This window comes from Pinus tabuliformis, chromosome 6, assembly GCF_031772625.1.
Source record: "Pinus tabuliformis cultivar Carrire ecotype Pingquan chromosome 6, CPIR1, whole genome shotgun sequence".
NCBI lineage: Eukaryota > Viridiplantae > Streptophyta > Pinopsida > Pinales > Pinaceae > Pinus > Pinus tabuliformis.
This window is the reverse complement of record NC_142292.1, coordinates 345,299,389-345,371,477: the sequence shown is the minus strand read 5'-3', so window position 1 is coordinate 345,371,477 and position 72,089 is coordinate 345,299,389. Positions and strand designations below refer to the sequence as shown.

Genomic DNA, 72,089 nt, shown 5'->3' with positions numbered 1-72,089 from the left:
ATTTCATTATAAGGAATCAAGTTCGCCTCCACTATGTGTTACTTTGATGGTTGAGTTTTAAGTTTCAATTGTAATGGGTCAAACATGCCCTCGTATGTGCCAATTTGATGGTTGATTTTTAAGTTTTCATTGCAATGTGTCAAGTTGTCTTAGGCTGAGACTTTAAAATAACTATATTTTTAGCATTCGGTAATGACTTTTTTATTTAGATATTTATTTTTAAGGTTTAATTAGTCATGACATTTGACCTTTAAATATGTTGAAAATACAAGGTTTGTTATATTCTTGATATTTGTTTTTAATTCCCTTGCTGGAAAATGTTGAAAATTTAAGGTTTTTGGAGTCATGATATTTTATCTTTAACTTCATGGTTGAAAATTGTTGGATTTTTTAAGGTTTTTTTGAGTCAAAATATTTTATCTTCAATATATTGTTGAAAACTATTGGAATTTTAATGTTTTTTAGGTATCTTATTTTAAATGGCATTACTAAAACATGTTGGAATTTTAGCCAAAAAAAAAACGATGATGCCAACATCAACACTTGTTTATTTTAGGGTGTTTTTCCATGTTTTTTTGCGCACAAAAAAATGATTTTTACTTCCATTTTTTAAAAAATCTTGAAAATTTACCCTAAAAAAAGGTCATTCCAACATACACTCTTTTTGTTTTTGGGTTGTTTTTTCATGTTTTTTTGGGTTCTTTGGCTAGAGTTCGTGTTTTGAGGTTACAATCCTCAATTTATAGGTTATTGTGTTATTATATTATTGTTTATTCCATGTCTAACTGACTAACTAACTAACTAACTAACTAACTATATATATATATATAATTTTTAAGAGTATTGCACAGACTATTCGTCAAATATGAAGTCAAGAGGTTTTAGCTAGACTCAAAGGGAGCCTAGAAGAAAAATCTAAATCTTGAAAGAATTTTGAACAACAAACCTTGGAAAATCAAAGCACATGATTGTATGAAAAGGTTGTAAGAACTAAAAAAAGGTAAAATCTTGTGCCTAAGAACGACTTCATGATGGGAATGATGGAAAGAGGGAATTGTTATGATGATATTGAAGATTTGACATTAATGATTGAAGATGGAGTTGTACCTCATTGAAGATGGAATGTGTAAAGAAAATAATGACCTTAGAAAGAAGTTTGATGAGTTGGTGTACCTTAGGTTGAATAGCCCGTATGATGATACTCAGGGTTGGTACCTTGGCAGATAGCCTAGACGATACCTAGATCCTTGTTAGGGTTGGTACCTTGACAGGTAACCTAGATGGTACCTAGATCCTTGGAACCCTGTTAGGGTTGAAGTCTTGGTAGGTAACCTAGATGACACCTGGTGTCTTGGCAGGTAGCCTAAGTGATACGTGGATCCTTGTTGAGTTGGTGTCTTTGAAGGTATCCTAGATGATACCTCGATCCTTATTGAGTTGGTATCTTGGCTAGAACCCTATTAGGGTTGGTGTCTTGGCATGTAGCCTAGATGAAACCTAGTGTCTTGGCAGGTGTCCTAGATGAAATCGTGATCCCCGTTGGGATGGTACCTTTACAGGTAGCCTAGATGGTACCTAGATGGTTTGATACCTTGGCAATTAGTCTATACGATATCTAGATCTCTAACATTGTACATGTTGTTTGTGATACTCTTCTTATAAGAACTTTTCAAAGTGAGTATTGTCCTTGTACAAGTTAAACAATTATGAATATGTTAGGGTCCAACCCTAACCCCCTTATTTATGTAATAGGATCGAGTCATAGTTATAGTTAAGTAAAGAGTCAATAAATCCCATATTAATAATTGTAAGTGGTTGACCCGCATTTAAAGAAGGGACCACAATTAGTTGCAAATGGGCCATGGTATTAGATAGATGGTATTAATAAGAACCATGGTATTGACCCATGGTATTGCATGTATGAATCCTATATAAAGGATAGAGACTCCCCTCAAGGAGCATCGTGTCTTATTTTGTAATTGAGCCCAGCTCTATTGGAGGTTGCCCCCTCGAAGAGGCAAGTGAACATTGCTTTCCTTTCTGAATAATAAAATACTTGCTGTTATTTCTTATTGTTCTGTGTTCTGGGTATATTTCTCGCATATTTGGTATTCTGGTATCTTCTTGCAGTTCAAGAGCATAACAAGTGGTATCAGAGCACTTTCCAGGGTCGGTGGGATCTCCATTTTTAGCAAAAAAAAAATTGGCTAGAGATGTGTTCTGGCGTCTTTAAACCACATGATCTATTGTTGAGCGCATAAACTTGCGGGTTTGGGGACACATGCACACAGGAAATACAAGAGGTGGTCACGCTTGTTGGACTCCCTTGTAACCCCTATGGGTACCCCTTCAAGTAGTAGCGCATTAGACAGAATCGTGCACGGACTGTCTTCCAAGTACCCTCTGGGTATCTCGGAAGCCCCCTAGGCTCTCTTGAAACCTCGCCATAGAGAAACCATTGGCTGTCTTGCTGCTACAATACACCGAGAACAGCACTCAGGGAGATTACTCGCGCGTACGATAGGGTAGTTGGGTTGTACGACTAAGGGTACGGTTGATCCTCCTTGGTTAGTGCCCTGAAAGATTGGGTCCAGTACTACTATCAGACCCTTATGTATATTGCGATCTGTAGCACCTGACACTCCTTGAGACCATAGTTCTTGTGTCTGTCTTTGGATCATGCATCATCTTTGCCAGATCAGATCTAGCAGGTAGGCTTCTGTCGCAGCAGCAACAATCAGATCCGCCATTCAAATCTATCAGATCTGCCAATCAGATCTATTAGATCCGCCATCCAGATCTAGCAGTTTGGGTTCTATAGCAGTTGCAATAATCAGATCCGCCATTCAGATCTAGCAGCAAGGGTTCGATCACTGCCACATTCCTATTAGTACTCTGCAGTTGAAGGTTCACCGACAGATCTGACTATTTGTGTGGGCTCCTATACCTGGGTGTGATTCTCGCAGGACATTGGACAACATTGACTTTTTCGGGATGCTTATAGGAGACTTAGCCCAACAGAATTAGGACGACGAGCTGAGCAAGGTGGTACCATTCAATTGGCGTAAAAAAATTTAGGTGGTCCCAAATTTTAAGTGCATCGGATCGGTGCACAAACTAGAGCTCAAGCTATGGCCAATGAGAAGATCGACAGCCTTGAAACAAAGTTGGACTTAGTACTGTCGTCGCTTAAGACCTTAGCTGACACACTCACAAAGGGCAAGTCGGAGGAACGAGCGGAGGCATATGTTTTCAATGAAAACATGGAGGGCGAGTCTAGCCATTCTCTTCACCTCTTTGGCAACCACCAACAGTCCCAAACGCAACCACCCAAGCTGGATATGTATAAGTTTGATGGCTCTCATTCAGCCACATGGCTAGCACCAATGGAGCAATATTTCACACTGAATCACTTCAGAGATGATGCGACTCAGCTTAGTGTGGTTAGCGTGTACTTGGACAATGAAAGATGGCAATGGTGGTAGTGGCATCAACATTGCTATGGAAGGCCCGTGACTTGGCAGACATTTGCAAAAGCTCTTACGGATTGCTTTGACCATGAATCTAACTTTTTGGGTCGTCTCACTAAGCTCCGACAGATAGGAACAATGAACGAATATATTACAGACTTTGAAGCCTTAGCTTTCCACACAGGAAGTCTACAAGATCAATTCTACTTGGAATGTTTTGTTAGTGGTCTCAAAGAAGCAATACAAGCCCACTTCTGACTACATCACCCTACCTCATGGCTGCATGCGTATAGCTCATGAAGTAGAACGAGCGTTAGTGGCCCAGTCTAATCACACAAATTTCATAGCCAAAGGTCACCCCACCTAGGCTCAAAGCACTACCCAAACACTCAAGGTTCAAAAGGTGTCACCAACAGAAATGGCAGAAAGAAGAAAGCAAGGATTGTGTTACTACTGTGATGAGAAATACTCCCCCGGGCTTAAATGCAAGGAGCCCAAATTCTTTCAAATTGATGCTACTGATCACAATTCATCGGAGGAAGCCCCACCACTTGAGGAACCAGAGGAGGAAGATGAGGAAAACTAGCCGGACAATGTACTTGAAGAACCAGTTATCTCGCTTCATGCTTTGGCAGGGATTTCTTCTCCCCAAACTCTCAACTTCAGAGGTTTTATTAAGCATCGCCCGATAGTAGTCTTGATTGATAGTGGCAGTATGCATAACTTTATCCATCAAAGAGTCACAGAAGCAGTGCATTGTTTTGTCAGAGTAGTCTCTAACTTCCAGGTCCAAATTGTTGATGGGGGGACAATGAAATGTGAAGGCCGCTGTGAAAATGTCAAACTTCAAATAGGGGATTATCAGTTAAAGACCCACATGTTTTCCATACACATGGGAGGGTGCGACATTGTCCTGGGTGCTGAATGGCTTCACATACTTAGCTTAATCACAATGGATTTCCAGGATTTATATATGAGCTTTAAGCAGAACAACCACACACATACCCTCCGCAGACGCCAAGCAGGTGATCCCTCTATCATCAGCTCACATAGGATGGAAAAATTGTTAAAAAAGGGCCACCATGGAGTTATAGCCCAATTTAATGCCATCTAGGCCTTCGAACACACTTCTCTTCATATTCATCCTGATATGAAACAGATCTTAAGAAACCATCTGCCAGTCTTTGACAAGCCTCATGAGTTTCCACCCTCAAGAGGGGAACATGATCATAGCATTACTTTGGTCCTAGGGGCCCAACCACCAAATGTGCGCCCATATAGATATCCGTTCGCCCAAAAGAATGAAATTGAAAAAATCATCAAGGAACTCTTGGAAGCAGGCGTCATTCATCCTAGCATTAGTCCTTATTCATCGCTTGTGGTCATGGTGCTCAAAAAAGATGGAGAATGGCGTATGTGTCTAGACTTCAGGGCCCTCAACAAGTTGACAATCAAAGATAAATTTCCCATCCCAGTTGTCAATGATTTGCTGGATGAACTAAATGGGGCTCAATTCTTTACTAAGCTCGACCTTTGCTCGGGTTATCACCAAATTCACATGAAAGAAGTATACATTCCAAAGACTACTTTTCAAACTCATGAAGGCCATTATGAGTTCCTAGTCATGCCATTTGGTCTTTGTAATGCCCCATCCACTTTTCAGAGCCTTATGAACCACCTGCTCAAACCATATCTCAAAAAAATTGTCCTTGTTTTCTTTGATGACATCCTCATCTACTACCGCACCTGGGCCACACATCTTCAGTGTGTAGATCTGCTCTTGCAACTGCTCCGGAAGCATAAATTATTTGTCAAGATGTCCAAGTGATCTTTTGGCATGGAAGAAGTTGAGTATTTGGGCAACATTGTGGGGTGTGAAGGTGTCAGGGTGGACCCAAAAAAGATCCAGGCAATGCAGGATTGGCCTCAACCAAAGACCTTGAAGAGCTTGAGAGGATTTTTGGGTCTCACGGGCTACTATCACAAATTTGTCTGCAATTATGGTCGCATTGCTAGACCCCTCACTCACCTCCTCAAGAAAAATTCATTTCTCTGGAATGATGAAGCGCAACAGGCATTTATAGCTCTCAAACATGCCATGTGTTCCACTCTCGTATTAGCACTACCTGACTTCACCAAATCTTTTGTGATTGAATGTGATGCTTCAGGTACGAATATTGGCATGGTCTTAATGCAGGAAGGTCGACCCTTGGCCTTCATTAGCCAATAACTAAGTGGGAAAAATCTGTGACAATCTACCTATGAGAAGGAGATGATGTCCATCTTACATGCAGTAGATACCTGGCGACCATACTTATTGGGGCGACATTTACAAATCTGCACAGACCATCAAAGCCTTAAATATTTTTTGGAGCAACGCTTACCCTTGCCACAACAAAATAAATGACTCACCAAAATGCTGGGATATGATTATGAGATCATTTACAAGAAAGGGCGCGAAAATGTCGTAGCAGATCGTTATCAAGCCAATTTGAGGAGGAAAGCACCCTGCTCGCAATCTCCCTTCCCATTCCATAATGGATTGAAGAGGCTTGTAAGGAATGGTTTTCACATCCCTTGCTCTCCCAACTCATTAATCAATTGCAAGCGGATCCAAATTCCACAGTGGGCTACTCTTGGCAGGATGAGATTCTTCGCTACAAGGACAGAGTCATGATATAACCAACATCCACCCTCAAAAGCTGCATTTTCGCAGAGTTGCACTCATCTCCCACTACAGGCCATTCAGGTTTTCAGAAGACTTATGCTCGCACTTGACGTTCATTCTTTTGGACAGGCATGAAAAAGGACATTCTTACTTTTGTAGCTGAGTGTGACATATGTCAGTGCCACAAAGGAGAAATAGTCAAATCCCCAGGCACATTACAGCCATTTCCCATCCCAGCCTCAATCTAGACGAAGGTTTCTATGGATTTCATTACGGGTCTTACGAATTCAGGAAACAAGTCAGCCGTCATGGTGGTTGTACATAGACTTTCTAAGTATGTTCATTTTTGGGCCCTACCCTACCCTTTTACACCGACTTTGATTGCTCAATCTTTCATGGACCAGATCTTCATTGCATGCAATGCCCACTTCCATTGTGTCTGATCATGACCCAATCTTCACCACTAACTTTTGGCAGGAACTCCTCAAGCTATAAGGTACCCAACTACAACTTAGTACTTCATATCATCCCTAAACTGATGGTCAAACTAAAGCAGTCAACAAATGTTTGGAGACCTACCTTAGGTGTTTCGCTTCAGAAAAGCAACATCTATGGGTACAGTGATTACCTCTAGCCGAATGGTGGTATAACACCAACTATCATGCCACCACCAAAATGACTCCATATGAAGCAGTTTATGGTCAACTCCCTCCTTCACCTACTTCTTATATCAAGGGATGCTCGAAGGTACAAGCAGTGGATCAACTCCTACAGAACCGCACAACCATGTTGGTCCACCTCAGAGAGAATCTCCATCAAGCTCAAAACTGCATAAAGCAACAGGCAGATCAACATTGTTCAGAATGCCAATTTCAAGAAGGGGTTCAGGTATTTTTGAGGCTGCAACCATATAAGCAAACATCACTCAAAGATAAGGGTTGTCAGAAATTATCGCCAAAATTCTACGGACCATATCAAGTACTTCAGTGCATTGGAGAAGTCACCTACAAGCTAGCTTTGCCACCCACTACAAAAATCCATCCAGTCTTCCATGTCTCATGCCTCAAGAAAGTGATTGGGAACCATTGCAGAATTCAAACTAGTCTACCTGAATTGGATGAAGAAGGGTCAATCTGGCTCCAACCTAAACAGGTTCTTGACACACGAGAACGGCACCTGCGCGGCCGCACGATCAAGGAAGTCCTCGTCAAGTGGAAAGACACCTCTCCGGAAGATGCGACCTGGGAACCAACGACTATCCTTCAGCAATTTCCGCAGCTTCAGCCTTGAGGACAAGGCTATTCTTATGGGGGAGGGCATGTTAGGGTCCAACCCTAACCCCCTTATTTATGTAATAGGATCAAGTCATAGTTATGGTTAAGTAAAGAGTCAATAAATCCCATATTAATAATTGTAAGTGGTTGGCCCGCATTTAAAAAGGGACCACAGTTAGTTGCAAATGGGCCATGGTATTAGATAGATGGTATTAATAAGAACCATGGTATTGCATGTATGAATCCTATATAAAGGATAGAGACTCCCCTCAAGGAGCATCGTGTCTTATTTTGTAATTGAGCACAGCTCTATTGGAGGTTGCCCCCTCGAAGAGGCAAGTGAACATTACTTTCCTTTCTGAATAATAAAATACTTGCTGTTATTTCTTATTGTTTTGTGTTCTAGGTATATTTCTCACATATTTGGTATTCTGGTATCTTCTTGCAGGTCAAGAGCATAACATAATACCTCCCCAGTTGAGAGGGAGCGCTGGAAATTGTAACTAGTTTCAGTCTTCATAATTGTCATTTGTCGCATATCATTCTTATGTATTGATCAAAAGAAGAAAGAAATTGTAAAAGAAATTTTGTTTATAAATCATAGTTTTCATGCTTTTCTCATTGATCTACAGGTCAAAGCATCCATTGTATGCTTATAGGTTTTATTGTGATTCAAGGTCATTATTATATTGTAAAAGACCCTATTGGGCATTTGTATTAAAGTAAGAAATGACATTTTTTGTAAATTAGAGGTGTCTTAAGGGCTCCAAAAGACAATTCAGCCAACCTTGCTAAGTCGGCCAAGAGAGAGATATTCAAATCTATTAGAAAATCTATATAAAGATGAACTTAGACCTCCTTGAAGACACACAAGTGCATAACCCTTATCTGATCTGTGGTCATCAAATGAAAGTGTGAAAATGCTAGAAGAATTGAGAACAAGTAGAACAAAAGGATTGAAGATTCAATCTCTGTTCTTTTGTTTGGACTGATTACATAAGCAAGGGACCTTGTATTCTTTGATATGATTCAGGCCCCAAATTGTAGAAGAAGAAAACAAACCTTGTCTATGGAACCATAAGGCTAGAAGAGCCCCTTTTGGAGAATATCTTCTATGGGAAGGCAGGTTGCTCAACTTGATCTTGTTGGAAACCCTAGTCTATAACTTAGTCTTGGAAGTCTCCTTTGAAGTTAATTATAAGAAGAGAAGTTATTATGGGTTTTCTCTTTTTGGAGGGATTTTTCCTTGGCTTGGGTCCTATATCTTGTGCTAATGTGATTTCTATTTTTTGGCATTTATTTGATGATGAGAATATAAGCATAATAATGAAAAGAATATCTTAATTAATTACAAGTAAATGTCACGTGAGGAAAGTGTTAAGTTAAAAACGTTGCCCTAATCAATTTCCAACACAACAACCCATAAGAAAAGAGTTATTAAATTCTCCACACCATAATATCTTATTGGGAGAATAATGATTGTTGCAAGTACGCTACTGAATACACGTGGTGCAACTCATTGTGTCAACCTGTAATGCTAACCATAACCTCCTCACACAATGATTATACACGGATGACGAGAAGGGGAGTGGAATAAATACAATTTTCGAAGAGGTTCTTGTAGGTGTTAACCCTTTACAAAAATTACCTGCAAGCAAATTCTTAAAACACAGAAAATATACAATGGCAAGAAACACAAAACAAATACACAAATATTTTCCCCTGGATCCCAAAAATGGGACTACTAGATTGATTTTTCATTATATTCCTTTTAATGTTACAATACATATATATATACATGACAAAACATCCATAAACCCCAATCCATTAACCCTAGATTAGAACATAAATATAGTTCCCTTGACCAGATATACAAGATACTATGGGCAGAAAACCATCACGCCTAAAACCATGTGCAAAAATTATGCACAAAGCCATAGGTAGTTCAACCCACCTAATGTAGGGTCCATTTTTTTCCTGGGGTGCTGCCCCAAACCTCGTAGAGGGGGCTACTGACCCCCTCAAATGCCACGACATGGGGGGATGTCACCCCCTCGTGACTCCCTCAGTGCGCTCGGCGCAACCAAGGGAGGACTGGCTTCCCCCCCTCTAACCTCTCGGCTTAACGCGTGGGGATAGTCATGGAAATAATATAACACACACCCAACATTCTCTCACTTGTTGTTTTATTTTCCACACAGGGGGTCACGAGAGAGCTTATTCATTGGTCCAACCCTACAACGCCTATTGTTTCTCTACACCAAAAAACTTCTCAGTGCTCACAAAATTTGTCAATGCATCTATAGTATTCTTCAAAGTGTCCATCTTTACCAACAACACCTTTTTGTCCTCAACCATATCTCTCACAAAGTGATACTAAACATCAATGTGCTTTGTATTTAAATGATAAGTAGGGTTCTTTGCCTATAAAATTGCACTCTAGCTGTCACAGTCTATCCTTATAGCTCGTTGTACTAACCCCATACTTGAACACAATCTCTACAACCAAACTGCTTCCTTGCTCGTATGAGTGGCTGCCATGTATTCTCCCTCTGTAGTTGAAAGTGCCACTATAGACTGTCTCTTACTCATCCAACTCACTGCACCTCCAAATAGGTTAAACACGTACCCACTTGTATGTCTTCTCCGGTCCATATCTCCAGCCTAGTGTGTGACAAAAAAGCCATGGATGTCCAAAACTCTGTCCAATCTTGGTCTTCCTTGGTAGCACATATGATAATCACTAGTGTCATGCAAATACATGAAAACCCATTTCACTACTATCAAATGCTCCTTCTGTGGTTTTGACATAAACCTGCTCAATACTCCCACAACATGTGCAATGTTTTGTCTAGTACAAACCATTGCATACATCAGGCTACCGCCTACACTTGCGTATGGAATACAAGACATGTCCTCTTCCTCTTCTTGTGTCTTGGGATATTGTTCAACAAATAACTTTACTCCTATAGGAACAGGAACCTTCATTGGTTTATTATCTTGCATATTAAACCTCTACAGTAGTTTCTCAACATAGTTCCTCTGGTTTAACCAGAGCTTCCTCTTTTCTTGATGTTGTTTAATTTCCATGCCCAAATTATAGTTTGCAACACCAAGATCTTTCAGGTCGAATTTCGAGGACAATTGGGTCTTCAAATCATGGATAATTTCTTTTTTATTTCCAATCATCAACATATCATCCACATACAAGACCAAATAAATAACACGGTCAACAATTAATTTAAAATACACACAGTGATCTGCTTTGCTTCTTGTGATGCCAAGTCCCCGTATAAATGTATTAAATTTCTAATACCACATCCTTGGTGACTGTTTTAACCCATACAAATAATTTTTTAACCTGCAAACCAGTTCTTTCTTATCCTTCACCACAAAGCCTTCAGGTTGCTTCATGTAGATCTCTTCTTCCAGATCCCCGTGAAGGAATGTTGTCTTCACATCCATTTGTTCTACCTCAAAATCAACAACAACAAGAACAGATAAAATTAATCTAATAGAAGCTACCTTGGCAACATGAGAAAAAATATCACCAAAATCAATTCCTGACACCTGGAAATAACCTTTTGCTCCCAACTAAGCTTTGTATTTCTCCACCTTACCTTATGCATTCATCTTCTTCTTAAACATCCATTTGCTTCCAATGGGTTTACTTCCAGCTGACAACTCCACCATATCCCAAACATCATTTATGTCCAAAGGTGTCATTTTATCAACCATGGCCTCTTTCCAGAGCTTACCATCCTTTGAATCTACTGCCTCCTTGACAGTTCTGGGATCATCATTAGTAATAGATAAAGAAAAAATTGAATAGAAAGTTGATGGACTATACCTTTCTTGTTGCCTTCTTTCTCGAACTGATCTTCTCACAGTTGGAGTTTGTGGATCTTTATCTTTTGGTTCCTCTTTTGCTATAGATTCTGATTCTTCCTCCTTTAGCTCAAACTCTATCTTATCAGGTTCCTTTGGTAGGACTTCATATTTAATAACACATTTCACCCCTCTAAACACCACATCTCGGCTGTGCACAACCTTCTTTGTTTATGTATTCCAAATCTTATAACATTTTAAACCATCCTTATACCTAATAAAGATGCCCTTTCATATTTACTATCCAACTTGGTTCTTTTCTCCTTTGGAACATGTACATATGCATCACGACCAAATACTCTCAGATGTGAAAGAGAGGGTTTCTTACCAATCCATACATCATGTGGAGACTTATCACCCAACATTGATGAAGGTGATCTATTAACTAGGTAACGTGTAGTCTCCACCGCCTCTGCCCAAAATTCATGTCCTAACCCGACACCATTGAGCATACTTCTTGCATTTTCCATCAACATCCCGGTCATTCATTTTGCTACTCCATTTTGCGAAGGTGTGTATGGAGTAGGCTTCTGCCATGCTATACCACACTTCTTATATAACTCTTCAAATTCCTTATTGCAGAACTCTCCAACATTATTTTTCCTCAACAGCTTTATCTTCTCCTCTATTTGGTTTTCCACTAGAGCCTTAAATTCTTTAAACATGTCAAAGACTTCATATTGCTTCCTGAGGAAATATATCCATGTATTCCTTGAGAAGTCATTTATAAATTATACATAATACATAGACTTACCCAGTGATGGAACCGACACAGGTCCAAACACATCACTATGCACAAGCTCTAATATCCCTTTTGCCCTCTTAGCACCAGAGGGGAAACTCACCTGATTCTACTTCTCATATACACAATGTTCAATGAAATCGAAATCTAGAGAGAAATTAGACATACCTTCTACCATACTATTACCATGGAGTATTTGAAGGCCCTTCTCTCCAATATGCCCAATCCTTTGATGCCATAACATGGTCTTTTCTGTAGAGACCACAAGGTTTATTGCTCCACTTTCAGGAACCACAGAACTGTTGCACCCATCAATAACAGTGCTACCCAGAAGCTTGCACACAGTTCCATCCGAACTCCCTGCATAAATATCAGTGTTCAACGAACCATCTTGTAGGTATCTTTATCGAACACCGTTTTTACACCTGCATCATCCATCTTTCTTACAGAAATCAGATTTCTAGCCAATGCAGGAATATGCAAAACACCTGGAAGTGTTCTAATCCTTCCACCTTGCAACTTCAGCTTGACTTTTCTGTGTCCGACGATTCTAGCCTTCCTGTCATCCTCTAAGAAGACATCACCACCATCATATTTCTCATACTTGCAGAACCACTCCCTGTGGGGAGTGATGTGAAAGGATGCACCTGAGTACACATCCCCACCTTCATCTGAGGTGGTTTTCGTGTCTGCAAAAGGAGCATCATCATATTCCTTTCCTTTATAAGGAGCTTTAGATCTACAGTCATTTTTGAAGTGCCCTTCCTTTCTGCATTTTGAGCACACCTTTACAAGTTTTCTTGGAGATTTAGATCTCCCACTCAAGGACTTATTTTTATTTCAGTTATGGAACTGTCATCGTACATATAAGACATCTCCATTCAAGCTCTCCATACTTTTCCATTGCATCTCCTCCAATAGCAAGGATGGGACTGTTTCATCAAACTACAAGGTAGTTGTATTGCTACCTATTGCAACAACCAAACTATCCCACGAATCTGGTAGAGAACATAACAAATTGATGCACTTATCTTCATCGGATATTTTAATATCAACAAATAACAACTAGCTTACCACAGTATTGAAGGTGTTCAGATTCTCTGTCACCGAGTCTCCATCCTTCATCCTAAGGTTATACAACTTTTTCGTAGGAACAATTTATTCATTAGATACTTAGATTGGTACAAAGTCCCTAACTTGTCCCACAAAGCCTTCGCTGAAGCTTCCCATGATACATTCAACAATACTCAAATTGAGATACACAATTGTATTGTGCTCTTTGCTTTCTGATCCAGTTATTTCCAAATTTCATCAAACATTTTCCTCAGTTTAGTACCCAGATCTACCGCGATCCACTGATATTTATCCACAAGCAGATCCTCCATCTTGAGTTTTCACAACTCAAAACTCTGACCATTAAATTTATCAATCTCTATCTTTCCACTGCTCGCCATCTTCTTTCACCGCAAGAATCGATCCCGTGGATCTCCCACTGAACAGGGTCTACCACAGGCCCGAGCAAAGCCTCTCACCAGCAAAGGCATCCCCTTGAAGCTGAAACATCGTTGATACCAAATGTAGGTTTTAACCCTATACAAAAATTACCTGCAAACGAATTCTTAAAACACAGAAAATATACAATGGCGAGAAACACAAAACAAATACACAAATACTTTCCCCTGGATCCCAAAACCGCGAGTACCAAATTGATTTTTCATTATATTCCTTTCAATGTTACAATACACATATTTACATGTCGAAGCATCCATAAACCCCAATCCATTAATCCCAGATTAGAACACAACTGTATTTCACTTGACCAGATCTACAAGATACCATGGGCATAAAATCATCATGCTTAAAACCATGTGCAAAACCCATTGACAAAACCATAGGTAGGTTAAACCACCTAATATAGGGTCCAAAAATAAATAAAAATCCATGGGAGCTGCCCCAGAACCGATAGAGGGGGGTTACCGCCCTCCTGTGACCCCCGTTGTTCCTGGCACAACAAAGGGGGGACTGTCCGCCCCTCCTCTAACCCCTTGGCTTCACACATGGGGTTAGTCATGGAAAAAATATAACACACGGCCAATAACTCTTCCATAATGAACAATGCCATGTCTGAGCAACATAAACATAACGAATCACCAACATTCCAATATGAGTGTGTCAGTGACATTTGCAGGTAATGTCATTAGGTAGTTGCAGCACAAGAATCTAGTGTCACTTAAGCGTTGGTGCTTTGAAGAAAAAAAAATATTTTGGTCTATAATTACATGCCTAATTCTAGCCTCAACAATATTTTATCTGTCTGAAATGCCCTAATTCTTGAATGGTGGAGGCGTTACAAGATCATTGTGGAGCTCATCAAAACATTATTTATTTGTATGAGCAACTGGAAACACATATCATTCACAAAGATGTGAAGGGCAACAACATGATGCTTGACTTGGGACTTAATGCCCGACTTGGTGACTTCAGCATCGTGCACTGGTTCGATCATGTCGTCGATCAAGATTTCAAATTCCATCAATACACACATCGTGTTATGTTAGGATTATATTGCGCTAAGATTATGCTTATTCATCCGTTTTGATTTCTATTATATTGAACGAAGTTGTTAGGGACTTGGTTGTGACCTTCATTATTTCTACGGTTATTGAGCCAATACCACAGGGTTTCCATGAGTTCATCAAAGAGGTTTAACGCATCATGACAGGTGGGGAACTCGCTGATATATACGCTACCGATACTAGTAGGGTTTGGAATCCACTTCACAATCACATCAGGTTCACGATCAACTCGTGAAATTCCATGTAAAAATTGACACACTTTACATTGTTATGCTCCTCGGAGGGAATGTTAGCCATGGTCGCCAACACATTCTACACAAGTCGGTACTTCAAAAAGATATCCATCGTTTCTACCTCGTTAGACAAGTGCTTCAAAACCCTAACAATGTATATTTTTACCTAATGATTTGGCGTACAACATGTTATAATTTCAACTACAAATTGACATAATAGCAACAAATACATCATGTTGAGGTGTTTATCAGAGCAGCTGGATTTGCACACTTACGATTTGCATTGTGTGGGAATGCAAAGCTTTGGATAATGAACTTAGGTCATTGTGCAGAGCTCCGCACTCCACACATTGTATTTTTTATATTATTATTATAAATTATGTGATAACTAATAAACCCCTAGTTTTATCTAAAAAAGACCACCATTAATAGCCATTTTCATACAGTTCCTTTCATTCATATAGTTGTGCGGAGTGCAGAGAAAGAAATCTCATTTCTCCGCACATAACCACACTTGTACTAACAACATAAAACATTAAAATGTAAACTACTCTTTGAATATATATCAACTCTAAAATCAAGTAAATGAAATTTGAGCAAGATTTTTGTGAATTTCAGTACACATTGGATCGCTTGTTGTGAATAGTTTACTTGACCTTCATTTTGAGCCCGGGTTCAAATGTCAGGAGATTCTCCCTAACTGGAAGTTGAAATGAGGGAATGATACACTGGGGAAGCCAACTCCATAACTGTTTACTTAAACTGTATGCAATAAAATATACTTTTCTATATCTATGAGCACTAAACACCACACAATCCTCTATGCGTATGCAAATAAAATTCATGCAGGGCCAACTATGATAATCGATTTAAACAATAGCTCATCACGAAATGATGAAGGCATCCTCGCAATCTCCCTCCAACTTGATGAAAGGGAAGAGGAGGAGGACTAAGCGATGTGCTGCTGAAATTCCAAAGAAGAAGGTGTTGCTCATTCTACCCTCCAACTTCCCACAAGTAACCAAGAGAGGACCCACCTCATCACTCAACTCTAGCAATAGTGCCACTATGGAAGTGTCATCTCTGATATTGAAGCATGTTGTCGCTCAGATTGTACAGGCACCGCGACAACCGCTTAGGATGGGGGCTATCACTCTCATCCCCGCCCACTCCGTTCTAGCTGTCTCCTAACAATAGGCTATGGGGGGTAGTCTCTATGGAATGAGGTGAAGGAAAACAAGTTGGAAGCTAACTTGTTTGGGAGACATGGATGAGTGGCCTAGTTAATTGGATAAATTTAGCAATATTAATGGTTAGATTAGATTTAAGTATGAGACCAATGCCTTAATGGAGTCACCATTCCTACTTATGGTAAATTAATGCCAAGTAACCAGATGGACACCTGCTGCTTGAATGATTGGCTAAGCTATGTGATATGCAAGTCCTGGGACCTATGTGAGATGCAATGATCTTGGTTTATTTTAATTATAAGCCTAGTCTAAGTGTGGCCTTCCCTTAACTATTTTGAAGATGGGCTTCAAGGTAGGTTGTGGGAAGGAGGCCAATAGGAAGCAGGCTAGGGCTTAATTAATGATACCTTCTGTTGTGATCCTATCACCCAATACCTTTGGTGCTATAGAGATTATGGCTCTAACGACTGCAAGGCTACTGTGTTAATCACCGAAGAGTTTCCAAGCCCCTCAAGCTAGGTGAGAAGGGTGCCCTAGATATCTATAAACCTAGCTTATACTAGGAGGTAAGTTTTAATGCAGGCTAGATCCTAGAACGCTTATGTAAGATGATGAGTGAAATTATCTTGAATCAAGATTGTTTGTGTTACTTAAAGTACTTAATGTGAATAATATTAAAGCGAGAGTACTTTTAACAATATTGAAATAACAATATTAACAAGATAAATGCCGAAAGATACAAGTGCAAACTTCACAAGATATTTCTCAGGATGTTAGATTACTTAACAATTAACCACAAAACTATAATATGGTAGTATTCAACAAAATTGAATACTGAAGATGAGCCAAATGTCACTATATAACCAATAGAAACTTAGATGCCCAAAACAAGATTAGGAATGATCTTGTCACTTCAATGGCAATTATTAAGAGAAATTTAATCGCATCAACAAGATATACCAATATAATCAAGAGACTTATCGCCAAGACAATTTATGATTCAAGTGCTTTTAAGTGAGTGAGCTTATTAAATGTGAAGTGTGAATTCTTTTAGCATAAACTCACAATGTTAGCCACTTTCACAATGTTAATGCTAAGAACAAGTAACAAAATATGAAGATACTTGCGCACTTTACGTTCCAATTATTTTTATGAGTAACAAGTGACTATTATGACATCATTAAACAAGTCATTACAACAGTAAACAAATACCAATTTAGCAATTTTTATGTTTGCCCAATGTCATAAAAATTAACCCAACCACCAAATAATTTGATAAACTTGAAAAAATCATATGTGCCCCTTTAATATGTATTTTCATAGATATTCCAAATTTGATATAATTATTTCAGCAGTAAATAAATGACAGCCCAACATGCTAATGAAGCTACAGTCAATGCCTAGAAAAACAAAAAAAATAGGAAAATTTCATTGTAACTGAAAATTTTGAGTTTTAATCCTTTCTAAGTGTATGCTTCAGAAATTTCAAATCCAAAATTTTCAGTTATGCAGTAAATTCCAACAAGCATAAAAATAGATCTAGGCTATATCTAGGGTGCCCAAGTGGCCAAAATTCATGAAAATGAAAATTTTGCAATATTAAACAATTTTGACCATGTAGCATGTGATTTTAGAGCTTAATTGTTGTTTATTTAACTATTGTAATAAAACAAAGATAAAACTAGGGTTTAGAGGTCAAACCCTAGACCTCAAGCTTTGTGGAAGCACTTGCCCAAGTGACCCAAAAATTTTGGATGAAGATTCCCAATTGAAAATCAGAATTTTGGAGACCCTAAACCTGCAAAACCACCAAGGAATCAGTCTCAAAAAATTCAGATGAGGATCAAGGGCATGTTAGGGCCAAGGAGGGTCAACACCAAACCCAATAAGGCTAGTGTTGGGCTGAAAACTACCAAGGAGGATCATCGCTAGAAGGGAGAGGCCTCAAAGGGCCTACGACTAAGGGAGAGGCCCTAAAAGGGATGTTGTGGGCCCAAAAGGGCCATGGCCTAGGATGAAATGGGGGTCGAGGGCCTGTGGAGGACCCTAAGGCCCATGGCCTATGACCAAGAGGCCTGGAAGGGTTGCGACTAAGGGAAGAGAGGGGAGAAGGAGAGGAGGAGGGATCAAGGAAGGAAAGAGGGTCGAGAAGGGCTAACAAAGGAGGGCTGAGGGGAGGAGAGGCCTGTGATAGGCCTAGGAGGTGAGGTTGTAGCCCCTAGGGCTCACATCTAGCCTTAGAGAGGCTACAAACCCTAACACAAAGGGCCAAAGGAGATAAACTAAGGGTTTGGACGGGAAAACCGAGGCTAGAAGCCCTGAAACCCTTCATAAAAAAAAATTATGCTTCAGCTCTTCAATTTTCTAAAAATTCTTCTGTGGGTAGCCCTGCAAATTTTCCAATGGACTAGATATTACCCTCAAGGGCCTAGATCGAGCTCTTCTTCCACTTGATTCCTTGATCCAACCCGCAAAAATGAAAAATACAACACCTAAATCCCAAATATATACATAAATACTTAAAATCCCAAAACCTAAGTTAGAAAAAAAACTTACAATTTATATTTACAAAATTATCAAGATCTATAAATATACAAGGGTTTTGAATTTTTTTGAATTTTGAGAAAATATTTTTTATAGATTTTTTTCCTTTGAAGAATGGCTAAAAATACTTTAGAAACCCCAATGTATAATATAGCCTTAGCGAAGATTTAATCCACCATATAAATTTTTGGAATCCAAGCAACAACGGTTCTTGCCCAAGTTTGTGAACTTGGAGGCCAAGGACTGAAGTACCTGCAGGCACTATGTATTTATCTAAAAAATAATCTGTTGGATCACAAGGGGAATCAAACCACCTAATATTAGCCCAAAACTATCAATAGTATGATTTTATCTCTGATTTGAGTGTTCAACCTTTATACCATTGATTTCCTCAGCATGGCTTTCCTTCATGGTTAACAACTTATTCTGAAGATGTATATGACCAACGTCAATATCTTTTATTGTTTTGTCATTGGCTGCTTTTATGGCAATCAAATGATTTTGCATATTGGACATCATAGCTTTCATCTCTTGAGCGCACTTTTCCCCTATGGTGGTTATCTGATTGAAGTGATTAACTTTCATGATCTTTAGCTCCTCGTCATGTTTTTCTTCTCTAGTTAACAAACTACTCTAAAAACGATTTCGTGTCCTTTATTACTTTATCATGACTTACTTGAATAGAATAAATTTCTTCCTTATGATTTGTTTGCACGGTGACCAAACAACTTTGCATGGTGGCCATTTGATTAAATTGATTAAGTTCCATGGTTTTCAGATCCTCAACATGTTGCTTTTCCATGGCTAATAATTTGTTCTGAAGACTAACTTCTCTATCTTGAATAGAGCTCATTTCTTTCTTATGATTTTCCTTTATGGAGATTAGCTCTTCAACATGCTTTTCCTCAATAGCCATCCACCTGATGTGCACAGATCTCATTTCACTAGAGTCGTCAACTATCAATTTCTCTTGATTAAGTCTCATGGTTTCTATCATTTGAGTTAACTTATTGATAATATGTTTATCATTATCTTTTTTATCATCAATATTAATTTGATCCTTCGTCCCTGCCTTTCCACTATCAAAGATTCTTCTTGTGATGGCACAAGTGGATTCATCATGAGAGCGGTCACAAAATTTGCAATATGGAAAAGATTGACGTAGCACATTCTCTTGACACCTTTCTATGATATTTGGGTCTTTTGCAGTATTACTCCCATACTTCTTCATAGAATTAGAGGCACAAGGCAAACCCCCTTGATTTTCATATCTATTTTTAAAAGCATTGATGATGGCTTGTAAGGAGTTAAAAGAATCGTCAGGAAAATCACAAAACCAATTCCTAGCATCACCTTCCAAGAAAAGGACAAAGAGTTGCATCTTGACGTATTCATGATTGTATATAGTCGCATGAGCATACCTTTCCAGACAAACTATGAACCTTTGGATGTGATTTGTAGCAATGGTTGCATCTTTACCCGTGAAAGAAGGTAATATATTAATAGTTATTTACGGAATATCATGAGGAATGTTAGTAAAATGCAAAGGGGTGAACAAGTGATCCATGATGCCCTACTTAAGGGGAAAATAAACTAATGGATGTCAGAGAAAAATCCTTGTTCAAGAAAAACAAGAGATCCACAAGAAACAAGCTTCTAACACAAATTCTTGCAAGAAATGAAAAAAAGTGGAGTCGCCACTTGAACATGAATCTAGCTCTAAAATCCAAAAGGCAAAAACTAAAAAGTTAGTCAGGGAGAAGCAAATGGATATTAAGGAGAGCTTCCTATTTGAGAAAAATGAATGCTTACTAGAATGTAATTTTTTCAACCAAGTTCTGAGAGCGAGCTTGACCAAGCTACCATGATTTCTTCTAGTGTAAGCTTTTGTAAATGGATGAATAAGTCGAGTCGCCACCCAAATAGGAAACCAACCTAAAAGTCCAGGTGCTAAAAGTGTGAATGAACAAGATGAAAGGATTAGTGAGAGAACAAAAAATAAGGTGATGAGAAGATGAAGAGTGATGAAATATAAGCACCAAAAAATGTTACGTCACTTGACAGGTTAATGAATGGCGAAAGATGGAAGATCACAAAATGATATGATAAGAAAGGATGTCATGAGGACCAAGGACCGAAAAAATTGTTCCCGGAAACGGCGCCAAAAATGTTGTGGCATTGATGGGACAAGGAAAGATGGAAAGATTGAAAGATTGAGAAATTGTCATAAACCTCAGAAACGAAAAAATCTATCCCCGAAAACGATGCTAAAAATGTTGTCACCCGGATTGTACAGACACCGCGACAACCGTTCAGGACGGGGGACGTCACTTTGATCCCCACCCACTCCGTTCTAGATGTCTCCCAACAATAGGCTATGGGCGGTAGTCCCTATGGAACGAGGTGAAGGAAAACAAGTTGGAAACCAACTTGTTTGGGAGACACGGATGAGTGGCCTAGTTACTTATTTAAATTTAGCAAGATTAATCATTATATTAGATTTTAAGTATGAGACCAGTGCCTTAAGGGAGTGACAATCCCTGTTTATGGTAAATTAATGCCAAGTAATCGGATGGACACCTGTTGCTTGAATGATTGACTAACCTATATGATGTGCAAGTACTAGGACCTATGTGAGATGCAATGATCTTGGTTTATTTTAATTATATGCCTAGTCTAAGTGTGGCCTTCCCTTAACTATTTTGAAGTTGGACTCCAGGGTAGATTCTAGGAAGGAGGCCAATAGGAAGCAATCTAGGGCCTTATTAACGATACCTTTTGTTGTGATCCTATCACTTGATGCCTTCGATGTTGCAGAGGCTATGGCTCTGACAACTGCAAGGTCACCATGTTAATCACCGAAGAGTTGCCAAGTCCTTCAAGCTAGGTGAGAAGGGTTCCCTAGATATCTATTAACCTAGATTATGTTAGGAGGTAAGTTTTAATGCAGGCTAGATCCTAGAATGCTTATGGAATATGATGAGTGAAATATCTTGAATCAAGATTGTTTGTGTTACTTAAAGTACTTAATGTGAATAATCTTAAAGCCATAGTAATTTTAAAAATATTGAAATAACAATCTTAACAAGATAAATGTCAAAATATACAAGTGCAAACTTCACAAGATATTTCTTAAGATGTTAGATTACTTAACAATTGACAACAAAACTATAAGATGCTAATATTTATCAAAATTAAATATTGAAGATGATTCAAATATCTCTATATAACCAATGGAAACTTAGATGCCCAAAACAAGATTAGGAATGATCTTATCACTTCAATGGAAATTATTAAGAGAAATTTAATCACATCAACAAGATACGATTATGATCAAGAGACTTATCGCTAAGACAATTTATGATTCAAGTGCTTTTAGGTGAGTGAGCTTATTAAATGTGAAGTGTCAATTTTTTTAACATAAACTCACAATGTTAGCCACTTTCACAATATTAATGCTAGGAACAAGTATCAAAATATGAAGATACTTAGGCACTTTAGGTTCCAATGATTTTTATGAGTAACAAGTGGTTGTTATGACAATATTAAACAACCTTTTTTTTTTAAAGAAACAGGTAGAATTTTCATTATATAGACTGGAAAAGGCCCAGGTCTCGTACAAAATTCAGGATTGTTCTTTCCACAATTTTCATCAATTTACATTGGATAGGTACCTTCTTACTACCGATATTATTTACATATATTCTTATAGAAAAACTATAACTGTAGACTCTCTAGAAAACACCACTATATTCTATACATCGACATAACATATATATAAAATAAGTTTAATTATTTTAGCTGCTACCAGACTCAACTTCTTCACCCACATGATCATCCACAAAAGTAGTCAATTCCTCCACGACATTCTCTTTTTCATCTAGGACCCGCACAACAACAACAACCTCAACACCAATAGCATTGATGACCATAGCATCCCAAACCCCGAAAACATCCTTTAATACCCCAACAATCATAGTTTCCACCTTAATTTCGATGTTGTCGACCTTCTGTTGAACACTCAGCACATCTATGCACAAGCCTTCCATAGTCTTCTGCAGTAATTCCAAATCTTTGCCCAATCTAGATAATTGGGCATAAATAACAACCATGTTTTCATTAATTTCCTTGATGATATCCTTTACTACTTGTTCACAGAATCTCTCCACCATGTTCTCAATGCTTCCATGCCTCAAACCATGGCCAAACCCCAAGCTACCAAGCCCTAAACCTCCCCCACTATCATTACGCACAGAGGCCATATTTGCAACAATATGCCTCTGAACAATAACAATATTTTGATTAACTGACTGAAGCCATTTGCAATATATAATAGCTTAATCAATCCAAACATTCCTCCCAATCTTATCCTTCATAAATGTAATACAATGTTATATTTTTGTCAATGCCAATTCCCTCCATATTTCCCACCGCCAAAAATAACTAGGTTTGTAATGCGATGGTACCTTCTTCCCCAAGAGGAATAACTATATTACATATTTCGATGAGTAACCGAAACCTCGATGCCCACCTGTCCTCATACATGATTTGTATTCCAATGGCACCACACATGTGCCTTAACTCACAACCTACCATTCCTTCTTCCAAGGCACTGCGAAGGGACCTCGGGGAGCTAGCCTTCTTAACTACTATCTTGTTACTCTGACAACCCGTACCTCCACAGCACAACGCGTCCTGCTGCAACCAATCAGGGGATTTGACATGAGGAGTTGTTTTGATTTATACATAATCGACCTTGTTCTAATAACACTCCCGTGTTGTCCTGACCATCTGTCATATGGTTATTGGCATGCAACACATGGAACAAATAACCCTTATCAATTTTTTTTAACAAATAAATAATTCTTACCATGATTGAGGAGGTTTCATCATCTAGGAGATTAGCATTCTCGAGGAGCTTTACACATTTTTGGATAATCATCATGGAGTCTTCAACTATAGACATTATTTTGATACCATTAGCCAAACTTATTTTTAGACCCTGCCAAAGGGAAAGGGCTTCCGCTTAATTATTTGTCGTAATGCCAAGACCCCAAGCATACTTTACTTCTGGTTTTTCTTCGAGGTTGATAATTACCCCTCCCACTCCAGCCTCCCCAGGTAACCTTTCGAAGCTCCATCAAAATACAGTTTATTGTTCCCAACTTTCCTTTGCCATTCAATAAATTCATCACCTTTTGGTTTGATACAAAAGGACAAAGGTTCATAATACCTTAATCGAGGAAATTTGAGGTTGGGGGAGGAGATCCTGAGCCAATCTTTTTCAAAACTAGTCATCTCTTTCATATCCGAAGCATCGAAGCCCTAGGAAGATATGACCTCAAAGAGAAGCGTCATTCCTTTTATTGCAATAGTTTTAGAGTTATGTAGTTTATTTTGAAAGATAGCCTGGTTACGGCACAACCATATCGACCAACACGTATATTTATGAATTTCCACCCAACATCGCCTTAACAAAGGGTTGGGGAGCAAGGATATGTATGTTTCCAATGGATAAACATGTCACTACAATCATATGCATTTTGGGGAACAGAAACCAAGGGCTCTAGAGAATAATTCCATGCATCCACAGTAAAGGAACAGTAGTAGAATAAATGCTTGATGGATTCCTCCACATTGCCACAAAAAACACAACGAGAGGGACTGTTGATTATCCTCTTCTTTAAGTTTTTTTTCGTAAGAATTTTCTCGTGGACCAATTCCCAACAGGAAATGTTTACCTTAGGAAGACCATCATTGTTTCAGATTTCCCCCCATAATTTAGAAGGTAGGGGGGGGGATTTTTTATTAAAAGAGCATAGCCATCTTTAACACAATATTTTTTGGCTTTTTCTCCCAACTAGACACACCTGTCTAGTTTTCTAGTGATTGTTGGAACAAAACCATTAAGACTTTCGATCAGAAGATGCCAATGCATGAGAAGGTGATCGGGAAATTCCAGTGGGAGCCACCCACACCAAAAATCCAAATCATCCCAAGGGATATATCCACAAGATTAGAGAACCCATGCTCAACCAACCAGCCAAAGAAAGTAGGGTCAATGCCTTTTGCACAATCAGTCCAATAAGAAAGCATTTTTCGTTCCCTAGAAGCCAACCAAGATGGTTTAGAATGAGGAAGGACGAGGCTTTGCACAACCTCCAAATTTTTTATCCTTTCCCTTCCCAAGATTCATCTTTCGGTTTAATGAGGCGATTTTTGTGGAAATATTTCCTTATAAAGGCCTTTTTCCACCACTCATTGGAGTCCGAGAGGAGCCTCCAAACTAGTTTAGCCCCAAGTGCCAAATTCATTAGTTCATGGTCCTTTATTACCAATCCTCCCAAATTCTTAGGATGCTTAACCAAATTCCGATTTTCTAGGTGGAATATGTTCATTGCCCTTACCTCCTTGCCATAAGAATTTTCTGATGATCTTGCTTATTTGTTGATTGATGTAGCTTGGTGCTAAAAGACTAGCACCCAAATAAACCAGAAGGGAGGATAGAATAGATTTAATTAGGGAAACTCTCTTGGCCAAATTGAGCCATCTAACTCCCAATTAGTGCACCACGTTCCTTATTTTTTGAAGTACATTTTCCCAAATTCCCCTGAGGCTTGTTTTAGTGATATAGGAATCCAAAGATATTTGAAGGAGGAACGATGAAGGTCCACAGGGATGCCCAACAGCTGGCCTATAGCATTCAATGTTTCCCCTTGGAAATTCCAACCAATTAATTGACATTTCAAATTGTTGATCAATCCCCCTGAGAGATGAAGAAACCCATCTAGAATTCTTTTGAATCTAGCAACGCTCGCCAATGAGCCTCCTCTGATTAGTAGAGTATCATCGACGAACTGAGAGTGATTAATTCCCCTGAAATTTCTTGCAATATTAAGACCTGGAAGGGAGCCATCCAGCCGCCCAACTTCTAATTTACTACTTAGAGCTTCAACCATGATTATATAAAGAAGAGGCGGTAGTGGGCATCCTTGGCAAAGACCTCTTGAGGCAACAAAGAGGGCAAGACACCCATTGATAAGAGGGGCGATCCAAGGAGAACCAATACAAGCTTTAATCCAAGAGATGAATTCATTGCTAAATCCTAACTTTTCCATGACAAGGAAGAGGAAGGAGTGATTTAACCGATCAAACACATTTTCCATATCCAATTTGATGATCAATCCAACGTTCCCTCTTCTTTGCTTGAATGCATTGCTTCCTGTATCAGGATGTTCTGATGTTGCATGAACCCTCCTTGGTTCTCAGAGATAATGTATGGAAGCAAGGGTTTAATTCTATTGGCAATGATTTTCGTCAAGATTTTATAGGAAGAGTTGCAAAGCGAATAGGGCAAAATCTAGAGAAGGAGGTGGGATTGGATTCTTTTGGAATCAAGGCGAGAAAGGTAGAATTGGTGCAACCCCCCTAGTTTCTTTTTAACTCTGCTATAGTTCAACATTTTAATGAGATATTTTTTATGACATTCCAGAATAAATGATAAAAACTGATAGAAAAACCATCTGGACCTAGAGCCTTCTCAAGTTCCAAATTCCATATCGCACTTCGAACTTCTTCTTCTGAAATTACACCAGAGAGAGACAAACTAGAATGCGGAGAGACAACCTAGGGCAAATCCCAAAGGAAACTGGGGGCGCCTTCTAAAGAAATGCAATCCGAATTGAGAAAATTTTTGAAGTGATTATATGCCTCCATTTTAATTTTTGATGAGGTGCTCACTGTTTTCCCACCCACCGCCTTTATTTCCCTGATTCTATTCCTGTTCTCTCGGGCCATTACTTGTTTGTGGAAGTAGGAAGTGTTAGAGTCCCCATCTTTCAACCAAAGACTACGAGATTTAAGCCTCCACAAATTTTCCTCTTGCCTGCTAAGACTGAATATATGAGTGGAGAGGTATTTTTCCTTTTGAATATGTGATTCTTCAATATGAATTTTTTCCATCATATTGTAATGTTCTTCTAGTTCTGGACTTTCTCTTTTCTTTTTCTTTTTTCCGTGGAGGCTGGTAGTTCTCTTTAAGCCATTTCCTCAATTTTTTCTTGACATTTTTTAGCTTAGATTCCCAAACAAAGTTGGGCGAGTCCTGAATTTGGCGAGTCCATGCTTGCTTTATGATATTCCCAACCTCTTCATCTTGGCACCAATCTACATTAAATTTGAAGGGCGACGACCCAAGATTTTCAACCTTTTCCATAGAAATCATGATAGGGTGATGATATGAGTCTCCCTGAGATTCGATAGATGAGGAGAAGTCCAAACCATTGAGAAGCCAGTTGTTATGCAGCAAAAACCTATCCAGGCGAGCAACAATATAATGATCACCAACCCATCTATTAGACCATGTGTATTTCTCGATCTTAGGTTTGATATCAATTAGATCCCATCGTTCCATAATTTCCTCCATTCTATCTCTAAAAGGATCCTTGATCGCAGACCCTCCTCTTTTTTCTGTCGTATTTAGTACTGTGTTGAAATCCCCTCCCATTATATTATTAATGTGATAATTCCTTTCCTTTAACACCTCTAATGAGGCCCAAAAATCTGCCTTGTCACTGTATAGCACTGGACCATAGATATTTATGAAGGGTATTCTTTCCCCTGTCTCCTTATCCTCCAAAAGAACCATTATCCAAGATTTTGTCTTAATTTCATCAACCAGAGTAAATTTCTTGTTCAACCAAAATATGCCTAGCCCTCTTGAAGCTCCCCTTGAGGACTGAGTTGACCCTGAGCTGTCTCTCCAAAAATTTCCAGCTGCTTTCATAATCTCCACTTCTTCTAACTTTGTTTCTTGAAGAAATACTATTGATGGAGATTCTTGTTTTATTATGTCTCTAACTGCTAGGGTTTTAGCAGGGTTTCCTAGCCCCCTTATGTTCCAAGATATTAATTTCATTACTTATGAGTAGAGGGGGAGCAACCACCCTCCTTTCCTTCTTTGTTTATCTTTTTCCCTTTCAGAATTTCTGAAATGACTGTTTGATTCCCGAACTTTTAATTTAGTTCTGCTTCCCTTTCTCTCTGTGTCCTTTTGTTTGGTCTCCCAACTTTCTTGGTGGGCTCAGTTTCCTGGCTCCTATAATCTTAAGCCCGAGAAAGAGATTGGGATAAATTCTGAGCGACAACACGATCTTTGTGCTCGCTACTCAAAGGTGCATCAGTGACAGGTGCAGACTTTGGCGGAGTAACTTCACCCCCACCCTACTACGAGGTATTTAACATAAAAACCTTTACCTTTTAGATATTCTTTTGGTTTTTGCCACTACTCCTCCTGAGTAGCTGAAACATCCAAATTTTTATCATTCCCAGCTTTGGTGCAGTCTCTGGCAAAGTGGCCATAGTCATGATAGTGTCTGCATTTAAATGGGATTTGTTCATAGTCTAAGACTTTTATGTGCTTCAATTCTCCCAAGTTTAGATTGGTTTCAGCTGGAAGTCCTTTTCCAATTCTACTTCCACACAAATTTTAGCATAGACAATTTGTGAGCCTTTTGGCTCAGACTTATCCAAGTATTTCCCCACTCCATTACCGATAGCCTGAAGGCAATCGTCGCTCCAGCAGGAGATAGGGAGTCGAGGAAGCTTGACCCAGATTGGAATGACAATATCAATGTCCTCATCAGGGTTGAAATCAAGGATCCATTTATTTAAATACATCCCTATGGAGCCAAAGAAATATGGTCCATTCAAAAAAATGACCTCCTTATCCTCCTTGTTTTCAAATAAAAAGATGAAGAAGCCATTACCAACAGCAAAGAGAGAAATCTCACTCTTCATCATGGGAATCCAAGTTTTCTTAATCCAAGCCTCCATAGATCTAGGTGAGGGCCACATACCTGTGAATTTCTCAATTAACGCTCTCTTAGAGTAAGTCAGGGAGGTGCAACGAGCTCCATCTGGCAAGGAGATGTCTTTCGCCTCAATATTCCGCTTGACAAACTTGGAAGCGTCAGACGCAACAGATTGCACACGCTTCAGGAGGGAGGCCACCAGAGTCTAGAAAGTGGCGTCGACGTCCAGGGGGGGGAGGCCTCTGTAGCGGCCATTTGGAGAGCTTGTAAGAGTTCAAACCAGGGCTCCTGCTTGAATCGTTAGAGCACCAAAAACCTAATCATAAAACTTGGGTTTTAATACCTCAATTGCATAGTATCAACAACATTAAACAAGTTATTACAAGAGAAAACAAATATCAATTTAGCAATGCTTATGTTTGTCCAATGTCAAAAAAATTAACCCAACCACCAAATAACTTAACAAATTTGAAAAAAATAGATGTGCTAGCGTCTTTAAGATGTAATTTCAGAGATATTCCGGATATGATATATTTATTTCAACAGTGAATAAATGACAGACCAACAAGCTAATGAAGCTACAATCAATGCCTAGAACAACAAAAAAATAGGAAAATTTCACTATAACTAAAAATTGAGTTTTGATCGTTTTTAAGTGTATGCTTCAGAAATTTTAGATCTAAAATTTTATGTAATGCGGTAAATTCCAACAAGCATAAAAATAGATCTAGGATATATCTAGGGTGCCCAAGTGGCCAAAATTCATGAAAATGAAAATTTTGCAATTTTAAACAATTTTGACCATGTAGCATGTGATTTTAGGGCTTAATTGTTGTTGATTTAATTGTTGTAATAAAACATACATAAAACTAGGATTTAGAGGTCAAACCAAATGCCTCAAGCCTTGTCGAAGCACTTTCCCAAATGGCCCAGAGATTTTGGATGAAGATGCCACTTGAAAATCAGAATTTTGGAGATCCGAAACCTACAAAACCACCCAGGAATCAGTCTTAAAAATTTAGATGAGGATCTAGGGCACGTTAGGGTAAGGGAGGGCCAACACCAAGCCCAATAGGGCTAGCGTTGAGCTAAAAACTATGAAAGAGTGTCAACGCTAGAAGGGAGAGGACTTAGAGGGCCTAACGGCTAAAGGAGAGGCCCTAAAAGGGATGTCGTGGGCTCAGAAGGGCCATGGCCTAAGGTGAGAAGGGGCCCGAGGGCTTGGGGAGGACCCTAAGGCCTACGACCTAAGGTCAAGAGGCCTAGAAGGGCTATTGAAAACCCTTAGAGGGTTGCGGCTAAGGGAAGAGAGGTGAGAAGGAGAGGAGGAGGGATGAGAGGAAGGAGGGTCGAGGGGAGGAGAGGCATGAAACATACCTAAGAGGTGAGGTCGTAGCCCCTAGGGCTCACGACTAGCCTTAGAGAGGCTAGAAACTATTACACAAAGGGCCAAAGGAGGGATGTTGAGGGTTTGGAGGGGGAAATCAGGGCTAGAAACCTTGAAACCCTTTTTCAAAAAAAAATTATGCTTCAGCTCTTCAATTTTCTGAAAATTCTTCCGTGGGTAGCTCTACAAATTTTCCAAGAGACTATATCTTATACTCAAGGGCCTAAATCTACCTCTTCTTCCACTTGATTCATTGACCCAACCTGGAAAAATGAAAAATACAACACTCAAACTCCAAACATATACAAAAAGTACTCAAAATCCCAAAACCCGAGTTAGAAAAAATAAATGACAAATTATATATACAAAATTATTCACAAGATCTACAAATATATAAGGATTTTGAAAATTTTGAAAAATTTTGAAAATTGAGAAAAATAATTTTTTTGGAGTTTTTTCTTTTGAAGAAAGGCTAAAAAACTTTAGAAACCCCAATGTATACTATAGTCATAGCGAATATTGAATCCACCGTATAAATATTTGGAATCCAAACAATAGTGTTTCTTGTCCAAGTTTGTGAACTTGAAGACCAAGGACTGAAGTACCGACAAACACTATGTATTTATCTCAAAAATAATCTGTTAGATCACATGGGGAATCAAACCACCTAAGATTAGCCCAAAACTATCAATGGTATGATTTTATCTCCATCTAATGAAAAAACAGATCTTACCAATATTCAACACACATAGAGATGTTTGTTGTTAGCACATACCACAAATCAATAAGCAAAAACAACTTGAATTGCGCCCCAAAGTCTTTATTATGATAGAAAAAATAGTTCACAGTGGGATAATAGTTACAAAGATGCTTTTGCAGTAATTTTTTATCCAGAAATCATCGTACACTTCAAGATCTTTTAATCTTGGCCCTGGATTTATTTTTTTTAAGGAATTTATGAATTTATGATTTAATTATATATTTATTAACTCAAAATTAGTTATTTTGAGCTAATTTCCTCAAAAAATTGACTTTGACTTAACCATCAAAGTCCAAGGGTCCAAATTTTCTTGAAATATACAATATTCCCTTGTTGAAGGACCTTTGAATATTGATTCCTTTATGGTCATGAATTTTTCCACTTGGAGAATTATTTTTTCGAAGACAATTTAATTTTATCTCTAATTAATTAATTTTCTAGCTTATGATTTAATTTTATTTTGCCAGAAAAAATAATTAATTTACATGAGGGGATTTAATAATTTTTCACCCTATAATACATAATATTTTTACATTCACAACCCTTAAAGGGGGAATACACATTTGACTTACACCCTCAAAACACATAACCATATGCAACACAATATGATCTAGTAAACCATGTGATTTGTAATAAATAATTAAGCGAACTATATTAAATTATTCTCAAATCAATTTTATATCAGACTCAACAAAAAACACTAGGACTCACCTACGATTTTGAAAATAAATTTCACCCTAGCTTTGGGGTTTAAGCTAGAGGGAAAAAAACTCTTTTGAATAGACGTGTCTAGAAACACAGGTAATCAACAAAGTTAAAAATCCTCCTAGGATGAAATTCGTCATCAAAATTATAGGCTTACCTAGGTTGTTAGATATACTCAAGGTCTTACTAGGATCATTTAGATTACATAACCTACAGAATGGGTTTGCAATGACATGTAAGACTGTTGATAGATAATACGATCTTGTTGAAAAAATTGGTACTTCCGCTTCCTTGAAACTTTGACAAAAATTGTGCAACATCTCACTCCATATGGGGACACGTTTCTTCCAAGAAGTAATGTAAGAACCCCAAAATCCTACATCCAAGAAAACAGAAGTCCATCAAATAGATATCCATTCAAAATCAAAATCGTTATGCATACATAATCAATCCTGCCATAATAGAAAAATCTACTCTAACAAACTAAAATATAAAAGGCATAACAAAAATGTGTTAATTAAAACTATCTAATGGCATAAATGAAAAGGAGTAGGGTTAGAGATACTACACAAAGATGCCTTATGGCGTCAGATGTCTTCAACATAGTGCATACTGAGGATTTGCTGACTTTCTGGCAAGTCTATGGATTATTTTTCAGATGTGCCCTACTTGATCCCGCATATCATAGGACTCTGTCTTATCCGAATATCGGGCTGCTCTCGGCCATCAGATGCATCAAACTGTTTCCCTTTTCTTTTTTGCTTTTTGTTTTTCTTCTTGGTGGGTCGTGATGTCAACAATGAGACCATTATAGATTATTTGTCTTGATCTTGAAGATGTTCGGATGAAAGATCTAAAGAATCTGAAGTATGCCCCGTCTTATTTTGAATATACTCTATCAAATGAGAGACATAAGATTGATCATTCTCAAGCTCTTTTCCAACTATGGTGACCTTCTTGCAATGAGATGAGAAATGCTCTGGAGGACTAGGGACCCGTGAGTCGTGAAAAGTCCTTTATGCTTTCCCCTTGGATCCTTTAGTCTAATAATTTGCAGCGTATTTTGAAGACTGGCCTTTTCAATTCTGATGGCATCCATCTTAATTGAGTGTTCAACCTTTATACCATTGATTTCCTTGGCATGTCTTTCCTCCATGGTTAACAACTTATTCTGAAGATGTATATGACCAGCTTCCATAGCTTTTATTGTTTTGTCATTATCTGTTTTTACGACAAACAAATGATTTTGCATATTGGACATCATAACCTTCATCTCTTGAGCGGACTTTCCCCTATAGTGGATATCTGATTGGAGTGATTAATTTTCATGATCTTTAGCTCATCGTCATGTTTTTCTTCTATAGTTAACAACCTTCTTTGAAAATTGATTTCAATGTCCTAGGACCTATGTGAGATGCAATGATCTTGGTTTATTTTAATTATATGCTTAGTCTAAGTGTGGCCTTCCCTTAACTATTTTGAAGTTGGGCTCCAAGGTAGGTTATGGGAAGGAGGCCAACAGGAAGCAGGCTAGGGCCTGATTAACGATACCTTCTATTGTGTTCCTATCATCCGATGCCTCCAACGCTACAAAAATTGTGGCTCTGACGACTACAAGGTCACCGTGTTAACCATCAAAGAGTTGCCAAAACCCTCAAGTTAGGTTAGAAGGGTGCCCTAGATCTGTATCAACCTAGTTTGTGCTAGGAGGTAAGTTTTAATGCAGGCTAGATCCTAAAATGCTTATGCAAGATGTTGAGTGAAATTATCTTGAATCAAGATTATTTGTGTTACTAAAAATACTTAATGTGAATAATCTTAAAGCCAAAGTACTTTTAACAATATTGAAATAACAATGTTAACAAGATAAATGTCGAAAGATACAAGTGGAAACTTCACAAGATATTTTTTAGGATGTTAGATTACTAAACAATTAACCACAAAACTATAAGATGCCAATATTCGACAAAATTCAATACTGAAGATGAGTCAAATATTGTTATATAACCAATGGAAACTTGGATGCCCAAAACAAGATTAGAAATGATCTTATCACTTCAATGGCAATTATTAAGAGAAATTTAATCACATCAACAAGATACCAAAATGATCAAGAGATTTATCACCAAGACAATTTATGATTCAAGTGCTTTTAGGTGAGTGAGCTTATTAAATGTGAAGTGTGAATTCTTTTAACATAAATCACAATGTTAGCCACTTTCACAATATTAATGCTAAGAACAAGTAACAAAATATGAAGATACTTAGGCACTTTATGTTCCATTGATTTTTATAAGTAACAAGTGACTATTATGACAACATTAAACAAGTTATTACAACAGTAAACAAATATCAATTTAGCAATGCTTATGTTTGCCCAATGTCACAAAAATTAACCCAACCACCAAATAACTTGACAAACTTGAAAAAATCAGATGTGCTAGCCCCTTTAAGATGTCTTTTCAGAGATATTCCAGATCTGATATATTTATTTCAATGGTAAATAAATGACAGATGAGCAAGCTAATGAAACTACAATCAATGCTTAAAACAACCAAAAAATAGGAAAATTTCATTGTAATTGAAAACTTTGAATTTTGACCCTTTTTAAGTGTATGCTTCAGAAATTTCAAATCTGAGATTTTCAGTTATGCAATAAACTCTAACAAGCATAAACATATATCTAGGCTATATCTAGAGTGCCCAAGTGGCCAAAATTCATGAAAATGAAAATTTTGCAAGTTTTAAACAATTTTGACCATGCAGCATATGATTTTATGGTGTAATTGTTGATTTAACTGTTGTAATAAAACAGAGATAAAGCTAAGGTTTAGAGGTAAAACCCTAGGCCTCAAGCCTTATAGAAGCACTTGCCCAAGTGGCCCAAAAATTTAGGATGAAGATGCCACTTGAAAATCAAAATTTTGGAGACCCTAAACATGCAAAATCACTAAGAAATCGGTCTTAAAAAATTTAGATGAGGATCTAGGGCACGTTAAGGCCAAGGAAGGCCAACACCAAGCCCAATAGGGCTAGCGTTGGGCTGAAAACTGCCAAGGAGGGTCAACACTGGAAGGTGGATGCCTTAGAGGGCATAACGACTAAGGGAGAGGCCCTAAAAGGGTTGTCGTGGGCCCACAAGGGCCGCGACCTAGGGTGAGATGGGGGTCGAGGGCCTGTGGGGACCCTAAGGCCTACGACCTAAGGCCAAGAAGCCTAGAAGGGTTTTCGCAAGCCCTTAGAGGGTTGCAGCTAAGGGAAGAGATGGGAGATGGAGAGGAGGAGGGGTCGAGGAAGGAAGGAGGGCCGAGGAGGGCTAGCAGAGGAGGGCCAAGAGCAAGGAGGGTCGAGGATTGGAGAGGCATGCGAAAGGCTTAGGAATTGAGGTCATAGCCCCTAGGGCTCATGACTAGCCTTAGATAGGCTAGAAACAGTGACGCAGAGGGCCAAAGGAGGAATGCTGAGAGCTTCGAGGAGAAAACCGGGGCTAGAAGCCCTAAAAACCTTGAAACCCTTGTTCAAAAAAAAAATTATGCTTCAACTCTTCAATTTTCTGAAAATTCTTTCGTGGGTAGTGCTTCAAATTTTCTAAGAGAATGGATCTTCCCCTCAAAGGCTTAGATCTAACTCTTTTTCCACTTGATTCCTTGATCCAACCTACAAAAATGAAAAATACAAGACCCAAACCCAAAATACATACAAAAATACTTAAAATCCCAAAACCCATGTTAGAAAAAAACATTTACAAAATTATTTACAATATCTACAAATATACAAGGGTTTGAAAAATTTTGAATTTTGTGAAAAATATTTTTTATGGGGTTTTTTTCCTTTGAAGAAACGCTAAAAATACTTTAGAAACCCCAATATATACTATAGCCTTAGCGAAGATTTAATCCACCATATAAATATTTGGAATCCAAGCAAAAATAATTCATGCCCAAGTTTCTGAACTTGGAGGCCAAGGACTAAAGTACCTACAAGCACTATCTATTTATCTCAAAAATAATATGTTAGATTACATGGGGAATCAAACCATCTAAGATTAGCCCAAAACTATCAATAGTGTGATTTTATCTCCAGATACTAGTTACAAAGATGCTTCTGTTTCTTGCCAAAGATCATCATGCTAGAGACTCAATTGACTCTCTAATTTATAGATAAATCCTCCAAGTGAAAATTTAACGACTAGTTTCTTTGATCATTGTCAAAATAATTTCAGTTGTTGATAAACACTTCAAGATCTTTTAACCTTGGCCCTTGTTTTTTTTTTGATAAATTTTCGAACTTATCATTTAATTCTATTTTTATTATCTCAAAATTAGTTATTTTGAGCTATTTTTCTCAAAATTTTGACTTTGACTTAACCAATAAGTTCCAAGGGTCCAAATTTTCTTGAAATATACAATATTCCCTTGGTGGAGGACCTTTAAAAAATGATTCCTTTAGGACACAAATTTTTCCACTTGGAGAATTATTTTTCCTAAGACAATTTAATTTTGACTCTAATTAGTTAATTTTCTGGCTTAAAATTTAATTTTATTCTGCCAGAAAAATTAATTAATTTACCCATGAGGGGATTTAATAATTTTCCACCTTCTAATACATAACATTTTTACATTCACAACCCTCAAAGGGGGAATACACATTTGGCTCACTCTCTCAAGACACATAACCCATCTGTGACACAATATGATCTAGTAAACCAAGTGATTTATAAAAATAATTAAGCCAAATAGCTTAAATTATTCCTAAATCACTTTTACATTAGACTCGACTAAAAATACTGACTCACCTAAGATTATGACAATGAATTTCACCCTAGCTTTGAGGTTTAAGCTGGAGAGAAAAACTCTTTTAATTAGTCGTGTCTAGAAACACAGGTAATAAGTGAGGTTAAAAAACCTCCTAGATTGTTACATATTCTCAAGGTCTTACTAGGATCGTTTACATTACATAACCTACAAAATGGGTTTACAGTGACATGTAAGATTGCTAATAGATAATCTGATCCTGTTGAAAAAATTGGTACTTCCGCTTCCTTGGAAATTTGACAAAAATTGTGCAACAAAGGCGATAATGCCTTTCACCACGGGCTCTATATTCTGCAAACACTAAAGGGAACCTTTGCATAAAATTGTTCTATTGGTTTCTGTTGTCCTACAATCCCTTAGTAGGTGTCTTGCCATCGTCCATTTCTTTTCAAATGAATCATATATTGATGTTATCAGATTCCCTTCACCACCCAACTCGTTGAACGCCACAATTTTGTTTGTCCCTCTCCCCTGATCCCACTATGGAAATTTTGTGCACAGTGGTTGGTCTAGGAATTTTGTGCGGCCATAGGATAAACCACTTAGACCAGAACCATTCATACCTGAGCACTCCTAATTCAGCTTGTAACAAGCATTCCTGAGCAATGAAATAAATGCATAGGAAATTAATCATCACCATCCAATAATAAATTTGCGCTAAGGTTAAGACTTCCAAATCTACCATTCTTGACATTCAAACTCACTCTGATGGGTTTGTTGGAAATAGATTTGTTGAAAATGCGATGTTGTCCACGCTCTACACAATAGCACTTACAAATAGTTTACAACGTGTTGTTGTTATAGGGTGAACCAAAAGGTGCTATGATTGATAGGGTGAGCCAATTAAAAAAAACTGTTGGTGAATCATTCTGAGTGGGTGGCTTCAAAGACGAAGATAAGTTTGAGCCTTTACAACTCTGTTTGATCATTCTTGAGTATGGTCTTTGTCTCTTTCTCTCGCGTGTTCTATTTCCCTCACTCCTAGTTTAACACTAGCCTCATTTTCCAATGTTATTACCTGCTCTTCTTGATCTTTAATACCCTCGTTTTCAACTTTAGGTAACTTATTTGGAAAATGTAGGGTCAATCAAGGTGGAAGTTGGTTAAGCTCATTAATGTAGGTTCTGGCTTTTTTGATCAGCCAATCATGGCTTTGCTTGGATGATCATAATAGATAGATGCAGAAGCAAAACTCCGCTCAAGGAAGCTCATGATCCTTGTGTGGAGATTTCCTTATGCATAGCTTCATATTAATTGGAGATTTGTTCAGCCCTCCCCCCTCTTCACCCCCTCGCCTATGTAAAGGACTTGCAACCACGTTAATTATGGCATTATTGGGCAGAGCATTAGCATAACAGTGTTAAGAGCACTCACCAACGGAATGGCCACTTACTAGGGGAATTATGTCTCATTAAATCTCGCTCACCCAATCAAAAATTAGAAATATATTTTTGGATTTACAAAAAAATAGGAATATTTAGCATTTTTCCAAAACTTTGGTTAAAATTGCAAAAACGCAATAAAATAATGCAAAGTCAACACACTTCAACCATGAACCAAATATTATAGTCCCTAGTGATGAAAAAACTAGTAACAAGCATTTCTCTTCATTTATATATAATTTCAAACCTATTATATTATATATATATATATGTAAATATAATTTCAAGGTTACACTTTTTTAGAATTTGTAATGGTTACAGGTGAGTAATACTCCATTTAGATCCTCTTAGTTTATGTAAAATGAAATATGTCACTACAAGAGAGAATGTAGAGATAAAATGTCCTTCTATAGGTTTATTTTATCTAAAATAAAGTTATTAATATTAAAATCTTATTATTGTTATTTTAATTATAAAATATAAAGATGGAATGTTCTCTTCTTACTTTTATATATTAGATTTATTAAAAAAATAAACTTTAAAAGTTATTATTAGTTTTTAGTTATAAGTAAAAATAAATATTTATAATGTATGTTATTAAAAAAAATTGTATCAATCAAGTTCATCTTTTGTCAGAAAAGGAACCAAGGTAGGCATGAGTTGTATATGACTCTTTTATCACTTTTCATCACAAATTATTAGAAATTATATATATATATATATATATAGTAACTTTGAGGAAGTGTCTTCTTACAAGAAACTAGGAATTGATATTCATCACAAGCTCAACTGGAACTATAGCATTGAGAAAAAGATTAATGGGGTGGAAAGCTTATTTTGGTATTGAAAATAATTGTAAAACGACAAACCTCGTAATGTGGGATAGAAAGAAGTTCCTCTTTGAAACTTTAGTCACTCCTATTATCTTATATGGATGTGAGGTTTGGGGTTGTAGCATCTCTAGAGAATCCTGGAGAAAGATTGAGCAAATCCAGAAGCGTTTTATAACGTATAACCTCAAAATTAAAAGCAATACACCTTATCCTATTCTCCTTATAGAAGTAGGTATTTCCCCTATCGAGAGCCTAGCTATGACTAGGCTTCTGTTGTACAAGCACAAGCTCAATAACATAGGAGACCATAGACTTCTTAAGCTAGCTTTAAATTCTAGCCAAAACCACCTAAGACTCAAACGAGGTTGGTATAACTAACGATAAACCATTGGGAGATCGACGAGAATGTTGCATTGTAAAACATTAATAACATTAAAAATATTGTTACTTCTAAACTCAAAGAAAAAATGTGATGTGAGAAAGATTTGACAGCTAAAAAAAAACTAAGATATTATAAGGTCATAAACCCCACCCTAGAAGATCAAAAGTACCTCTCTGTTTTAACTAGCTCAAAGAAGAAAATTAATATACCCAAGATTAGAACGAACTCTCATGAGCTCCATAGTGAAACGGGTCATTGGGCAGTTCCTATAACACCATGGATAGAAAATATATGCCATCTTTGTGAGAATATGAACATCGAAGACGAAAATCACTTCCTCCTAGAGTGCCCCACGTACAACCACATTAAATCTCAATTTCATAATCTTTGTTGCAACACTGATCTTCCTAGCCTTTTACGATGTCAAAATTATAGTGAGTTCAAGAGGCTTCTTTCAAGCGTTTTGAGCATAGGAATAAAATCTTAAATCAAACTAAATAATTCGTTTCTTTAAATCCGATAGACTAAAGTTTGGTCTCAGTGGATGTTAACCATCATGATCATCATCATCATATATATATATATATAGTTCACAGATATTGAGTGGTCGCTACATCCGCAAGAAAATCTAGGTAGATCAACTCGAAGGCTTGCCAACCAAACTAGAAAGACCTAACCCTAAGGGCATCGAGGAGATTTGACCTCGTAACTGGCTGATAGGCGAGGTACTTAGCAACAAGAACTCAGCCAACTAAGCTATCCCATAGGAGTAAATTAGTGGACGCTTATATATATATATAATTTATAATTTATAATTTTCTAAATATATAGAAATAGATTAGAAAATTATAATATTATATATATAATTTAAAAGGGTTCAAATTTTTAATTTAAACTTTATTTAAGAATTTCATATAATTTCATATAAATTTATTGTAAACATTATAAGGATTATATCAATTAAGCTTATAATCATTTATCCATGTAATTGATAGCATATTAGAATTAGAATAATTTCAATGTTTAATATTTAGAATTTACATTTAGGGCAAAAGAGGGTCAATAAATTCATTTTACAATTGATTTTGGGAATTCCTTAATGTGATCAATAATTTTATTATAATAATGTTATATTCAATTTAACTATCAATTACACTAAATATAAATAAATGAAGCTTTTTCCATTAACCAATATTCCAACACTAACTATATATATATATATAAACAAACATTATGTGATATTATGTTCTAAGAAATAAAGAAATTACAGTTTCATGCTAAAGTGTTAAAGAGTTATTAACAAAGAGTTTATAAACATCCTTCTCACCATATGTAACAATTCAAAGTATAGAAATACTACATAATAAAAGATGAATTAGAAAGACATCAAATTGACAGTATAGAAATACTACATAATAAAAGATGAATTAGAAAGACATCAAATTGACATATGGCACCCCCTTGGTTATGGGACATAAGATTAACTTTGCATTACAATTTCTTGTTTTTTAAATGAAAGTGCACATACCCTACCCTCTTCATATATGGCCATGTGACCTCCAAAGAAGAAACATGTCTATCACTCCTAGTGGTATGCATCATCCACTGTTGCATGTCATAGATATGAGAAACTTTCATGTTTTTTTCATCTAGATATATTTTGAGAAGATTATTAGTTTTTTCAATTGAATTAAGGCCTATTATTCATTGCCAAATAATTGGAGGCAATGGTGATTTAGTGATAGAAAGACTAACATTTTAGATAATAAAAAAAAAAAAGAATGTCCCATCCTAGACCTTAAAGGCCTATTGTTCAGATTTGTATATTTTAGGTTCACCTCAAGAAAATGTGATGGTAAAGGTTAAACCTCGAGCCTTCTTACCTTGAAGCAATGAAAGTTTCAAAAGATTATTAGTTTTTTTTTTCAATTGAATTAGGGCCTATTATTCATTGCCAAATAATTGGAGGCCACTATGATTAAGTTATAGAAGGGCTATCATTTTAGATTAAAAAAAAAAGAATATCCCATCCTAGACCTCAAAGGCCTATGTTCACATTTGTATATTTTGGGATCACCTCAAGAAAATGTGATTGGAAAGGCTAAACCTCAAGCCCTCTTAACCTATAGCAATGAAAATAGGTGATCTTATTCTCTAGTAATTTGAACTTGACCTTTTGCTAAAAAGCCAACAACTTGATATCAAACCTCTTGTGGTCAACCATGTCACGGAAGAAAAGCTATGTTCTCAAGTTTCCAATTGCTTGGTTAGATTGGGGATCTTTCATATATAGATGAATTTAATCCCTTTGTTTACGCTAAAAAGAAACTTTTAGGTTGCAATACTCATACAATTCATAATATGATTCTTATTAAATCAAACAAGTCTAGAAAGTCTTAATATGATATGCTTCCAATTTAAATTTTGTATGTTACCAAATGAACATCTCAGAAGAAAATCCCCTAAAACAAAGATAAAAACTTTGTCCATTTACATACCTACTTAACATTCCCCACTTTTCAATGTGACTAAATATATCTACTCCCCACTTTTCCTTTTCCATGTGACTAACTTTATACCAAACAACTCATTTTGTGTTCACCCATGATCATGCATGACAAGAAAACCCATGGTTCTCAAGATTTTAGAGAAAAACCTCGAATTCTCAAACCTATGGAAGAAAACTCGTGGTTCTTAAGCTTGTAGAACAAAATCTCTGGTTCTCAAATCCATGGATGGAAGAAAACCATGGTTGTCAATATTGTAAAAGAAAACCCCTGATTCTCAAACTTAAGAAGAAAATCCGATTTTCAAGTCTTTCGACAAAAATCCCTGATTCTCAAATATATGGAAGAAAATCCATGATTCTCAAGTTTCCAATTGTTTAGAAAAGAAGATCAAAAAAATGGAGATATAGGATAGAAAACCCCAAAAAGAGACCATATATATGATCCAAAATTTAAAAACTCCTCAAATGCTTCCAACTTAATTTTAGTTTGATTTGTGCTTCCAACTTAATTTTAGTTTGCTACCAAATCAACATTTGAAAAAGAAATCAACTAAAACAAAGATAAAAGTTTTGCCTACTCAACCTACATATGCAGCCATGAGATCTCCCAACTTTTCATGAGATCTCCCAACTTTTCATGTGCTTAGATATATCACTCTTTCACTTTTTTTTATAGATATATTGCTCTTTAGCTTTCCAACTTTTACATCTGACAAGTTATATCTTTTAATGTGAAGGGTAATTGAACTTTAGCGGACCACTACAATAAAATCAAAGCCATAAAACAGTGCCATTCTAAAAAATTAGGATAACTTCATTATTGATAAAATCATAATAACATACAAAATAATTTCAAAACATAGACAAACAAACAAACAAATTAAAAAAAAAAAAAAAAAAAAAAAAAAAAACTTTGTTATTGATCAAATCATTGATATCATAATAAATTTCAATATTAACATACGAAAGAACTTTGCTAAATTTCAATATTAACATACAAAAGAACTTTGTTAAATTTCAACATTAACATACAAAAGAACTTTGTTATTGATAAAATCATAGATATCATAATAATATATTAAAGAACTGAAATAATGCATTTTATCATTCCAAACATACTGTCCTTTATTCTTAAAATAACTTCTTCCAATCATGTTTGGTTAAAAAACTTGGAAAGTTACAAAACTCTATAAATGGATAGTTGAAAGACCAAATATTGAGAAATATTGAGGCTGCACTTTAAAGCTACTTCGATGCGGGATGCTAAAGGTTCCACTTCACTTCGATATGCATGACACAAGTTAACCTCACAGTAAGTCCTCACAAGCTAACACGATTCCCAAATACAATAAGTCCTAAGAAGGTAAAATGATTCCCAAATTGTATGCATATTTATGCATCCTTGTCTAAAAAGCCATTCTTGGGAAGGGATATGGTACAAGCTGACTTTAAAATAAGTTGGCGTATGCATATTATAACAGCCAAAGAACCATTTTCTGGTAATGTCGGAAACATTCATTTATACATTTATAATATATATATTTATGTTTTATGTGAAAGGTGTACGACAGAGGGCAGTCTTACAATAGATTGGTGTATGGTGTATGCATATTATATAGCTTCATGTAAAAGGCCAAACAGTCTAGAGAGAATTACTCTGGTTATATGGAAATTGGGATCAGTACCCAGACTTTTATGGCCACTAATCTTCAACCTCGCTAAACCTAGCAGTCGATGACCTCGCATCATTGATTTTGATGTTTACTTGTTCTTTAGTTGGAACTGGACATGACGCAAAGGTCCTTTCTTGAAGTACATAAATATATCATGGGATTTCTCTTGGGTTGATGAATCAACGTTAATGAACAATTGGGTGCCCTCTGCATAAAATAAGTGGATCACACCCAATCCATCACCATCCACATCACCAGCACCATCCAGATAATATAGATAAGGATTTCACCAAGAAGACAGACAATGGACAACCATGGAGATGCATTGTAATCACCAGCACCATCCAGATAATATAGACAAGGATTACACCAAGACGACAGACAATGGACAAACCATGGAGATGCATTGTGAACATTATGAGCAGCCAAAATAAGATATACTGAATAGGCAATAGAATACCACGCCTTGCTATGTAGATTTTTATAGGAACCCAACAGTTCGCTGATTTATGGAACTCGCGAGTGACTTGTCGAATGTCACATGGTGGCCGCCCGAGTTGAATAACAATAATATAACGCCATCTTTACGCCCAACCATTTCTATTTGATGATTTTGCTGTTGAGGTTCACCATTCCGAGCTTTAACAAATGGAACTTTATATATTTGAACATAGGTGCTACACTGGTGAAATGGGGCAAATTTTATCAGATTATTTTTGAAAGTGGGGCAATTTAGAAAATCGGAGACCTTTTTATGCAAACCCGCATTTTACCATTTTTAATATGCCTTGTTATTTTATGGTTAATATAATAACCACATGATAACACCGTGTAACACGTCCTCAGACATGTAAATATTTGAAGAGTTTACACATGAAATAATGCTTTATATTTACACCCATTTTTTCTTCCATCCACTGAAAACTTAGAAACTCTGAAATTTGAAACCTGGTCTATTTGTCATGTACTAAATCAGTTATTAAACATTATGAAGACCACCCTAACCTTTAAATAAACTTCTCAGAGTTAATCTCGCACAATTATCATTGAATATAGGGAAAACTTCAGTCAAAAATATTCATAACATATGAAAAGGGCATTGTCGTATCAACTCTTGAAAATATATCAAAGATAAGAAAGGGCCTTTGTCATATGAATTCTGAGATCCTTAAACCCAAAAGCAATCTTAATAGGCCAGCAACAAAAATGGTGGGCAAAAAATTTAGATAGATATGGATCAAAGTGGAAATTTTGATTGCATGTCTAACAACTACTTGTAGGAGATCTAAAAGGAATTGAAATAACAACAAATCTGTTTATTTCCCACTTGCTATTTGTAGATGATATCCTTCTTTTCTTGTAGGATGATATTCTACTTTTCAGTAATGGCTCCAGGGAGGATATTCAACAGCTGAAGATTTCTAGACTTGTTCCTCAAAGCAACAGGGATTGGTATTAATTACTCAGAAATCCTCAATTGCCCACGAAGTTTTTACAGTGAATGAGGTAGACAGAGTTACCTCAATTCTCCCTTACGATTCAAGGCCTATGGATTGGTATTAATTGCTCAGAATCCTCAATTGCCCACGAAGTTTTTACAGTGAATGAGGTAGACAGAATTACCTCAATTCTCCCTAACGATTGAAGGCCATCTAGGTTTTCATTTAAAGCCAGATTCATACAGGAAAAGGGATTGGAATTGGCTGCTGGAAAAAATTGAAAACTTTATAAAATTATGGAGTTTCAAGTGGCTCTCAAGAGCGGGCAGAATGGTATTCATAAAATCTGTGCTTATGGCTATCCCAGTATATTGGATTGCTCTAACATGGGTGCCAAAAGGAATACTCTTCAAAATAAGGAAACTGTGCAGTCGCTTTCTTTGGGCAGAGTGTTAAAGAGAACATGGGCCTTCCCTGTGTTGTGTGGGACAAAATTGCCCGACCTAAAGCATGGGGAAGATGGGGGATAAAGGAGCTCCAATCTTTTGCAATGTCATTGGCAGCAAAGTCAGGGGGGCAGTTGTTAACTATGGATAACTTATGGACTGCTGTGGTAAAAAGAAAGTACATCGACCCAAAACCTATGGATGATTGGATGCGGAGGGTTGATAAAAAACCAACAAACTCTTCAGCAATATGGAAGTCAACAATAGACACTTTTAGAATCATGGAAGATGGTCTAGCCTGGCACATAGGTAATGGAGAAAAGCTCAGAATAGGTCTTGACCCTTGGGTGGACCGCAATGAGGATTATGTACTTTCAACGGAGATCATGGTCTCTCTCAACGGCCAAGGTGTTGTGTTCCTTAAACAGATCGAGAAAGCTGAAACCTCAAACATATGGCATCAAGGATGGAAATCAACGAGGATCTTCTCCGAGAACCTCGATGAGGGGAAGAGTGTCAGAGATTCATAGGAGAATTGCAGCGCACCAATGTTAAGATCAGGGATAGGCCAGATTCTATACGATGGGCTCATGCTCCTCCATGCCAATACTCCCCAAAAAATGGTTATAACTTATTGAAGGCTAGGAAAGATTGAGTGCAGGAAAAGTGGTGCAAATTGTTATGGAAATTGAAAAGTCTTGCAAAAGAAAGACATTTCTTCTGGTGCATCCTAAAGAATAAAGTCCCCACCTGGGACAACCTTCAGAAACAGAAAAAACATGGGCCGGGCAGGTGTATTTTGTGCAAAAACGCTTTAGAATCTGTTAGCCATTTATTTTTACGGTGCCCTTCCCTATCCAAGGTCTGGGAGTCCACTCTGAACCTATTGGTGATAAGATTAACATGGAATGGGGATACCTGTACGGAAGCTTGGCTAAGTTGGCGGACTTCGGCAACAGATGAAAACTTAAGAAACATTCCTCCGATCATCTCACGGGGCATCTGGGAGACAAAGGCATCTTTCAGAATCGTGCAACAAAACGTCTCCCTATCCGATTGCTGCAGAATGTGCTTCACTTTTTGCTCTTATTCCTGTAACTTCTCCTTCTCAGGCTCACAGGACTATCAGGGAAGAACAGATCAGGCCTGATATCCACTGGGCATACTTTGATGGTTCTTCTGATGCACATAATAGGTGTGGGGCAGGGTTGGTTATCCACATTGATGAAAACAGATTTTTCAAAGCTTCAGTGGGCCTAGGACCGGGAACTAATAATTATGCTGAACTACAATCATTAAAATTCTTAATGTGTTGGATAAAACAGTTGAGTATTGAATCCATGCAAAATTTCAGTGACTCAATGAATGATAAAAATTGGTTCAACAGTTTGCAACTTTGCAGAGATGTCAAAATCATATTTTGATTCCACTCTTAGAAGAATTTTTTCAAATCAAAATGACTTGTAATCATATATCTGCTTGCCATATCTACAGGGAGCAGAACTCAGCAGCAGACCTCCTTTATAAGGAGGGTTTACAGCAGGATCTGGGCATTTGGTGTATAGCAGAGAATACAGATGGGACGATCTGTGTGGGAGTAGTCTACGTGGGCGGAGGAATGGGCTGGTTTCCGTCACCGCCCAGAAAAACCTCCGGCTCTGGCCGCCGGAAATTCCTCCGCCCACCTCCGCCACCCGCCGCGAGCTCCGCCCAGCGCCGCCGCGAGCTCCGCCCAGTTCAATTTCGTAAACTTCCAGCTATTAACAAACGTGGTTGCGTGGCGCATTGGTAGCGCCCCTGACTGCAGAGTACAATGTTACGTGTTCGATTCACAAGGTTAGATATTTTTCCAACTCTCGCTAAACATCCCTTTTACAAGGGAATCCATCGCAAGCTGTGGACTCAATCATTATGCAATTCAAATAGTTTGTGCCTTAAATTCTACAGTTTGCAGCGGGCCATATGTTACCACGTCCGGCTTCCACTGAAACCCTTATACGGTCAACCCCATCGAACAGTTTACCACTCTAAATCTTCGGGAAGCCGACCAGTTGCATCTCTTAAACAGGGGACTGCGAGTTTATTAAAAGCCAAATCTTCGGGAAGCCGACCAGTTGCATCTCTTAAACGGGGGACTGCGAGTTTATTAAAAGCCATCCCTAGGATTTGTTCGCGCGTAAAACGAATGTTTAGCGAGAGTTGGAAAAATATCTAACCTTGTGAATCGAACACGTAACATTGTACTCTGCAGTCAAGCGCGCTACCAATGCGCCACGCAACCACGTTTGTTAATAGCTGGAAGTTTACGAAATTGAACTGGGCGGCACTCGCGGCGGCGCTGGGCGGAGCTCGCGGTGGGTGGCGGAGGTGGACGGAGGAATTTCCGGCGGCCGGAGCCGGAGGTTTTTCCGGGCGGTGACGGAAACCGGCCCATTCCTCCGCCCAGGTAGACTACTCCGATCTGTGTGTCTGATCAGCAACCCCACAATCTCTAGCCTGGCCTCTCTGGTTGTCTTTTTTCACATATCAGTTTTTCCAGTTTTGTACTTTTGGATACTTGTCTCTATCAGACTATCTGTACTTTTGTATCAAACAGTTATCTTTTGTAAAACTGGTATTTATAAGGGTCGTCTTCTCTATAAGGGGAGGCCCAGGTTTCGGACAGGATCTTTTTTCATGATGGAAATGTGGGCTGGATATTGCTCAGCTCAGTTTTGGTGTAGATTTTTTGCCTTTTTCATGGCGGATATACTACTTTTCAGAATGCTTAATAGCATCAACTGTGTAACTTTTTATATATCAATTTACTTTAATGCAATTAAATATCAAACTGAGTTATTCCTCAGTTCGATATTTAATTTGCATTAAAGTAAATTGATATATGAAACATTGAAAATGACCATTCCAAGATCTCTTCCTATCCACAGAGGACTCTTTTTATTTCAGTTATTTACAACTTATTTACAGACAAAATGAATGATTTGAAAAAGTAGCACAATTCTAAAATTAGAAAAACCAGACCAAAAAAGATTCAGCAGCCAGTATGAGTTCAAAATTCATTTTCAGCTCTCCGGAAAATGGAACACGAGCAAAGTGGAATGAGAACCAAACAAGATCTGAAGGCACACCTCAGTTTTCCAGTGGAAAATGCAGAAATTGACGATGAGCATCAGAATGATATCCAGTCTCAAAAAGGATCAGCAGAGTGAAGATTTACCCCAAAGCTGTATCACTGCCTGCCTTCCCCGTTGAAATCTGGGAAGGAGACGGATCCTAAGAAGCAGATCCGTCACCTGTTCACTCAATGAAAATGCCCATTACCATCTTCGTAGGATAGGCACATTAAAAAAAGAACCTCAGTGGAAGGCCAACAAAGAAGAACAATACAAAGACACTACTAAAATTAAAGCTTTGCTTCGAGAGCAACTATCAACAAGGAAAAAAGCCAGTATTATATGAAACTGGAATTATAGGATCTCAGCAATCCTGACAATAGAAAACACTGAATTTATTAGTCAAAAATGAAAATTAGCAATGGCCTTCCTCAATGATACATAAATGAGCACAGAATCTTATAAATTCAATCTGATGGCAGGCAGAGCATGTGGAAATAAAAACTAAAGGACAGCCTAGCAGTTTAGCAATGTTATGTGACACTTCAAACAATCAGAACCATTGACTAGCAGTCCATTGTGAAGTAGACAATTCAAAATAGTTTTTTCAAGTCTCTACATTTTTGCGCAAAAGAGTTCTTTGGCATGGTGTAAAGAGATAGTCGTTCAAAAGCATTTCAGAGGAATCTTGAAACAACATATTTAAAGAAACATTCCTTCCTGCAGATGCCCCATTTGAGAATCTATTGGCAAGGCTAGTCCTCTGATTAAAATCCATGTTTCTTGGCTACTGATGAATGGTTTATTGGTTAAAATATGGAACAATTCAACTCTGGGGGACCCCCCTTCGGAAGCTAACCAAAAGCTGTTTATATTGGGCAGGTGGTGTCAAACAAATAACATACAGATCATCATAGACATCACATCTTCGAGGAATGAATACAAAAAAAAATTAAGGTATGGGTTGACCAGGCAACAGCAGATCCCATAACAGCTAATTACCTTAATGGATAAATAAATACAAATGTGGGAGAGAAGAAAGCCAGCCAATTGCAAAGAATCACAGGAATAAATAATCAAGAAACAAATCTTGAAATTACACTATCAATAAAGTACACCAACAATCGTTGACGACGGACCCCATCTCATCCCAGGATATAAACTGGATGAAATCCCAGTAAAGCATATGAACTTGTATGCTAGATTCCCCCTTTGTCTGCTAGCTCATGACAAACTAATGAGCCAAGAAAATCCTGCAAAGAGGGCCATGTTAAACCTTTGGAGATTTTACCTAGGTAGCAAGGAGACCATCTCTCAACTTTCTCAGTGACATAAGACCATCTTTCATCTTTCTGAGTGCCATACCACTCTTCAGATTATGATATTATTATTCTTGGAAATTGATATCCCCACAGCCCAAACAACAGACTCCAAAGAAGAAATTTCATTAAGTGGTACGCATCCTATCCCAACAAGGTCAATGTCAGTCCATTGAACAAGGCAACGTGGTCTCTCATTCTGTGTTAATGTTTTAGAAATCTGACTAGCAAAAAAATAAAATCCAGGGGTACGAAGACATCCACAAAAATCATTCCAAAATCAGCTCTGAATTTTATAATATAGTTCATTAATAATAGTCTGTCATACCAATTAAGCCAAATGTAGGAGTGACTAACAAATATATGACACAGAAAGAACATGAATAAAAACAAGGGAAATAAATTCAACAACACAGAACCAAGACACTAAAATCCAGGATATTATCCCAGCCTAATTCTACTTCCTAGAATTTCTATAACAAACAGCAGCATAAGAATATATGTGCAGTAAACAGAGGTACATTTTGATATTTGATGGGGAATCAATTGGCAATCCAAGCTGCAGGCTCACTTGGAATATAGTACTGGAGGAGAAATGTTTCTGAAATATACATGGAATCTCGAAGAAGTCACAAACAACAAGGTGAAATCTCCAACTTATACTATACTGTAATTGCTGGAAAGCGTTACTTTCAACAACATAGCAATAGTGGGGGATTCCCAAATTGTGTTTTCCACTGTTAGACTTCCAACATCGTAATAGAAAGGAATCTAAAGAGCATTACGCTTCCTGAAGATCTTTGTCAGCTGGGAATCCAATCATACCCTCAAAGGGAATAACATAAGAAGGTTCCAGGTCTAAGCTAGCAATACGAGTTAGTTTCAAACAAATGAAGCCTTCTCACATAAGCAATTGAAAAAAAAAACTGCTCATCCTGTCAAAATCCACCAAAGTCAAAAACGAAGTACAAGAAATAGATGAACTGCAAATCACAGGTAGAACATAAATTTACATCTGTTACTGAGAATTGGCTAAAACAGTAGCAGAATCAAGATTGAGTAATACTGCAAACAGAAAGATTACAGAGTTGGAGTCAGAACAAGCATCATTTGGCATGTCATGGAGGAAATGGAATCAATCTAGGAGCATTATGTTAAAAACAGTGCTCATCTGCAGCAAATCAAAACATCAAAGACACTAGACTCATCTCATATTTACAGATTTTTAGCAGTTTTTAGAAGTAATTTTATGCTTTAGAGTTTCTACAACAAAATTCTCAAGTAGATGTGAGCAAGAATAAGTTGATGTTATTCCAAACTTCATATTGCAAAAACGGCCCTTTAGTATCAAACAGAATCACAGCTAGATAAGAACAGTTCATTTGTGAAAACAATCAGATATAAATGTAAACTTGCTTTGGTATAACTAAAAATGCATGCCTCTGTTTCAAAAAAAGGTCTTAAATGCACTCCCTACAAATCTCGGAAGAAAATATTAACCTGCTACAGATACTTTGAAGCTTAATACAAAATGGTTCTTCAGTGTAACATTCCATTTAAAATATAAAATAAATTTTAAAAAATCCAGCCATCTAACAAATTTTTAATTATTATACTCCACTCAGTTGAAAGAACCAACAAATGCAAATAGAAGCGTGACCAGTTACCACAAAAAATTATCCTCAAACCTAGCCATAAAGCTCTTTTGATGTTACTCAGGGCCAACACTAAACATTGTGAACAAAGATGCTAAGAATCTCAAGAAGCAAAATTTGCTTGCTTTTAAGCAGCACCGGCTCCCTTGCCCTTCTTTCTCTGAATCTTTTTCATGTAAAACTCAAGCTCCCGACCCTCAAGAATATACCTGGTAAACATCAAAACAGCATATTTTCAGCACCAACATATGAAAATTGTCATCAATCTGCATACCACAATGATCTAACACTTCGCAAGTGAACAAACATACCCATCAGCACGTCCACATTGGCCTGGACGTGAAGCAATTGCAGCCAAAAGACGACCACTAGCAAACTGCTCTTCCAGATGTGTGTCAAGTTTGTGACCTTCTTGTCGATGCTCAATCTTCCTCAAAAGATGTTTGCTTTTTTTCTTCTCCTCCTCGACTGCAGCTTCTCCCTCCTGTGTATTAACACAACAAAGTGCAAGTAAGGACATTTCAAAGTTTCAATCATACTAAGCTGTTGGAAAGAATATGTTAATGATCATCTGCAGATCAGAAAGATGACACATGCAGTCTCATAGGTGTAAAAGTTCTGTGTTTATAGTACAGATTCTGTCAGAGAACAGTTATATATGGTTTTTCAACAAGGACAACTAGATTATTTCTTGTATATTTCACAGATAAACCAGGAGGGCAAGTCGCAAAATCCAGATGCACCACCAGAAGCAGAATTCACTCCAGCATGTGAATAGATGATCAATTTTGGCTTGCTAAGTGTACCTTCTAATGGTATCTAACTAGGTTTAGCATGTTATATTAAACATTTCAACTTATACTTTCAAATAAAAGCTACATTGAAAACTATTCTCTGTTTTGAGGAAATAATTATCATTTAAAGGTACACAAAATGGGCTTCCTCAAAAGGTTGGCCTCAAAGCACTAAAAATCATTAACAATATTCGGGGAAACAGCATGGTCCCTTAGCAGAGGCTCACATATGTTGATTACACCAGAAAGGGATCTTAGAATGTGTTCTAACTTCTAAAGTATCTTAACAAGATAATCATGTTCCACACCTTCAGAAATTCTATTATTATAATCCTAACAGCCTAATTTCTGTAAGGATATCTCATCACATAGGTCAAATCACATCTGTGGCTATTACAGGTAGAAATGCAATATGCATACTTTCTATGGAGCTAGCTAATAAACAAAAGCTGAACAGGACTATGGGCGTTTCTTGTTGAAAAGTACATCAGAATGTTTAGTTTCTGTGTTTTCAAGAACGTCAATATAAAGCAATTCAGAGGTGCTGCGACTTGCTGGAGCAGTTCTCATCCCTTGATAACAGACATGTGCTTGGGGCATTCAACAGAGATAATGATGTCATGGCCAACAAAATATACATCCCCCCTGTTACTCTTAAAATCCAGATACCCGGTGGATCTGATCCCATACGCATGCTCATCTGAACTTGCAGTCAGAGGACACCTTGAAAAGACTACTGAATCAATAGACCTGGTACCTTCAGCAGAGTCCTCCCCTCAATTTCTGAAAGAAAATGTTTACATTTATGAGCCTAATCGTCAGATTGCTGCTCTACAACAGCAAGTAAACATGCCCCTTTGAGATCGTAAAAATGCCCATCTGAGCACACCTTGAAAAAACCACTGTAACGAGAGACCCAATGCCTTCCCTCAAAATTCTGCAAGAAAATGTTTATTAGCCTAATTCTTAGATCGCTGCTCTGCAACAGCAAGTCGACAATCTGGTACACACTCATAACCAGTGTTGAAAATATCAGTATCGGCAAAATATCGGCGACGGTCCAAAAAATATCTTATCGGCAATATCGGCTAAAATATCGGCAAATATCGGCAAGCATAAAAAATAATTTTTTCAGATTTTTAAATATAGCCGAGATTTTCAAAATATCGCGATATTTTGCCAATATTTTCCGATATTTGCCGATATTTTGAAAATATCGCGATATTTTCTCGGCAATATATCGTTTTGCCGAAAATATCGCGATATTTTCTCGGCAATATATCGTTTTGCCGAAAATATCGCGATATTTTCAAATATCGCCGATATTATCAACAGTGCTCATAACAACAATTCTGAAGTTTTGGCAAATGATGGGAAGGAAACATGAGCATTAGCAAGGAACAGCAAGTGAGGTCATGCACCCTGTGTGCATTGGAAGTCTTTCAGTAAGCTACAGTGCTCTAATCCCCCACTTCAAGTACTCACAAGATGCTTTGGTACAAAGGAGTGAGAGCACATGTTTACACAACTCCGCAATAAATGAACAATTGGCATTTTAATGTTTATCTATATACAATACAAAGTTCAATCTCAGTGCTAGTGCCAACACAACATAGTTAAACAGGTCTCTCAGTTTTAGAGGCAGATTTCAAGTTGCATTATCCAAGGTAGAGAAAACGTTTCCAAAGCCAGAAATAATGGATAGTCTACTGCTATCGGCATTGTAACTCTGAGATACAACAGATTATATAAAAATTATTACTGCTGTGAAGAAAAATGCTCTAATCCCCCACTTCAAGTACTCACAAGATGCTTTGGTACAAAGGAGTGAGAGCACATGTTTACACAACTCCGCAATAAATGAACAATTGGCATTTTAATGTTTATCTATATACAATACAAAGTTCAATCTCAGTGCTAGTGCCAACACAACATAGTTAAACAGGTCTCTCAGTTTTAGAGGCAGATTTCAAGTTGCATTATCCAAGGTAGAGAAAACGTTTCCAAAGCCAGAAATAATGGATAGTCTACTGCTATCGGCATTGTAACTCTGAGATACAACAGATTATATAAAAATTATTACTGCTGTGAAGAAAAATGTAACTAAAACAACATAACACACAAGGATACCAGATCAAGCATTTACGAATTTTTAGTTTCGTAAAAGCTAAATAGGAAAGACATGACTATTGTAATAGCCCAGTTACATTTCCCATTATTATAAACATTGTAAATTTAATCAAATTAAATGGGCTGAGTTGGGGACACAGATTCCAGAGATGAGGTGGAGGGGGAAAACTACATGGGACGTTGACATATTGGTGACAGCCATGGAGGCTGGCAGGTGGCAAGCAGGGGACAGGGGACTAAATGGCGCCATGGTTATTGGCCAGCAACATCCTGGCAAGCATACCAAGGATGACAAGGCAAAACCAACGGAAAAATCAAGGGGCTGGCTCACAAGATTTGAGCCAGACTGGCAAATAACCACCAGGAAGTTGAATCAGACAGAGAGGACCACGCAGAGGAGGATAGACTTTTTTATGTCATGCATTATTAATATTACCACAGAGGGGATGATTTGATCAAGTAACAATGAAGTCTTACAACGCTGGATAGATTCAGGTGTTGGAAAACAAGACCCAGTACAAAAGCAGCTAGGGATAAATGTTGCTCTGTCAGCATTACAGATGATAATAATCGGGATTTCCACAGACTTACATCCTGTTACGCAGAAGTCTGCTTTAGAGATTGCTTGGTAGAAACGTGATTTTTTTGGCGGGTGGAGGTGCCTATGCCTTTGGAGCCCATGTTCTAACTGGCTGTGTGATAAAATCCCATAGCAGGTCTCCTTTGCTCATGCTCTGGAATCTGGCTCAGGTGACAGGGCTGCAAGAAAGATCACGGTGCAGCCCAGTCTATGGCTGAGAAGAGAGTTGCTGCCCCGAACTCAATTGACTAGCTTCATTGAGGTAAGTGCCTCTCATGTTTAACTTGTTCAGTGTGATCGTAGTTGTTTGTGTATATTTGGAACATGGTCGTTGTTGTTACGCTTCAGCTGTGTGTAAAGAAAAGTACAATCTAAGTCTGACTGAAGAGAAGGTGGACTCGGTCCTGTAGGGATAAACATTACCATGATTTACATAATTCTAATCTAAACCATTGGCTGGAACAGGGCTCACAATGAATGACTGTAGTTTATAAAAATATATACATATCATAAATTCCTACACTTATTGTCATGGTTTAAACTTTAAACTCCTTTCCGAGAACAAGGTATTTGCGGTAGTCTAGAGGTAGGTTAAGAAGGTCAGCTAGCATAGCTAAGAAGAGTTGCTAAGTTTTTAGCAGTTCATTTAGGTGGAATTTTTTTGTGATTTCAAATGATTACCTTCTCTGTTATTGGAAGCAAATCTATATAAACAGCCATTATGAATTTGCCCTTTAATATGTTTTCAGCTAGTCCCAATGCTGTCCTCTTTATGGTTTGTATTCCATGGATCAATGCCTGGTAATGCATCTTATTATATATGTAGTTGATTGTCAGAATTCAGATTCTATAGCACCCAATTTAGTCCGAGGGGGTATCAACTCCATGCTTTGATCTGGTTTTTAATAGCTATCTATACACTCTTTGTTGGGTTTGATCATGCTTACAATGTGTTCAGCAATTATAATCGCCAATGTCTCTTGCACATGTAACATAGAGTATTGCTTGGGCTGATGGAGACATACATAGTGATTTTCTAGGCCAGATTGCGGACATGCTATCACTTTTGAATTCCTGTTACTGGTCTTAACAGGAAATATTAACTCCTGTAGGGTATTATATAGGGTAAACTGTGTAAATAAATGGTGTTGGTAACCTACAGGCATGTAAGCAGCCTTAGGCTTAAACTGATGTTTGATAATGGGTGTAGGCACACGTGCCTGCATATAATATACATCTCTGGCCTGTTGGAGAGTACCCATCGCTGTAGGGGCAAATTTGATGCCTGTATAAGTATTCCACTGTCTTGAAATATTGGCATCTTTGGGATTGTAGCTCCGGGAACCAAGGTTTTGTAGATTCCATTCAACATAATGCTGTTAATGAGTGTAATGGATCATTAGTCAAGGAGCCATCAAGGGTTTAGAGGCACTATTTAATCATGACTTCTTAGTTCTTCTCTATGTTACCGGATCCTTCAGGCCCAGCGGCTGGATCCGCGGATCCCCGGATCAGAGACGGATCCGGATCCGGATCCACAAAGATCCGCCCCGCCCAACATTTGTCTTTCTATAATATGGTTTGGCGTCAGCACATATTTCCAAATTATATCTCAGCGCAGAATCTAGAAAGAAAATATCAGTGGATGAATAACCCGATATTGGAAAAATCAGCCGTGCGGGAGTTCATTAATCTGTGTGTAATATGGTTTGACGTCAGCACATATTTTCAAATTATATCTCAGCGCAGAATTCCAGAAAGAAAATGTCAGCTGATGAATAACACTATATTGGAAAAATCAGCCGTGGGAATAATTAACAAGGGAGTTCATTAATTTCAAGATTATAAACCTGCGGTTAACCATTGTATAAACTTTATTTCAAGATTATAAGATACGGATGTTGGGATATTCTAATTAAATTATATGTTTATTTTAGAAGTTTGATGAAGTAAGTTCTATAAAGTAACTTCATTTAATTTAAATATAATAACTATTAAATTATAGGTTTATTTTAAAAGTTTCATTAAGTAAGTTTATTTAATTTAAATATAATAACTAGTAATTAATGTTTTTATATTATGATACATTAATTTTAATATATTAAATTAATAATTATTGTAAAAATATTATATAGAAGTTTTATATTTAAAATTTTAAACAGAAATTATAATTTTTTATTTTATACAAATTTAATTAATATTTATAAATAATATATTAATTCTGATACTATTTATCTAATATATCTAATATTTATTTTTATAGGTACTCTATATAAAAATTATATATTTAAAAATTAATATATGTTTTTATTTTATTTTTATATAAATTTAATTTTTAAAAATTATAAAATATTTTATATTGTTTGTACTTGCCGTATCCGGATCCTGGCTTTTCAAAAAACTAGCGGATCCGTATCCGAATCCGGATCCGGATCCGAATCCGTATCCGAATCCTGGTAACTTAGGTTCTTCTCAGTTAGGACCCTTATTATTAATGGTGGAGATTATTGCGCAAGGCAATGCTCATTCATATATGCTTTGGTATTAAAGAATAAATAGCATAACAATTAGAAATAATGGCTGAACCACTAGGATTTCTGCGGTTGATCCATTGATGAGTATCGACATTCCTCATTGTTGAGAATAATCCATGAGTATTTTCAATGCTGTGTGATTGCTAAAACTAGAGTGTTACATAGGATCTTTACAGAAGGGAAGGAGTTATGAGAATTATTTGCTTGGTAAAAAATTGACTATGTTGTTCGCTTGCTGCATTCAGTGACATAAGCTTTTCAGTTGTCATCATTTCAAGAAATGAGGACAGTTAAGAATAAATATAATAGCTAAGTTACCAGGATTCGGATACGGATTCGGATACGGATTCGGATCCGGATCCGGATTCGGATACGGATCCGCTAGTTTTTTGAAAAGCCAGGATCCGGATACGGCAAGTACAAACAATATAAAATATTTTATAATTTTTAAAAATTAAATTTATATAAAAATAAAATAAAAACATATATTAATTTTTAAATATATAATTTTTATATAGAGTACCTATAAAAATAAATATTAGATATATTAGATAAATAGTATCAGAATTAATATATTATTTATAAATATTAATTAAATTTGTATAAAATAAAAAATTATAATTTCTGTTTAAAATTTTAAATATAAAACTTCTATATAATATTTTTACAATAATTATTAATTTAATATATTAAAATTAATGTATCATAATATAAAAACATTAATTACTAGTTATTATATTTAAATTAAATAAGCTTACTTAATGAAACTTTTAAAATAAACCTATAATTTAATAGTTATTATATTTAAATTAAATGAAGTTACTTTATAGAACTTACTTCATCAAACTTCTAAAATAAACATATAATTTAATTAGAATATCCCAACATCCGTATCTTATAATCTTGAAATAAAGTTTATACAATGGTTAACCGCAGGTTTATAATCTTGAAATTAATGAACTCCCTTGTTAATTATTCCCACGGCTGATTTTTCCAATATAGCGTTATTCATCAGCTGACATTTTCTTTCTGGAATTCTGCGCTGAGATATAATTTGAAAATATGTGCTGACGTCAAACCATATTACACACAGATTAATGAACTCCCGCACGGCTGATTTTTCCAATATCGGGTTATTCATCCACTGATATTTTCTTTCTAGATTCTGCGCTGAGATATAATTTGGAAATATGTGCTGACGTCAAACCATATTATAGAAAGACAAATGTTGGGCGGGGCGGATCTTTGTGGATCCGGATCCGGATCCGTCTCTGATCCGGGGATCCGCGGATCCAGCCGCTGGGCCTGAAGGATCCGGTAACATAGTATAATAGTCATTATCTAGCCAGGTTTAGCAGCACAAATTCCTTTGTTGGCATCTTAATGTTCTTTGTTACAGAAAACTCAAGATCCAACTTTAATGGAATATAAGAGCTAAAAAGCTACTTGTGAAAAAACAAATTAAAGAAAGCTCAAGGAAATCTAACTGAAGATATAGGGAACTTTGCATCATAGGGCACCCTATAATAAACCCTCCCTAGAGGAGAACCGAGTACTTATCCTGAACATACTGCCAACCTTTTCTTGCAAACTGTATCCCAGAAAATATGATTCACTGTCCGCAAAAACAATCCCATTTTGCTTTGCTGATGTAAATATTTTATCTAAATATAAGACATTTTTCAAAGCAAAAGTGGTAGCTAATTTCAGAAACACTTAATGCTGCAAAGTTTTTCAAATAAACATAGTATGATATTTTCTGAGCTTGGCTAATAAGGTGCAATTCAAAATTTTGAAGCTCTATACTCTTTGCTTGCAGAAGATTTTCAACCACTATTCTTTGAACATATTCTGCTATGAATTAAGTCTCCGACATACTACCTTTGTCACGGAAATTTGTACAATTCCAAAGTGTATAATGAAGAGGATCAATTATATCCATTTGACACTAACTATAGTCAAAAGGCAATATTATTATTGACATTCTCATCAATGTCTGAGAGTTGTGTTAGATAATTTTAATGCTATTTCCAATCATAGTTACTTTGATGGGTATTTGGGATCCTACTGTGGCCTTTAATTTTTTTGTCATTACAATATCCTCTTGGTTCTGGGTCATTGTGTTGGTTTGGTAGTATAATATTCCTTGCAAGAGAATGTAATGGCATCAATTCATATTTGGTTTGTAAGTCTGTCAAAACTGTACTAACAGGGCATTTTCCTTGTTCTTTGACATGTCAAAGCCAAGTAGTAGATATCTTTTCTATCAGTATCAATATTACGGTTGGCTATTCTAGAATTGTGGGCAATTTTAGATATTTAGTTGAGTCTGGGTATTAGTTTGACATAAATAGTACCTTTTTTCTCTTCATTCCTTTGCTTCCCTGCTTAAAAATCCTGTCTATCTTACATTTTGATTCATTGTAAACTCATTAGTTTCCTCGGTGGCTGTTAAACTCAATGTTATAAATTAAGAGTTTCAATTTTTCTTCTTTGGTTGTTTCTGGAAAGATAGATATCTTTTATTTTATGCTAACACATGCCTTCTTTATACGAAGAAATTGTTTTTCTAATAAGTGCCTATTACTGGTGGGAATTCATATACAGAATTACAGCAGTCATGCTTGTCTGAAATGACATGTATACAGGTAGTCTTTACATGGTAAACATTGCACTATTCATTAAGAAGAAGAAAAAAATCCTAGACCCCATTCCCTTAACTGCACCTTGTCAGTCGGGTCAACCCAGTAACCACCTCCCGAGGTCAGGATGTAAGGGAGTGCGTTACAACTATCAGTCATGAAGGTAGATACAAGTTACCGAAACTATATCACAGAATTTATGTAAAACTTTGAAAAGCTCTATCATAAGTAGTTTAATTATAATTAGGTCAAAACTGAATAAAATAATCATCTGCTAAACATTTCGCTCTACCTACCTCGGTAGTCTCTTTCTTGGCAGCAGCAGCCTTCTTCTTCCTGCCAATATCCTGAGCGTAGTGCTGTTCATACCACTGACGGAAAGGAGCAGCATCAACCTGAATAATGGCACTCTTTACCAAAGTCTGGGTTCTGACAAGCTCATTATTAGATGCATTGTAAACCACGTCTAATATACGAGTCTTGCGAGTCACAGCCTCAGAACCCCAAGAAAAGTTACCAGTATCGAGTCTCAAAGCCCTCCACTTTACATTACCTCCTCTCACACGCACCCTTCTCACGGTCTTGTTACTAGACAGTTTCGTCATTGAAGGCTGTCTGCCCAACTCATACCTGCGCGTATTGCAAAAAATTAAACACCTTAGAAATATAAAAACCTACAGAGCTTAAAAACCCCATCACATGTTCCCTGCCATCAAAACCCTTCATTGTTTTAAAGAAACTTAATAACCCTAATACTTTACCATCTTCCAAAACATTCACAGAGCAGATCGCCATGAACATGTATTATTCAAACACTGACTACTGACCTAAAATTCTGGTTTATATATAAATCATCAAATTGCAGATCGCCGTCATTTACAAAAAGTTCCAAACTATTGAACCCCTTATAATGTCATTAAACTCCATGCCCTTTGGAACGTTAACCAATCAATCTAGACCTAATGTTTCCATTGATATAAAACTTTATAGCGATTCACATAGACTTTGGAACCCTAAAAACCCAAATTAACAAATCCGTACTTCACGAAACCTCGCATTGTAAAACAGGCCACCCAAAAGAAACATAAATCTGCAAATTTGCTTGTATTGACAGAAATTGGTTCTCAAGATTGAAACCCCTTACTTTCGCTTTTTCCTCCAGACCTTCTTCTTCCCTCCAGTCGCACGTTTCTTGTGAAGTGAATCCCGTGAGATACCTGTATCAATGCATTTACGGGGTTCATATTATTGTTAGATATCACGGAATAACAACAGTAGAGTACCGGCAGATATAGTTCATACAGTGTTCAGATTAAAAAAAAAATGTATTAAGACGGAAGAAATCCATGGCCACATGACTCTTACCCATGGTTTCAGAATCGGCTGGAACGCCTGCAGATGGCTTTCAAGATCGGCCCGCGCCGCCGCCTGACCTTGGCTACTCCCCCTCTCCAACACGCAACACCTCTCTGCCTCTCCAACTCACAACACCTCTCTGAAAAGATAGAGTGAAAACCGAACTTATCAAAATCCTGGTTAAAACCCTACCTTGAACCCTCGAGAGTTTTTTACACTATTAATTGCTGGAAAAAATATTTATGATTTATTATTTGTTTAATAGGTTTGCCATTCTATATAATAAAAAAATATGTATTTTTGTGATTTTATTTATTTAGTAAAAAATTGATGAACCTTCACACTATTAATTTAAAAATTATTTTAAAACCATTAATAATATTATTATAATTTTTTAGTCACTATAACATATTCTATATTCAAATAAAGAGAATATATATATATATATATACATAATATTGAAGATTTATATTTTAATTTTATTAGGAAGAATGTCATGGAGAACCTAAAAGAGTTGTAGTATTTTGCTTGCAAATGTATAATGAGTTTAACGTAATATTATGTTTTATGGGTGATATCTCGCGTGGCTGGGACGGCGTGTTATTTGTTTCCCCACTCGGGTTCGACCCACGGAATACATGTTGCGCTGTCGTCAATTGACGCAGCTATTGTAAACATCGGACTATTGTATATATTGTAAATATTGTGTTCTGGGGTTAATATAATGCTTCTCAAGAGGGACTTACCCCCCTCAATTAATATATATATATATATATATATATATATATATATATATTGTGTTTTATGGACTATTTAATATATTTGTACAATCGGGAAGGGATGGATCGCACGCGCAAAGGTCTGGGCTAGGGTTACCTTTCGCGCATCTACTGCGGCTCATAGAGACTAGGGCTCGATAACATTTCTATGCCTAGTTTTCTACCGCTGCGGTCACGATCCTGGAACCTCCAGCTGCAGCAATCCCATTGTTATCCTCAACAGTCTTTTTCGGTGCCGACATAGTGTCAGATATGGATGTCTCGGAGCTTGAATCGGTGGACTATTCGGCGGATCCATCGCCGGACAAAGTTATATTCGGGAAGCCCTGCTTTGGACCTCGTTCACAGTTCGCGCCTTCCTCTTCGTCATCGGTTCCTGGGCACCCATCTTACCCCACCTCCGATGCGCCCATTGTTTATCGCACCAACCCTTCATCTGCTGGAGCTTTTCCTTCTGAATCGCCGCCCTTCGAGGTCCCTCCGCTCTCGCCAGGTTCTCTGCAGTTCCTGGCCTCGCATACTCCTCCCTCGCCCTCGTTCGATCCACAGGCTCCGCCCCTCCTATCGGTGCCTCTCCCTCCGCCGATCGCAAACCCTGCATCTCATCCCTCCGCCTCAGGATTGCGCCCCTCTGGTTGTTTTGAAACCCCTGCGGTCACTACCCGCCCCGCTCAACCCCCTCCCAGGGAGGGTATCACCAATCCTCTGGTAGATCACCCATCGGCCCCTCGATCCGGCAAAAAGAAGGTTCACTGTGTGAGATCTACGTCGAGGGACATTTCCATAAAATTCGACGAATCGAAGCCGCTCGGAGAATATATGGATATCGCAAACACCGTGTTAGTAGGGCACGTCAGGGGCCGAACATACTCGAGACAGAGACTCATTCTATGGGTTAAGGAGATTTGGGGCGGAGTATTATTCGATCTACCAGAGGTTCATGTTCTACCAAGAGGCTGGTTCTCACTAAAATTCTCCAAGGAAAGTCAGACAGATCTGGTACTGGGGCGTTACTGGCATATCGAAATGGCCCCGGTACTCCTTAAGCGCTGGAGTCCCCTTTTTGAACCAGAGCGGGAACAGCTTGGTGCAGGACCGATCTGGGTTCGCCTCCCGGGTCTTCCATTACCATTCTGGGCCGAAGAAGTGTTTATTCAGGTTGGCAATGCCCTCGGGACCTACTTGGACTTCGATCGCACATTTGTGGAATCAGGGAGTCGAACACTTGCACGGATTTTGGTTCATCTGGACACCCGGGAAGGGCTTGAGGAGCAAATCACGCTTCAATGGGGCAGATGCATCAGGGTTCAGCTATTGGATTATGAAGGAGTCCCCTTCCGCTGCAGACGGTGCCATAAAGTCGGACACCTTGCTAAGGACTGTCCTCTCAACAAGAAAGCTGAAGACACTCCGAAGAATACCCCGACTTCCTCCAGGATGGCATCTCCAAACTCTTCTCGGCCTCCCTCTGCCGGTCCGCCCCCTTCGGCTTCAGCACCAGTGGACGTTTCTGGACTCCGGCGTCCTTCGCCTCCTATCACTAGGGCACGCTCGGCGGCTGAAGCGGGTATGATCTCTGGTTCTCTTACCTCTCATGTTCTTTCATCGATTGATGTCATTGGTCCCTCATCTCTTTCCCCTATGATTCATTGCCCTCTTACTTCATCTCCTACCATCTGTTCGGACCCAATCATATCCACTTCTCCCCATAAGAATTGCTCCTCCCCGCGGACGTCTTCCCCTCCACACCCATATTTTCTTCGATCTCGGAATCCTGCCAGAGAGACCCCAATCGGACATTCCGGTCTGGGCATTGTTTTTCCTGAAGGGGGTGTATCGAATACCAGAGGGAGAAAATCCCATCTCTCTAAAGCCATTAAACTTGCTGGGGCAGAGGTGGTCTCTGGCAGACAATCGACCATTGACGGGGTCCTTAGAGCGGGACACACCCCGAGAGGTGTTCCCCCATGAAGTGTCTTTCATTTAATTGTAGAGGACTGGCTAGTTCCTCCAAGAAACTAGCCTTGAAGAGGCTCATCGAATCTGAGCCTATTGATATTATCATGCTACAAGAAACTCTCTGCTCAGCTGATCAGTGTTCTCAAGCCTTGCTTACCTTGGTCCCTGGTTGGAACATCTTTGCAAATGATGCTGTTGGTCGATCCGGGGGGCTAGCCATTGGGATCAACCCCCGCACCATTAAACTAAATTCTAGTTGGGGGGGGGGCTGGATTCATTGGATTGGATATTTTCTCTGCCGACCTCGGCATGGATCTTAGAATTGTCAATATTTATGCGCCCTGCTCCCAGCGAGAAGCATTCTGGCAGCACATCCTTCATCTCCCTTTACTGAATGAAGATCATGTCATTATCGGAGGTGACCTAAATTTCTCGCTGGGTTTCAGGGAGTCTTGGGGCTCGGATGCTCAAATTGACCCCATTACCGATTTCATGCACAATCTGCTAGAGCAATCAAATTTTATAGATATCCCCATGCAGCGCCCCCTTCCTACCTGGAGGAATAGACGGGTTGGGGACGCTGCCCTTGCTCGCAGACTTGACAGATTTCTCCTTAAAGGGACTCTTCTCCAGCGCGTGCATCTGTTCCGACAATGGGTTGGCTCGGGGGGGCTATCGGACCATAATCCTATTTATCTGGAGATTCAAGGACCTACCAAGAAACCCAAGGCACCCTTCAAATTCAACCACACCTGGCTGAAGGACCCCTCATATATCAAGCTGATTAAGGATTACTGGATAGCTCACCCTATCAATGACAATGAATCTTATGCTAAAAGTTTCTGCAGAAACCTTGCAGAATTAAAGCATATTTCCATTCAGTGGGCTAAGGCGAAATTGGAGAGGGAATCAGCACAGCTCACTCAAATTGAGGCTGATATTTGCTCACTTACTGACGATCGGGGCTTGGGATTCATCTCTGCGGCTGACAAAGGCAGGCTAATTGACTTGGAAAGTCAAAAAGCCAAGATCCTCAAAGAGAGGGAGGAATCCATCAGATTAAGAAGTAGAGCATTATGGATACAAGCTGGGGACGACAACACAAAGTTCTTTCATAGCTATGCAAAGAGCAGGAAGGTTTCTAATACAATCTGGAAGCTCCCCTCTCCGGATGGTGAGATTGCAGACAATTTTCATAAGCTTGCACACCTGGGCACCACCCATTTCAGGAATTTGTACAAGAGTCCCCGGGAAGCCAATCTACTGGACATCATCAATGTGGCAAACCACTTCCCAAGATTCGTGGAGGATGAAGATGTGGCGGATTTAACCGACCCTGTTACAGCTGAAGAACTTGAAGGGGTGTTGAAGTGGTTCAAGAAAGATAAAAGTCCCGGTCCAGATGGATGGACCATTGAATTCTACCTAGCCTTTTATGAAGATCTGGGGCAGGATCTGCTGAGGGTGGTTGAGGAGAGCCGAACTACTGGATCCATTTATCATGCTATCAATTCCACATTTATTGCCCTCATACCCAAATCTGATTCCCCGGCATCCTTTGATGACTATCGACCCATTTCATTGTGTAACTGCCTATACAAAATCATCTCAAAGATCATTGCTAACCGGCTTAGACCTATCCTCTCCAGGTCCATTGCCCCGCAGCAATTTGCTTTTCTAGACTCCAGACAAATTCATGAGGCCATTGGACTTGCACAAGAGGCCCTTCACTCCATCTGGTCCAAAAATCTAAAAGCCATCCTCCTCAAAATCGATCTCTCCAAAGCTTTCGATCGTGTCAGCTGGCTCTATCTTAAAATGATACTCATTCATTTGGGGTTCCCTCATGCTTTTATCACTTGGATAATGGCTTGCATCACCTCCCCCTCCTTCAGTATCCTCATCAATGGCTCGGCCTCTACATTTTTCCACTCGGAAAGAGGTCTGCGACAGGGGTGCCCTCTATCACCTCTTCTCTTTCTCTTGGTCATGGAAGGCCTCAGTCGCCTCATGGAAGCTGCAAAGAGGGATGGTGATATTGGAGGTCTTGGCATATCCGATTTGTGCTATCTTACACATCTACTTTTTGTGGATGATGTACTTATTCTACTTGATGGCAGTGTCAGAGACTCCCGGACCTTCTCGAAAATCCTGCAAAGATTTTCTGCAGCTACAGGTATGCAGCCAAATCAGACGAAATCCACCATCACCTGCGCTCGCACTACTGTACAGGAGACTCGGACTGCCCTACAGGCTTTTCCTTACTCGGTGCACTCACTGGATAGAGGTCTTAAATACCTGGGTTTCAATCTGAAGCCTACCTGCCAAAGGATAGCTGATTGGGTCTGGTTGGTGGCCAAATTGGAAAAGAGGCTTTTGGGTTGGAGCCACAGATATCTATCTAGGGCTGGCAGACTGGTGCTCATCAAATCTGTGCTAGAGGCTACCCCGGTCTTCTGGATGGCACTAGCCTGGATACCAAGGAACATCCTGGGGAGGCTGCAGCAGCTTTGCAACCGCTACCTATGGAATGGGAGTCAGGAGAAAAGAATATTTGCTTGGATCAGCTGGAAGAAAATCTCTCTACCCAAAAAATGGGGAGGTTGGGGCCTCAAAGACCTCCCAGATTTTGCCAAAGCACTAGCTGCCAAGATGGGATGGACACTGCTCACTAGCCAAAATCTGTGGACACATGTTACTTATCACAAATACATTTGGCCTCAAAATATTATGGATTGGGCCCGACTACCAACCTGGTCTTCGAAAGGATGCTCTTCTGTCTGGAAGGCCTTGATTGATTCCCTTCCCCTCATTCGGGACAACCTGGCTTGGCGCATAAATGATGGCATGACGGGCAGGATAGGCATGGACCCATGGAATAACAGCGGGGGCAGACATATATTAAATCAGGAGCTTATCAATTACCTACAATCCCGGGGGATTCGGCACTTCGCACAGATTGCTGATCCGCATCGAACAGACATCTTCGCTCAAGCTTGGAAAACTGCCCAATATTTGGATCTCCCTATTCAATGGCATCAGGAATGGGATCAATATACCATGGCTTTAACTGAATCTCACATCCGCATCAAACAAGGGCCAGATGAACTTATTTGGTGCCCAGCGGACCATGGTATATATGCACCAAAGCACGGATACAGTGCTCTCATATCTCACAGATCACCGGAACAGATCCACCCGTGGTGGCATATCATATGGAAGCTCAAGGCCTCTCCCCGATCAAAACTATTCTTCTGGTGTGCTCTCCATGGTATCGTCCCCACGGGAGAACAGCTGACCCGCAGAGCCATACACGGCCCCTCTTGGTGCACCTTCTGCAAAAATGCGTCTGAATTCACAGACCACATCTTTCTACTCTGCCCGACTGTCCAAATCTTATGGAGAAATATTTGTCAGCAATTGGGCATATCGGGACAATGGAGTGGACCTGATTTACAAAGCGCATGGAGTAGCTGGTCACAAACCCACCCGGACTCAAAATTAATCAACCTCCCCCCTGTGGCCACCTGGTATATCTGGCTCGCCCGGAATAGGGCCATTTTCGAGGACCGACCGATTATGGGCTGCCGGATTGAAATCGTTGTTATTGCTGCATATCAGGAGTTACCAGATCCGCCACCTACCAGGCCCAGATCCATTCAGCCCATGCCCGAGATTGACAGATCCATCCCTTGGGCATTTTTCGACGGGGCAGCGAATCAAGCCGGGTGTGGTGGAGGATTTGTCCTTCACATAAATGAACAGCACAGATATCTAGCAAAACTGGGTTTCGGAAATGGATCAAACAATTTTGCTGAGCTCTCTGCATTACATAATCTTCTACATTTTGCTTTATCACATCAGCACACACAGATCAATATATTTGGGGACTCATTGGTGGTTGTTAACTGGATCAATAATGTCACTACTTGCCATTCTCACACACTCAGCAATTTATTACATAATACTCTCACACTCAAAGCAGCTTTTGATCATTTCACTTGTGTGCATATTTACAGAGAACACAATAGCGAGGCTGACAAACTATCCAAAGAGGCCTCGACACTTCCCCGAGGCGATGGGCAAATAGTGGAGCAGAATGGGTCAGATGAACATCAGTTTTACCACCGACCATATATAGATCAGAGGCAACAGAGGGACAATAGTCCCAATAGCTGACCGAGAATGGAGACTAATTTGACAAACTGCTACTATATTTATAAAATAGAATCTTTTTGTATATGCGAATAGGTTGTAGAGCCAGAACAATGAAATGTAATTAGTACTTTTTGTTACACACTGATAATCACCTGAAAAGGTGGATTTTGTATGAACAAGACAGTAATGCCATGGCATCTGCTTATGTAATTTTCTAATATTAATGAAAGTTACTGATTTTTCCAGTGGAAAAAAAATATATTTGTACAATCTAATTTACAAAGTAATTCCAAGCATTTTTTTTTTATTTTTTATTTTTCATTTAGTCAATGTAATTTACTTTATTGTGTTAATCTCAAAATTTAGCTTCCACAATTTATATATGACTTGTTTTGCGCTTCCAAGCCCCTCTAATCTTAAGTGAACTAAAATGCCCACATCACGAACTTCAATTGTGCCCAATGATGCCTCTACCCCCTTCATGACTTGTTCATTGATCGTCCAACATCCAGTGATGTTGCATCCAAGGTAGCATGTGCCCAATAAGTATGCCCAAATGCGTCCAATCAGGGTGCACACAACAAGTGTGTCCAATGGATGTGTGCCCGACAAATGTGCACCTAACAAGTGCATCCCATTAATGCTTGTGCATGAAGGCAATTCTACATCCATCATAATACTCAAGTGTGGAATGCTCGACTCCTTAGGTCCACATGTAGCCCAAGCACCCAAATATATAAAGGCTAATCAAGTTTTATATCCCTTTTTGTACATCATGCATAGTGTGTGTCTATAGACAAGGGTTCAATCAGGACATGTTAGTTAGGTATATATCGTGTGATACAAGTAGTTGCAGTCACACCAACTAGCAAGGTCATATCAATATTGCATGGTGATTGGGATACTAGAGTGGTATGGGATGCTCTAGCAAAATGAAAAGTTTCGTCCCATGACAAATGATATTGGAGCTAGGTTAGAATGTGGAAATGGTGTGTTTCTTCGCCACTAACACCCCTTTCTATAAAAATTTGATAGAAATTGCAACTGCTCAAGATTTCAAACTGAAAACAAAAGACACAATTATACTCTACTAATATGCGAAATAGAAATCACAATTTTGAACAACATGCATAGACATGCAACAAGCCAAACACATGTACATAATGATTTCTAGGGGAACCCGATTGGGAAAAACACCTTTCGCTGCTTTGCATTATTTCAGATGAAAAGAGAAACAGTTATAATGACTTGCTTCGAATCTGAAGCACACCCTTCACTACAAATCATGTTCTCCTACTTCTTGACTTGCTCTGGTCAACACTTAGCCAATTCAAGCCTCAACCAAGCCCCTGTTTCCTTGTGAAATCCTGGAGGAATAAGCACCTAAAAAATAGGAGAAATCCCATATTTCCTTGCGTAATAGCTTGAGGAATTGATCACCTACTTAGTGCAAAAGCATTGTAAACTCAATAATATACAAATATAAATACAAATGTGCCTTTTCCATCCACTCAACTAGGCAATTCGAATTCCATGCATGATTGTGTCTATTTTTAGTTGTTTGAATAGTTAAGTGAGAGATCATTGAGTTAACAACAACTTTACAACTCAATTGGCCTTCAACTGAATCAACTAGTTACTTGAGCTTAATTAACCGAGTTCAATTGAAAATAATTGAATTATATTGCTAAATTTTAACAATCACTGCATGTGCAACTCTACTTCTAGGCTATAGCTCGAATTTATTGATCTAACTGAGTGACAAGAGCCATGTCACACTAGTTAACTGACTCCAAGTTGTCCTGTTTGATGTGCAAATTCGATCTACTCAATTTGACTAAGGCATAAGTCAAAATTGAGCCTTTTCCTTACTACAATTTCTAACACTCCCTCTTGACAAGAAAAGGGCTTTCCACAACCCAATCCAACTCATGTAGGAATATATTGTAACAAGACTCCCTCTCACTACTATTATTGATATTGCAACAACTGCAATTGAGAAGCATCCAAAACATATTGAATCAATTGTATCTCTGCAACTATCTATTGGGAAATCTGTTATGCTACTGAGCCTCTTGCTTTGTTGTCAACATTGCTTCGTGCTCCTCAATATCTGACTGCTCCAACTGACACTAATTGTTCCGCTACTGAATAATCTGGGCCCCTGTAGCAAGGTAATGATCCATGAGGAAAGTATACTGCAAATGTTGATGCTCTCCTATGGACACTACCCAAATCTTTGCAACTTTGGGGCTAAGGCTCTAGATTGCCCCACCTCACTCCTGGAGGTATGGTTTCAATTGCTCCCTTTGAACTATAAGGTGCCATCTTGAGAGCTCTATCATGCTCTCACTCAACCATCATATCTCTACTTTGAGGAACTCTACCTTACTCCTCGAGGTTGCACATGCATCTTCCTCCAACTTGTAGAGGCTCTCGATCCTGACACCAATCTACTTGATCTAATTTGAAGCAAAATGCTTGAGGTGGGCCTTGAAGACTACCTCATACCCTTTATCTTCGATCCTTAATTTGTTCATCAAACCAAGTTTTTTGGCATCATTGTTATTTTCGAATAGCTCAGTGAGGGTCTTCCACATAGCAAATGGAGTCTCCTTGCCATGTAACTTCTAGACTATATGATCTCTCGCACCCTCCAAGATGATCCTCCTGGATCTTGTTGTATCATTTTTCCATTGGGCTAATTGTTGTGCATCAGACTAATGGGGTTTCACAATGTTAGTTTTAACATATTCTAACACACCATTATCATCAAGCACTGTTTCCATTAGGTCCTTCCAGGCTATGAAATTCGATCTACCCTCCAGGGCATACTCCAATCTCAGTCCATTGAAATACATTCTCCTGATTCTGAAGAAAAAAATTGCAACACTGGAGCTGCAAATTTGAAATTCCTGAGAGATAAGTTTCAAATAATTATTATAATATGATTTCGAGGCTTTCATACCTGTAAAAATTTGATAAAAATTGCAACTACTGAAGATTTCAAAATGAAAACAAGAGACACAATTCTACTCCACTAATATGTGTAATAGAGGTCACAATTTAGAACAACATGCATAAACATGCAACAAGCAAAACCATCAGTACCTAGTGATTTCTAGGGGAACCCAACTAGGAAAAACCCCAGAAATAATTACAAGGACTTGCTTCAAATATGAAACACACCCTCCACTGCAAATCTTGTTCTCTTGCTTCCAGACTTGCTTTGGCCAACACTTAACCAATTCAAGCCTCGGCCAAGCCCCTATTTCCTTGCACAATCCTAGAGGAATTAGCCCCTAAAAAATAGGAGAAATTCTCTATTTCATTATGCAATAGCTTGAGGAATTGATCACCTACTCAGTGCAAAAGCACTGTAAACTCAACAATATACAAATATAAATACAAATGTGCCTTGTCCATCCACTCAACTAGGCAATTCAAATTCCATGCATAATTGTGTATATTTTTAGCTGATTGACTAGTTAACTGAAAGCACTAAGTTAACAACGTTTCTACTACTCAACTAACCTTCAACTGACTCAATTATTTACTTGAGCTCAGTTAACTAAGTTCAACTAAAGATAGTTGAACTAGATTGCTAAATTTTAGCAATCACTACATGCACAACTCTACTTCTAGCCTATAACTCGAATTTATTGATCTAACTAAGTGACAAGAGCATCCAAGTTGTCCTACTGATGTGGAAATTCGATTTGACCAAGGACACTGACAATTCAAGTTGGGGAGAATGTAAGGACTTGACTTAAGGTGCTAATAGCAATGGCACAATGGAGGGTATATTGAGCATACTTGGTAAGTTGTATAACAAGTCCATGTGCCTTGGTAGCCTTGGTGACTGAATCACAGTGACTGGTGAGATAGTTGGGACAATATACTAGTGCATGAACTAGGAGGGTCAAAGATGTCTTATTAAATGTGGTGGACGACCAACAAGGTGTTGCATGGCAGGCTTTAGTAGAGGATGACATGACTTGACAATGTGATAGATTGTGAGTGTTGTCCACCATATTGAATAAGAAATCCTTGGGTTGACATCTAACCCAAGCACCCAAATCTATAAAGGCTAATCAAGTTATTTATCCCACTTTGTTCATCATGTGTAGTGCATGTCTACAGACGAGGGTTCCATCAAGACATGTTAGTTAGGCATATATTGTGTGATATAAGTAGTTGTGGTCATGCCAACTAGCAAGATCGTGTCAATGTTGCATGGTGATTGGGATACTTGAGTGGTATGGGATGCTCAAGCAAAATGAAAATTCTAGTCCCATGACAAATGGTATTGGAGCTAGGTTAGGATGTGGAAATGGTAGAAG

General features: G+C 38.2%; 2 protein-coding genes across 2 annotated transcripts; one reads left to right on the top strand and one right to left on the bottom strand.

The window, feature by feature from the left end:
* Positions 1–50,644: 50,644 nt before the first annotated feature.
* Positions 50,645–61,074, bottom strand: LOC149258713 (small ribosomal subunit protein eS8-like). Its single transcript, XM_089416009.1, has 5 exons — positions 60,860–61,074; positions 60,639–60,711; positions 59,791–60,124; positions 51,126–51,298; positions 50,645–51,023 (listed from the first exon to the last, which is right to left on the bottom strand). The coding sequence occupies exons 1-5, from the start codon at positions 60,861–60,863 to the stop codon at positions 50,942–50,944; spliced, it is 666 nt and encodes a 221-aa protein (XP_089272135.1). The 5' UTR covers positions 60,864–61,074; the 3' UTR covers positions 50,645–50,941.
* Positions 61,075–61,881: 807 nt separating this feature from the next.
* LOC149258712 (uncharacterized) lies at positions 61,882–67,767 on the top strand. The gene is made up of 2 exons (XM_089429512.1): positions 61,882–63,558; positions 63,940–67,767. The coding sequence occupies exons 1-2, from the start codon at positions 61,882–61,884 to the stop codon at positions 67,765–67,767; spliced, it is 5,505 nt and encodes a 1,834-aa protein (XP_089285638.1).
* The last annotated feature ends 4,322 nt before the right edge of the window (positions 67,768–72,089 follow it).

What these genes read in the sequence shown, in the direction of transcription:
- LOC149258712 (XM_089429512.1), top strand. Translation starts at nt 61,882, where the DNA reads ATGGATGTCTCGGAGCTTGAATCGGTGGACTATTCGGCGGATCCATCG. An exon ending in GACAATCGACCATTGACGGG is followed by an intron (nt 63,559 to 63,939) that starts GTCCTTAGAGCG and finishes CCCTGCTCCCAG; the next exon opens with CGAGAAGCATTCTGGCAGCA.
- LOC149258713 (XM_089416009.1), bottom strand. An exon ending in GTCTGGAGGAAAAAGCGAAA is followed by an intron (nt 60,125 to 60,638) that starts GTAAGGGGTTTC and finishes CAATACGCGCAG; the next exon opens with GTATGAGTTGGGCAGACAGC. An exon ending in CCAAGAAAGAGACTACCGAG is followed by an intron (nt 51,299 to 59,790) that starts GTAGGTAGAGCG and finishes GTTAATACACAG; the next exon opens with GAGGGAGAAGCTGCAGTCGA.